General features: G+C 34.6%; 7 protein-coding genes and 1 pseudogene across 10 annotated transcripts in view; 3 read left to right on the top strand and 5 right to left on the bottom strand.

The window, feature by feature from the left end:
* LOC129887010 (F-box/WD-40 repeat-containing protein At3g52030) overlaps nt 1-1,168 on the top strand; it is an 8,625-nt gene extending 7,457 nt beyond the window's left edge. The window contains exon 9 of the mRNA XM_055961940.1: nt 660-1,168. Coding sequence (XP_055817915.1) covers nt 660-1,035 — 376 coding nt within the window. The 3' untranslated portion in view covers nt 1,036-1,168. The remainder of the gene's footprint in view (nt 1-659) is intronic.
* A 1,264-nt stretch (nt 1,169-2,432) lies between these two features.
* LOC129887009 (N-terminal acetyltransferase A complex catalytic subunit NAA10) lies at nt 2,433-8,195 on the top strand. The gene is made up of 2 exons (XM_055961939.1): nt 2,433-2,826; nt 7,780-8,195. Exons 1-2 carry the CDS (start codon nt 2,527-2,529, stop codon nt 8,047-8,049), a joined length of 570 nt encoding a protein of 189 aa, XP_055817914.1. The 5' UTR covers nt 2,433-2,526; the 3' UTR covers nt 8,050-8,195.
* A 5,667-nt stretch (nt 8,196-13,862) lies between these two features.
* Nucleotides 13,863-17,870, bottom strand: LOC129887008 (protein PNS1). 2 transcript variants are annotated; one of them, XM_055961937.1, is made up of 5 exons: nt 17,552-17,870; nt 17,007-17,456; nt 15,665-16,579; nt 14,593-14,826; nt 13,863-14,508 (listed from the first exon to the last, which is right to left on the bottom strand). In XM_055961937.1, exons 1-5 carry the CDS (start codon nt 17,567-17,569, stop codon nt 14,332-14,334), a joined length of 1,794 nt encoding a protein of 597 aa, XP_055817912.1. In that variant the 5' UTR covers nt 17,570-17,870; the 3' UTR covers nt 13,863-14,331. The 2 variants fall into 2 exon arrangements, with proteins under 2 accessions (XP_055817912.1, XP_055817913.1); XM_055961938.1 differs by having other exon boundaries at nt 15,665-16,576.
* A 3,350-nt stretch (nt 17,871-21,220) lies between these two features.
* Nucleotides 21,221-24,624, bottom strand: LOC129887007 (uncharacterized). Its single transcript, XM_055961936.1, has 3 exons — nt 24,404-24,624; nt 24,270-24,322; nt 21,221-21,615 (listed from the first exon to the last, which is right to left on the bottom strand). Exons 1-3 carry the CDS (start codon nt 24,489-24,491, stop codon nt 21,493-21,495), a joined length of 264 nt encoding a protein of 87 aa, XP_055817911.1. The 5' UTR covers nt 24,492-24,624; the 3' UTR covers nt 21,221-21,492.
* An 11,556-nt stretch (nt 24,625-36,180) lies between these two features.
* On the top strand, nt 36,181-52,234 carry LOC129887006 (glutamine--fructose-6-phosphate aminotransferase [isomerizing] 1). 3 transcript variants are annotated; one of them, XM_055961932.1, is made up of 11 exons: nt 36,181-36,492; nt 39,619-39,791; nt 44,402-44,510; nt 45,346-45,491; nt 46,231-46,395; nt 47,918-48,278; nt 48,386-48,636; nt 48,710-48,827; nt 48,933-49,188; nt 49,263-49,431; nt 51,839-52,234. In XM_055961932.1, exons 1-11 carry the CDS (start codon nt 36,282-36,284, stop codon nt 51,920-51,922), a joined length of 2,043 nt encoding a protein of 680 aa, XP_055817907.1. In that variant the 5' UTR covers nt 36,181-36,281; the 3' UTR covers nt 51,923-52,234. The 3 variants fall into 3 exon arrangements, with proteins under 3 accessions (XP_055817907.1, XP_055817910.1, XP_055817908.1); XM_055961933.1 differs by having other exon boundaries at nt 36,182-36,492; nt 48,713-48,827; XM_055961935.1 differs by lacking the exon at nt 46,231-46,395.
* A 2,110-nt stretch (nt 52,235-54,344) lies between these two features.
* On the bottom strand, nt 54,345-55,471 carry LOC129884865 (uncharacterized). Its single transcript, XM_055959139.1, has one exon. It carries the CDS (start codon nt 55,319-55,321, stop codon nt 54,818-54,820), a length of 504 nt encoding a protein of 167 aa, XP_055815114.1. The 5' UTR covers nt 55,322-55,471; the 3' UTR covers nt 54,345-54,817.
* Nucleotides 55,472-57,133: 1,662 nt separating this feature from the next.
* Nucleotides 57,134-59,872, bottom strand: LOC129887005 (subtilisin-like protease SBT3). Its single transcript, XM_055961931.1, has one exon. The coding sequence runs from the start codon at nt 59,591-59,593 to the stop codon at nt 57,302-57,304; it is 2,292 nt and encodes a 763-aa protein (XP_055817906.1). The 5' UTR covers nt 59,594-59,872; the 3' UTR covers nt 57,134-57,301.
* A 4,303-nt stretch (nt 59,873-64,175) lies between these two features.
* LOC129887003 (subtilisin-like protease SBT3) lies at nt 64,176-66,755 on the bottom strand (annotated as a pseudogene).
* Between the last annotated feature and the right edge of the window lie 5,334 nt (nt 66,756-72,089).

Below are 72,089 nucleotides of genomic sequence, written 5' to 3'. Positions count from 1 at the left end.
AACTTGAGCAATCAGCATAGTGAAAGATAAAACAAATTGGCTTGACGCCAAGGTTGCATGCTGCTTTCATTTTTGTTTTGAAGTATGTAGGGTAAGTAGGGCCTAGCATATGTTTCTTTGAAATGTAAAGTACTTCTAAGAATGGAAGGATGACCGGGATACAGAATTGTTTCAAGGGTATCAATATTGACTCAAAAATTGGCCTCCCTTGAAAGTACAGAGAGGGAAAACTTTAATTAGGCACTAACGTCAAGGCTGAAGGAGAGAGAACTTTGGACATTGTGAAGGTAACGAAAAAAATGTGAACCAATTATCTGTGTCAAATAATTTGATCCAGTGGGTAGAGTAGTTTCATTCTTGACTGATATTGCAGTGATGAACAGAAAATCCTTCATTCTGAGAGATGGCTGTTTCTTAGGTGAAGAATTTAGATGCATATACTTGAAATGAAAAGCCTGTGAGGGGTTAATGTGAGATTTCTTCCGTCTTTCTCATCTTCAAATGTGAACGTGGACTCCTTTCATCATACATTTAGATGATGAATAGGATTTGTTTAGTAACAGCTTGCTGCTATCTGCTCTGAGTCACAAAATTGTTTTCCTATTTAGTTTAATATTTCTAGTTTCTGGTTATTTCAATCCTGAAAATGCTTGATACAGGAACACGACGAGAACTCTATGGGAAACAAGAGTTTCCCCAAATGTTGTTTATTCTATGCATCACCTTATGAACGATACTTCAACATTGGTAGTTGGTGGAATCGACGGTGTGTTAAGAACTGTGGATCAGGTAACTGGTGAAGTAATTTCGAGATGCATAATGGATGATAGTAGCACTGTGTTACATCGTTCAACAGAGAGATTTGGAACCGTGCAAATTGAGAGCCGGAAACTGAAAAGGCTGTCTGAAGATGATCGAATTGATCTTATGCCAAGAACTTCCAAGCCACAAATAACATGTTTAGCTGTTGGGATGGAGAAAGTTGTCACTACGCATAATGACAAGTATATCAGAGTTTGGAAATTCAGGAAGTGAAAAGGATTCTCATACACTACCTGTGAATTCCTGGTATTTGTTAGTTCTGTAGTACTTCTTTGTAATAGTGCTGTTTCAAGCCACATTAACATTATCGTGCTGTTTTTGGTATCTGACACCTTTTTTTCCTTCCTCTGTGTATGTGCTTTACAAGACTTTTTTTTTTCTTTTTATTTAGATGTTCCCGTCTCAAATTAGAAGTTTGAGCACAAAATCATACACTATCCAGTACTATTAATGGCAACTCGATCCAAGATTTCTCAAATTAAATGAAGCAGAAGTTGTGACGCCAGTAATCGAAACATTGGGAAAATTAATATACGTATTTTAAGCTGTTTGAGTTTTAAGTATTTGAATAATTTTGTAGTGGTTCAATTTGTTTTTCTGGTGGTGACTTAGCACAATGTTTAAATAAGTAAAAAAAAAATTTAAATCTTGTAGATTAAAATTAAATATTTGTGGAATGTATCGAAATGCGTAAGGATTGGGGGAATTTCCTAACCATCTCCTTTTGACGCAAAACTTTGGTGGAATAGTCAATTTGTTAGCTGACAATTACTCATAAATCTAGCTACCATTTCAAATGTAATTAAAAATAATTTTAATGAGGAAATAAAATTTGAAATTAAAATATTCTTACTTAAATACAGAATAATTTTAGTTTTTGGTGTCCATATTTAGGATTGTGAGCTCAAACGAATAGAGTTCAAGCCGAAAGTGTTTCAAAATAGAAAGAGAAAGGCTGGAACGAAGTAGCTCACCTAAAAGTAGAGGAACGAAGCACTCGGCTAAGATTGTTGAAAAAGAGAGGCAGTGCCCGAGGCACTTGCTAACGAGTAGGCGGGACAAAACTGACTCGAAAAGACGCTCTACTTGAAACGTAATGACTTTGAGGGTACTAACTGTGATATATGGGTAAGGAAAAAAAAATAGTAGTAGAGGCTCTCAAGGCATACTAGCAGGACGTTCAAAAAAAAAAAAGGCATACTAGCAGGGCTTGACTAGAATCGTAGAAAGAAGCTGGGGAAAAAGAGTTTTGACAAATAGAATTCCAACACAAGTAGCCGATTCTGAAAAAACATCACGCACTCAAATTTTTATCAGTTCAAAATTCATGAACGATCAGCGTGAAAATTTGCAAGAGTTTCACACTCCACGAACAATTTCATGAGTTCAAATTGATATTTGCAAGAGTTTCACACTCCACGAACAATTTCATGGGTTCAAATTGATAAATGTTCTTGGCATTTTTAATTTCACATTGGAAGTTGCTAAATGTTGATAGTGTTGAAACGCGGCTAAAAAACTTAACTTGTCCAAATAAATGGCTATTTGTCAACTTCTTCCCCATTTTGACTAGATTGGGCCCAAACAGAAAGCCCCATATAGAAAGCCCAATTTATTGATTCCCTATCAATTCCTGACGAACACAGTTCCCCTCTTGAAGATTAGCAGAAACCCTAAGAATCTTGTGAGATTGAGATTGAAAAAATGGTGTGCATACGAAAGGCGACGATAGATGATTTGCTTTCTATGCAAGCATGCAATTTGCTATGCCTTCCTGAGAATTACCAGATGAAGTACTACTTTTACCACATACTTTCGTGGCCACAGCTTCTGTACGTTGCTGAAGATTACAATGGTAAGATTGTGGGATATGTGTTAGCCAAAATGGAAGAGGAAACCACTGAGTGCCATGGACACATCACATCCCTTGCCGTAGTCAGGACTCACCGTAAACTTGGTTTGGCTACTAAGCTCATGACCGCTGCTCAGAATGCCATGGAACAGGTATGAATTATTTAAGAAATTGATGAAGTAATTTAGCTCTGGATTTTTCGTGTCTTAAAAGAAAAATTGTTTTAGCAAGTGATTTAATCTGGAAAGTAGATTTGTTTGTTAAAAGAATAAATAAGTTTGATTCTGAATATTAGATTGGTAGGAGAGCGTTTTGATAAGTAATTTAGTTTTGGAAATTAGACAGTTAAATGAAAATGGATATATATGTCCCAGTTGTTAACTTGTTAGTCAGAATTGGCTGATTTGCTATGTTGCTCGGACTCTTCGAAAAAGTCTACGGGTGATTTTTGGAGAATCTGACACGGGTGCAGCATCGAAAGTGAAGAGTCCGCACAACTTAGGCTGATTATATTTGATGGTGAATGAAGTTTTTGGTTACAAGTGAAATGTCTGGACCTTTTTTATTGTTTCAGTGTTTGGGTTGCCCACCATGAGTGTCATGGTTGAGTTGTTGATTTTCCAACTCATCACCTTATGTGCTGTCCAAACTTTGGATTGGAATAATAGTTTTCAGCTCAAGCACGGACTTGACTAATTTACTCTATAGCTTTGCTTGACTAGAAGGGCCAAATTTCCCCCTCAACTATCGAAAATGGAGCAAGTATACCCTCCGTCTGCAAATGCTACCAAATATACCACTGACATTTAAAAACTGGGACACTTATACCCTTAAAACTAACAGTCTTCCATGTCATTTTTTGACACATTTTGAGCTTATATACCTGCTCACATGGCGCCACTTTGAAAATGGATGAATCAATCTATCGCATCTATGCTAACTTAGCTTTGACTTTGAGAATAATCATGTTTTTTTCAATCTGCTAGGCAAGCTAGCTAATTTCAAAGAACCATTTGAACATTGTTTATATTCTCTGCAGAAAAGAGAGCAGCATCAGGTTCTTGCCACACTTGTGGCATGGTAGGCCTTTCTTTTGGGGAATTTGTCCACACATTTCAAACCAAGTAGTCCCATCAAGAGATTAGAATCTATTATTTCATTGATGCTTCCTCGTTCCAAGCTAGGTCTTTCCTGCATAGCAAAAAATGCAGAAAATCAATTGAGAGAAAATGAATGGGAAATTCTTTTGAGTCAGACAACTTTATCATATTGACATAGAATGTTTTGCACATTGCATATATTACCCAATCAATAATGTGATAATAAGGATGGCCTTAGTTTTCTCGACTACATGTCTAGCAGGCAGTAGTATAACACCATAGCTGTAGACATCAGTAAATATAGTCAACTGGAGAGACGAACAGTAAGCAGGGTCAGGGACTCAGGGTATTTTTCCATTTTCAGAGTGGTGTCATTTCAGGTAGGGTTGTACATAGATCGGGTTAGTTCGGGTTTTTCAATTACCAAACCAAACCAAATCAATTGTGTTGAGTATTTAAATCTATAAATCAAGTCAAACCAACAATAGTCGGGTTCTTTACACTCTGTTTGGATGGTGGTTTCCCATGGTTTCATAATGTACGGTATGGTACTGTACAGTACAGTAAAATACTATGTTTGGATAGACTTTATGGTTTGCAATTGTTTAATGATAATTTTGTTGTTTGGTTTGACTGTATGACACTGTATCGTAACTGATAAATTTATGAAAATGCCCTTAATTATTATGAATTTTAATAATAATCGAAGAGAAAATTTCAATTTGAAATCCCTAGAAGCTTCAAAAATTATTGCGGAGGAGAATGAGTAATACGACGGTGAAAGCAGTAGATATATTAGGGTAACGTTTAATAAAGAATAAAGGATAAATTAGAATTATTTAAAATTAAGGGTATAATTGGAAAAAAAATAAGGAAACAATGGGATACCACCAAATTGGTGGTTTTAAAAAGTGAGGGTTTTCATGGTTACAAAATCATGAAACCAAACCATACCATACCATGTAATTAAAGAAACAATCAAAACAAACGTGGTTCTCTTACTAACCATACCATACCACAGAAAACCACCATCCAAACAAGCTGTTAATCTCAGTTTTTTTTTTTTTTTTTTGGGGGGGGGGGGTTTCCTGACTAAGTCTTCATAGCACAAATCATATAAGTTGTGCTCCAAATATTTCCTTAGTTCTAGTAGGACATACAACTATATAAAGTGTTTCCCAAGAAAATTCTACAACATTGTAACTTTAGTCATGACATTGTACTAAAATATTCAACAATAAAGATATGATCATTACCATCTAAGAATAAAAGTGGATGAATATCATTGTAGCAATTTTCAGCGTATCTTCCTTTGATTTTCAATCCTTTCTCTTGAAGTGATCAAGCACACCCTCCCTCATTACTGATTTTTTCCCATCTCTTGGAAAATACTCTTTCATCAACCTATGGACTTCTGGTTTGTCATACACTCTGTTATCATTTTAGAACACTTCAATCCAGTAATAAGAGCAAATTCTCCAATGCCAAACTGCAACGTACAGCCATTGAGTTTAAGCCACAGCTCTTTTTCACGACCAGAGAGAAGAATGTATAAGCTGATTCTGGATCTTGAAAGGAGGCAAGTGAAAGAATTAACAAAAACAACTATCCCAGAACATCTGTAGTTGACTAGTTGTGTATCAGTCAAGCATTGCATCATAATGTGGACAATTTTCTCATTGGTATGGCAACTAATCCTGGTGTGGTTCTAGATAGATGTCAGCAAACTCAGTATGAAAAGAAATCAGTAAACTAATCCAACTAGAGAGTTGAAAAAAGATTGTAAAGCATATATATACATAGTTTATACAAGGACTTAAAACCTAATATAGGAGACCACAGGGAATACCTTATTTTCGTCTTTACTCTACTATGCCTTGAGCAGGAATCCTCTTTTTTTTACGCTAAACACCTGAACTACTTTCACTATCATCATCGAACTCTCTCTTTTTTGATTTGACACCAGAACTCACTTTGTCCCGACCCCAACAAACTACAGCTTTTCATTACTCTTGCTAGCCTTAAGAACTTGCTTAGTCTACGAGCAGGTGCTTTTCTGTTGGGAATGTTTAGCAGGAGAAATAGGGCCTCAAAATCGTCATCTTCATCAACTATCTTTTCACATCGATTAGGTGAAGACAATTTCATGCATACTTGTTGAAAGATAAAACTAAATATAAAGACAACTGTGCAAAATAACTTAAAACAAGTGTTCCTGAAATCAAAACCAACATTATACTCAAACAAAATCAGATGCTTTAATTTACTAATTTAGTAAGGAGGATAGAAGAAACTAAAAATCAAAAGATAACCAAAGTTTACCAATGAAAATAGCACAAATCTCAAAAACATAAAATCGCTACAATGCAACACTGATAGAAGGAGACAAGAAGCTTATTTTTCATTTAAAAAAAAGGAAATGAGAAGCTTACTTCAAATGAAAAATGGGAGCACTAAAACCAAACGACGACGGAGGAAGAAATGGAGGAGAGCATCAAAATGAGAGATAAGAAGCAACCGTTAGAATAGAGCCCTGTTAACGGGTGAGACGAAATTTCAATTTATCCTGGGGAATTAGTCGAGGTAGTTGGCCCGGAGACCACGGTTATAAAACGAAAAGTATAAACTTTGTGAAATATATCTGTTTTTAGATAAACCGTAAATATTCTGAGATGAAGCATATAGCCTTAGCTGTTGAGCAGCAGCGCTAGTTCTTCCGAGGGAAACAAAGCTGAGGGAGATTGAGAGACCAAAGGGATAGGGAAGAGGATAAGTAATATCTGAAGCTTTATGGAAATGATTGGGCAGCTACTCCAATCATCATGATAGCATATGAGATTGGATAAGAAAACCAAAAGTAAGTGAACTTGTTCTGCTTGTTTAATATTCAAACAGTAATTGAGCTCAAGCCTGGCTTGTCAAGGTACAGGCTTTGGTCGGTCTATATTCTTGAGCCCCATTCATTTACCCCAACCTTGGATAATGAGGATTTTGATGTGGTGAAACAAGGGGGTCAGTGCACCAGGTTTTAGTGCAGTGCTCTGGGTCCTCTCTTGTAGGACTCTTCATTGGTGTTGAAATTATTAGTCTTGATAATTACAATCAAATATTATGAGTTAGGTCGTTCATCTTGAAGATTGGTGCATCACTCACTTTTTCTATGCCAGTAGATAAAACTATTTCCTATGATCTTTGATTAATTGTGGACTAATAATAACGCATTGGAGGTTAGAAGCCTGTACTAATGCGAAAGCTTCAATTTAGTGTAATATGTGATAGGAAAGAGTATAGTAACAAGGCACATTTTCACTGAAATTTTGTGGATTATTCGAGAAAATTTGTGTTCCCTTCATCTTGAGTCATTGAGCTTTTAGGTGTTTAATGCTGAAGCTGTACCAGCAGTGGGAACAGTAGTCCTATAAAATTATTATTTTTGGATCCCTTGATTTGGCAATTGTTATTACATTGTGCCACTAATAGCTTCACTTTACCAACACCAAGGAGCCCCATCGACCCACCCTCTGGTGCAAAGGAAAATAAAATAGATTTTTTGCTGGAGTGGTGGAAGGTCATGCTTTGGTGTAAAGCTAATGTAGATCTTTTGGGAAGACAAGTTTTTCTGGTAGTATGCGACTATAGTATCAACCTAATATTGAAATTAGGTACTCCATATTACTGGATTTCCGATTCAGTGAATTACAGTTTTTGGCTATGTTGCTCGGACTCTCCAAAAATGTTGTTGCACCCGTGTTGGATGCACTATTTTTAACACTATTTTTGGAGTATCTGACACGCACCTGTCAATATTTTTGATGAGCTTTTGGAACTTTTACTCTGCTTCTATACTCATTCTGTCACTGTTATTCCTTGTTGATTCTATAATGGGCTTAAAGTTAAAACAAAACAGAACAAACTTATTTAGCATGCATATTGTTTGTCCTGATGCAAAATGTTCTTTTGTTGGGATGATACTAACATTAAGGTCCGATTTTGCTTTTGGTAAAGGTGTTTGGAGCAGAGTATGTGTCTCTGCATGTGAGGAAGAGCAACAGGGCTGCATTTAAGCTGTATACAGAGACATTAGGATATAAGATTCATGATATGGAAGCCAAGTACTATGCAGATGGGGAAGATGCTTATGATATGAGGAAGGAATTGAAGGGCAAGAAGCACCACCAGCATCACCATCACCACCACCACCATGGTGGTGGGTGTTGCTCTGGTGAGGCAAAGGTAGGAGCAAAGGAAGGAGCAGCAGAAGCAAAAGCAGTGTAATTGTGGACGTAAAATTTGGGACTTCTAGAAATTGGGAGTTAATTTTCGTACAAGAAATATATGTTACTACTGTATGTTTTCTACGTGAAACAACTACCCCGTGTAAGGTTGGAACATGATACAATTAATGCTTTTGGTTTTTCTGATATTGTATTCACCTTTCATTTCTATTTTCTGGGGAGGAAGCATCCACTGAGCTGGGCATTTTCGCGTTATGGTTTGTCGTAGTGAAGGACGATTGTTGGTCATGTCTCTAGTCATTTAACCGGTACATGCTAAAGAGGATGTTGGACAACTCGTTCATGAGCTGCATTGTCAATTTAATGGGTGCGCGTTTTCAGGCTGATTTGATAATTCTTTTAGGTAAATAAAGAACTATATACTCTTTGGTGTGCTTAAATCCACTTTATAGGCTTGAGGCAAAATGATGCTGAACAGGTTACTCATTCATACGTTGTGAATTTCCAAAAGTGTCCATCTTGATTAAATACGTTGCAACAATTTTACCTTATTGTATTACCAGCTTCATAATTATTGTTACTAATAAATCAACTAATAACAAGTTTATGTGCTCCTTTCTTGCATTCCTGCATTATTTTATTATTAACGGAAAAGGATTTAAAATGCCCTCAAACTATTGGAAATGTTACAAAAATGCACCTCATTCATCTATTGGGCCTAAAATGCCCTTGACATCCACTTTTAGGTCCAAAAATGACCTTTTTTTTTAACGGAAAAGGGCATGAGGGACATTTTTATACTATTTTCAATAATTCGAGGGTATTTTTAGTCATTTTTCGTAATTAAAATTCTGTTAAATAAATTTTGATTTATAATTAATTTTAAATAATTAAATTGTAACCAATAGATGGCCGTCACGTGTTTAAAAAAATTATTCAAATTATTTAGTTAAAATTGTAATCATTTTTGAACCAAAAAATTGACGCCAGGAATATTTGGAAGCCGAAAGATGGACGGAGGATAATTTTATATCAATTCATATAGTTCAGGACATTTTAGGCCCTAAATTTAATTAGTAAGACGATATTCTGTGTGTTTCCATGCACTATGGAAGCTTCTCTTAAATTAGGCACTTCATCTGATTATGAAATTTCTTTTGGACATGAAAGTCCACTCTAGGCCAAAGAATATTAAATTAACCATTTTTCTATGATTTTGAAAAGACACTTTGATTTTATGCAGGTTAGAAATTGTTGTGGAGAATCTGATTTGGGAATGAATTAAAGTACCTTTTTATTTAACTAGTCTCATAAAGACTTTCCTTCTCTTGATTAGGGAATATCACCTGTCAAGGATCTCTTTCTCCATTTGATGGCTCCATTCTGCTTCCTATTGGACTTCGATTTTTATGTCAGGGCCTGCTGGCCAAGAAACAGTCTCAGATAGACAGTTTCCGCGAGCGTAAGCCTCCCAAAAGGTAACGAAGGCGTACAAAGGTTTCTTGTACAATTAGAAATGAATAATGAATTTTGACTTCTGATGATTATATATTCGAGATTTTATTTATACTTCGATTTTTCCGTATACAATTGACGATAGCAGATTTTTACACAATAAGACATGTCTTGAGTATACATTTTCTTAACACGTAATCATTGATTAAGTTATGTGTATTTCCACTCTAGCTTGTTGATTCTTAAGGTTAGCTGTGTAATTAGATGTAAACCCCCGATTCGGGTGAGACTGCTGATTTATTATTAGCATGTAAAATTGCTCCTTTTTTGTTTAAATCATTAAAAAATGTGGCGCAAATGTTACCAAAAAAAAATAATGATATCATGTGAAATAGCAATCACTTGCGAAGATATATGAAGATTGATGAGTTTTTTTAAAGATATCAATTTTTTATATATTTCTCTGTCATAAAATGTACGAGCTCAAAATCTAGCAAGATTCTCTATTTCCCTCCTACATAGAATTTCTTAGAATTCAGCTTTTTCAAGTTGAATTATAAATGATGCACTAATATCGTAAAAATATTTGAAATAGATTATGAGATAATATAATGAGATTGTTTACCCAAAAGAATAATCAAATTCTATGGTTAACAAAATCAAATAATTGGCTATACTTTTCGAAGTCAATAATTTTTAGTACACGTTTATCCTTTGTCAAAATCAGGGTACTATAAATGCTATGGTGTCCTTTTTGCCAGCAAATTTGACTAAGGTGACAACGTATATTTATTTATTTCAAGTTGTCACTACTCTTATTTGTTGGAATAATCAATAATTGAAGGTTAAAAGCCAAAAGCTTCGATGGTTTTTACATCTTAAATGACAACATTAAAAAAAGATTCTTTAGCTCATATTTTCTTTGCATGTTCTTTTAATTTGCTTTTGATTATTTCAACAGAATTCTTATTCCAATATTCACTCTTAATCCTTAGCTTTAACTCTTCTTGCAATAATACCTTATTAGGCCCCTAAAAGTCATCTTCTTCTTTTTCCTATTACTTTTCTCATGTGTTGGTTTTTAGAAAGGGTAATTCTTGTATTACAAAAAAAATATATTAGGCAGAAAATGGCAAAAGTCTTCGTCATAAAAGTAGGGAAAGTGGCACAACTGGTGTTGATAAAAGTCTCCCGTATCTAAAAAAAGTGGATCCGGACTCTAAGAGCCTTGGGAATGAAGGCATTATATGATATCATTAAAAAATATTATGATGATAATTACAAAGTCCAATATATATATATATATATATATATATATATATATATATATATCATGCGATTATTGTTTTTTTTTTATTTGCTTGTATTAATTGAGTGATGATTATATCAGAAATCAACCCTAGTAAACTCAAGTCCGAGGACCGAGGAGCAGTTGATTTTATATGTAACTAACAAATCGTGAGTTTTTGTTCAATTATTAACCAAATTGGACAAATAAAATAAAACAAGCCTTACCCTGACTTGTTGCCTAACAGAAGCCAAGTTTGTCAAGTCTATTATTGGATGTAGGCATTGTTTATCTTTATCTCCTTTCTAATAATGTTAAAAATGTTTTGAAAAAAAAGTGGAATATTGAATAATTCTAATTGTGAAGTCTTTCCATTTGAATCAACTACTCACCTAATTAAAGAAGGAGCTAAAAAGTGTAGGTAGAGGAAAATAGTTCCATTTTGTTTTAAATTTTTTCTTGCTTTTTCTTGAAAAATCTAGAGCCCGTTTGGATTAAAGTCCCTTTTCAGCTTTTGAATGTGTTTGCCTAACGCTAACTTTAAGTCAGAAAGTTCTTAAAGTCAGTCAAAAGTGAAAAGTTAGGATTCCTAACTTTTTTTTTCTAAGTGCTTAAAGTCATTTTCTTTGACCATGGAAATTACTTTTATATCCCTTATATTTTAACTAAATTCCCAAACTACCCTTTTTATTCTTTTAACCCTAAAATTCACATAATTTTCCTCATTTAAGCACTTTTATCCAAAAACTCAACTGCTTATTTATAAAAATAACTTTCAACACTTTAAAGTTCTAAAAGCACTTCATACATAAAAGTTACTTTTTTTTAAGTCGCTACTAATAAACTCTACGTTAGGCGACTAGGGAAGGGAAGGAAAAGGGTACAAGAAGGGAAACAATAGAAGAAATAAAATAAAAGAAAGATGGTGGACTTATGAAGAAATTTCTCCAGTTTAATTTTCTCCCTCTTTCTTTTGTCAAATCACATTTTTATTCTTTTCCCAACTTGTCAAGCCCCAAGAAAATCATTTCCTTTGTAAACTACAAATACTTTATCCGTTTTAATTTTTTTATCTAATTTTGATTTAACATAAATTATAAAAAAGTAAAACAGACTTTGAAATCTTATAATTTTAAATTATAGACATGTAGAATATATCAAAATGTCATTTAATCTTATAATTTTAGATATTAAAAAGTTAGAACTAAGAATTGCCAAAAATGAGAAAAAAAACATTTTTTAAAAAAAAATAAATGAAAGGAATAATAACTTATTCCTGAATAGTTAATCGCTAGCATTGTGACAAATATATAACTTAGAAATTCTAAGAGTATGTGTTAACATATTCGAAGAAAAAAGAAACAAAACTCCAAACAGTTTTTGTGACATTACTTTTAGTTTTTCTCTTTTCACAGATGAATCATCATGCGTACAAAATGAAAACGGAAAAATAACGACAACAAAAATGCAAGATGCTAACAAAAATGACAATATAAACACGGCAAAAATGTGAGATGTGATGAAAATGTTTAGGCCCTACAAGCAAACGCAATGAACTTATCCATTTAAAGCCGAAAAAAGAGCTATTGTATTTTACAATAGGAAAAAGCTAAGCATGGTGAGTCATCAAACACTAAAACGTAAACAACTTTTTGGCTAACAAAATAAAGGTCATTTGTTCTTTAGCCATTACTTGTGAGTTTAGAAGTTTGGGTATGGATCAGTCGAATTCAGTAGATTTTATTCAAATAATATATTTATAATAAAAAAAAAATTAAAGAATTGGTGACAGAGAAAATTCTTTAAAGATATATAAGTATAAGTGTGAAATTTAATTATTAACATTTAATATGATCATTTTAAAACTTATAACCTATAAAATTAAAATCCTGATTTCGCCTATCCACGAGGATTTGTTATCATTGTTTATTTAAGTATTTTGATAAATGGATCATCACAATTCTTCATGTCTTAAATTTCTCTCTCATAACTGTCCACTTGAGTTTGAAACGATTTATTGTTAATTGTATGACGACACTTCGTATATAGTTAAGGTTGAGATTTCGAGAAATAGTTTGAAGTTTAACTTCGTTATTTTTATATGAATAAATGTTCATTTATATATATGAATTATGATCCGAGCAAAAGATTCTTAATCATTACATTGCACTTATCGGTGATGGTAATTGAAACTTTTACCGAAACAGTAGAAACATTGAAAAAGAATATTGAAACCAACATACACAAAGAATTTTATGTCAACGTCATAGAAACAAAAAGTGATTAATTCACCTATCTTATCATTTGTTAAATCCATATTTTACACGTGACTTTATGGTCTAACAAAATACGAATTATTTTTTGGAAGCAATCAAAACTTGTCACCAATTTTCCCCAGGATTCTTGTATTCCAAATAGACAATCAAAAGATTCAAGTACTAATAGAGTTCAAAGTTTATACGATTAATTAATTAGTAGATTCAAAGTTCAAATATATATATATATATATATATATATATATTTCGTCTCAATTTATATGACATTTTTCTTAAATAATTTCTAAATATATATTTTTTAAAGTGTACTATCAAATTAAAAAACTTGACTCTCAAATTAAACTATATCACATTTATAAGAAAGAAAAAATAGGTAGGTTAGTGGGAGAAAGTAAAAGCAGGTGAAAGCAATTGTGCATGTGCATTCTATTGATACCTCACGTGCCATGTCTTGAAATCTGGTGGACTGCTGACGTGTAATATCCAGAAAAAACAGTTGGTCTATTTTTATTTATTTATTTAGTTGTTCTATTTTGATTAATGCAATTTCCGCTTTACTCCCACCTAAAATTATACCCCTATTTTTAAATTAACGAATCATTTTATTTTCCTCCAGCAAATCAAAACTATTACCACAAGTGTATATTATATCTAGTTTGGCACTATTGGTATTTTACTTGAAATGGCACTATTGATCGACGAAAAAAATGTAAAATTTGAATTTTTTATCACTGCTCTAACACATTGGTGACTTGGTGTTTTAATGATAAGAGTTAATCATATGAATAAGGTTTTGTCACGTATCTGGTGCAGCTAAATAATTAAAATATGCAATTAGAACAATCCAAGGTGATTAAGAAAATGAAAAACAATTTGTTCCAACTTTACATAATTACGTAAAGAATGAAATCTAATTAATTAAATAACATTAGGTTTAGCTAACTAAGATGTTGACAATAAAACAGTGGTGGGGCCTTACCACGACAGTACAATATCCCCAAAGTATATCAATTATTATATAAATACAAAAGACAGGACCATAAAGACACCTCATCGTGGCCTCTTCTTGTTGGAAAAATCTGAGTGGGCACTCCAACTTGAAGGTTATTTCACATCATCATCACTTGTTGAATTGAGCCTTTGGTCCTTGCAATAAATTGATGAAGATCTAACATAGGGTTATGTTGACAAAAAATAATTTTATATACATGTGCATATGACAATAAAAGCTGCTTACATGGTAAGTATCCTCCACCTTTAATTACAATTCTAAGATGATGAATTTGAGAAAAAAGTGATGTTATCATGCAGATCGAGAAGTAACAGATCTAGGAGTTGGCACAATAATATCACGATCAGACTTGATTAAATTGAGTCGTTCTTGAATGGTCTTGTCAAAAAGTCTATTATCTGGATTCTCAGCATAACAAACGTAGTAACTACTCACACAAGCATGAGGCAAAGCCATCGCAATCCTCGTCTGCACCCCCAACCAAAACCAAAAATTATAATCTAATCAATTAGGCACAAACATAAAAACAATAGTAAAGTGTAAAAGACTAACCATAAGGTAACCAACGTAGGCAGATAGAAGGGACAAGGTGGCGGTGAAATTGGGATAGACAGTGAAAGTCCAAGCACCAATCACAATAACACAAATGGAACCGCTACAAACTCCGGTGAGGAAGCAAATGGCACTTGTCATGTCCGAATCTACAATTGTCTCCATTTCTCTCTTTTGAAATAGCTCCCATGTGTCTTGTGATGCCTTCACAAAGCTCTTACCATACGTAGCAATCTAACAAAACAATGAAATACATTTTTTCAGTCAATATTTGCATATACTCTGTATATAATTAAAGAGCTTATTTATTTGAATTATTGTGTGATGGACCCAACATGACAAAGTTCTGAATAAGCACGAGTTCTATGTATTATTATAAGAAATCGTGAACTGTATGGTTTTGAAAAATAAAAGAAAGTGAAAGTTGAAGAAAATTAATATATATTTGTCTAAATAATTGAGAACACATCAGAAGGAATATTGACATCTCATTTCACACCGCACTCAAGGGGAGAGGGAATTATGACTACTAACTCTATGTGTTAAATACAACATTTAATAAATTGCAAACGCCAGTAATATGTTATAAATTGAAAATGAACCCCCAAAACAATTACTAATACGCTAGAGTATGAAGAAGACTTTAAATATAGATGTGGATAATGTTTTTTTTAAAAAAAAAAAAAAACTTCATAAGATAACAGTCAACATCGAATGTTAATCAGACTTCATCATTTAGAAATCCCTAGAGCATCCTAAGAAGTCCATTTCAAGGGATGTTACTCTAAATACCAGTCAACCCAAATAACAACAATTTCTTTCACAAGTAACTCAATTATATTTATAAGAACATTTTTATTCAATAAATATTGAAAATAAAAGAAGAAAAATGGAAAGAAAGTAGAAAACTTGAAGAGTTATGAGTGATTGAAAATAATCGAGATGATTTCGTTTTATCTGTATTAATTTTGATGGATAAAATAATTTCATCTTCGTACTAACGAAACCTAATAAAATAATCGAGATACAAGCAAATATACTCAACATTATTAAAAAGAAAGAATCGAAGCACCTGAACATATGCCCAGCCATTACCACGCTTGAAGATAGAATCCATGATTTTCAATCCACAATGAGCACAACAAAACATGAACTCATCTTCACCTTCAAGCAAATTCAGCCCTCGAGCAACAATTCTCAGAGCTTCAATTGCAGGAACAAACAAAGAACCAAGACAAGCACTTCCAAGATTCACAGACAATGCCCTCTGGAAACAAAACTGTGTACTAGATTGCATCCCTCTAAGATAATACAGAGCAATCACTCTGCTCACTGTCAAATTCACTACATTCCTCATCACCTCAGTAACCCAAGCCATACTCAAAACCAACGCGATTATAATCAACGGTGGGAAATAGAAATTTATAGCCCCAATCACAGCCAAAATCCACATTGACATCCATAAAAATCCAGCACCTAGTGTTAGATAAGTTGGACGATTCAAATCGCCAAATTTGGGTACGGGTTCAAGTGATTTGATTAAAATCTTTGTACAAAACTTAATTCTTGGTGTCACCCAACAAGAATACAATCCATTTCCAATTGCAAACATGATAAAAACAACTCCAACACCATCAGTTGAAGGTCTTTGGAAGCAAATTAATAGGATTCCAGCTGATAATGTGAGGATAAAAGAGCTCCAAAGTATAAAATGAACCATGAATGTAGGCCACATTCTCAATGCCTTTTGCCATATAAATGCTAGTGTTATGCTTAGTAGAGAAGCTGCTTCTACTTGTGGTAGAAAATACTTTAATAGCCTCTTTTCTTTTCTTTGTGCTTCCCCTGCTTCTAGTAGACCTTGTATCCCTTTGAATACAAGAAAACAAACTAGCCCAATTGCACCAATCATGTGTACAACGAACAGAAAAAGTGAAAACTTGTTTGTGTAGGATCTTGAGTTCAGTGTTATTACTGATGGTTGCTGCTAAAAAAAAAAAAGGAAAACCAAGAAGAAATATTTTCAGATTTTACTCAAAACTGAAAACTTGAAGACACAAAAGAAAAAAAAAATCAGCTCTATTTGGTACACCATGATACTAGAAGTTATTTTTCGAAAAATACTTTTGAAAATAAATTAATTTTTCTAAAAAATATTTAATAAATTTCTAAAATGATAATGATATTCAAATGTTGATTAAAGAAGTGATATAATGTTAAAAGTAGAAATAATTATATATAAAATAATTTTTGCCCAAAAACGAAGTACTAAGTTGTATTTTCTACTTTTGTTGAAAATGAAAAATATTATTTTTATAACCAAAACTGAAAAATGACTTATTTTCAGAAATATTTTTAGAAAAATATTTACCATCGTACCAAACACGTCTTCTAAGTTAAGCTCAGAGACATACTTGAGGAGTAGTAGTAGGGGTGGAGCGAGTCTGACTAGGTGCCGGAGAAGGGTGGTGCTGAGCCGGAGCTGGAACCGGAATCGGGGCCGGAGGAGGATGATGCTGAGACGGCATCGGCACGGGCACCGGAGCCGGAGGATGACGGTGGTGAAAAGGATTAGGAAAAGAACGGCGTTGATGATGATGAGCAGGTGGCGGAGCGTGATAAGGAGAAGGAGAAGCAACTCTAGTTCCGGCATTCATCACAAGCCTTAAAGGATTCGTCGCACTCAATCTTTGCATTCTCTCCATGTGAAAATTCTCACCGCCTGTTGCTGCTGCCGGCGCCGCCTCCGGTGGAGGCTGGTTTTGAAATCCCCTTTGTTGACTATCCATTTCACCTTTCTCCACATCTCTCTCTTCTTCTTCTCGTATCTTCGTCTCCTTTTCTCCATTTTCTTCCTCAGCTACCTAACAATAGAAACCAAAAAAAGAAAACTCAATTTCACTTTTTAATCACCAAAAAAATACAAATGAAATGAAATATTGGAGCTGTCTGTGCATACAGGTTCTACTGCACCCATGAACGACGTCGGAGAGCGGCGGCGCGTGGATGAAGAAGGATGAAAATAGATGTTATTCCGTTATGGAGGAGAGAAACGTTAGATTTTGTTGGCATGTGAATTGTGGTGGTGACTAATGCTATTGGTTGGCGCATCAAAATATTGCTTTCCACCATAGCTTTTATTTACTAAAATCTTTACCTCAAGAGTCCCCCAGACCAATTTGGTAAAACATTCCAAACGTGCATCTTACGGAGCGTGTTTACACGATCTGTGGCTGCGGCCGTTTCTCGCACGTGGTCAATTTTAGTTGAAAATTTTGCAGCAGTTTCGAGTTTTAAAGAGAAATATAAGGGTAAAAAATAATACTTCCTCCTTCTCATTTCATGTGTCATACTTTAATTGGTTGCGATATTTAAGAATAATAATAATAAATAATATTTATAATCTAAAATAATTTTTAAATATTTATATAGATGGATATCATTTTATTAAAAAAAAAAATTAAAATAAAATTATTTCTAATAATAATAAAATGACATTTAATATACACTAAGAAGTAAAGAGTGTCATATAAAATGGGATAAAGAGAGTATATGAAAATAAGACTTGTGTTTAGTCATGAATAAAAAATAAAGTTATTTTAATTTTTTTGTAAATTATTTGAAGTGAAAAATATTTTGATAATTTTTCAAATTCTAAAATTAACTTTTTGTTAAACTATCAAATTTTATGGATAAACATGCTTTCTGAAGTTCAATGACCAAAAAAAATAAAATAATTCATGACCCAACACATAAGACTAAAGTTGAAGGCTTCTAATAAGGTGGTGGTTGGTGAGACACAAAATTATCCTGTTCTTTTTTAGACTGAAAGCTAATACCCTTTTCTTTTACTGTGTATATAACTTTTTTTAGACTAATTTTATATTAGTCTGTTGTGTATAACTAAAGTCATTTTTAATATTCATGCAAATGAAAAGTTCTTTTTGGTGTTTGATTATTGAATGCCAAAATATTATTGAAAAATATATACTATATTAAAACTTAAATAATAATAATAATAATAATAATTACGAATCTCTTTTCCGATTATGTATATATACAAGATATTTTATTTTTAATATTATTAAATTGTAGAGTGTTTTTAATGAGCCGCTTGATTCTAAATGGAAAGTGCCTCCTTTCCACCATTTCAGTCTATTATTAATGGATATTTTACCGATACTGAAAATAGCTTGTTTACAAAAAAAATTAAAAATTAATAATAATATATTAATATTAATTGAAACAAGTAATATAAAATTAAAATTTAATCTATATAAAATAAATTACTTTCCTCCATCATTGGAAAGTCATTTTCATCTTGAAAAATATTAATGAAACACACTAAAAAAAATGTCTTTTCTAACATAAACTTCTTGTACTCTTACTTTTATTTTGAATAGATCTATTACCATATATGATCACTAAATTGATAAAAGTAGCCTCAATTTGTATAGAATCGAATTATAATTATCAAGATAGAGAGGAACAAGGATATTCATATTTATATACCTATCACATCGTCAAGCCTGTCCGCACCTTATCATAATTTCAACCCATTTACAAGTACTAAATGGAAGCCATTTGGATGACCTGATCGATAGTTTAAAATTATTTATATTGATGATGTATAAATTTTTAAACTCAAAAATATATTATTTTAAGAAAATAAAATTACGTTTATTACTTTTCTGTTTCAAAATATTCGTCATAATTTTTTTAGAGTCAAATGATATAAATTTTAATTAATATTTTAAAATGTAATTTTTTATAACATTGATTTGAGGAAAAATTGCAAGTCATAATACTATTAGTATAGCTTTGCTTATCTAAATTTTAATTTTAAAATGACTTAATCTGATCTAATTTAATTTTAAAAATTAATTAAATTAATTTTCGAGAAGCAAATCATAACAATTATTTTGGAACTAAGGGAGTAGTACCTTTTACGAAGATGACCGGCCGGTCTTTCTCATTTTCGTAACAATCCTCAAATACTATTGACAATAATCATATATAGATGAGTCATTAATCTTCTACGTAAACTAACGTTAATTTAGTTTAGTGTGTTATTGTGAATGAATTGGTATCAACATCTTCAATTCTTCATAAACTCATTTGGGTAAGTACCTTTCTAGATTTGATGTGAACTTCTATAATCAAACGACGTTCCACTTTATGCATAAATAAATACAAGGGAAAATAATACTTATATTCCAAAAAGGAAAAATATTTACTATTAAATGCTCAAATATTTTCATACCCTTTTTAAATTTTAAAATGACATAAATTTATTTTAAAATTCGCGCACTGACGTCACCATGATACCGATAGAGTATTAATATACCAACGAAGCATCACAGAGGATTAAACTTAGTCCTCTATGATATCGATATGACATTAATAAACCGACGGAGTATCACAAATAATATATTTACTAATTTAGAGTTTAATAAATAAAATTGTGATTTTAATAATTTTCTCTTAATTATTTTATTTTTATTTCTTAAAAGAAGAGGTCAATCCTATATGATACCAATAGGGTATCAACATACCAACGGAGCATCACAAAAAATGAAGCTCAATCCTATATGATATCTATATGGTATCAATATACCGAAAGAGTATCACCGAGGATTATTTCATGACAGTGATGGTGATGTCATGCGCGAAATTAAAAGGAAGAAAGTGGGGTAAGAAGTAAATAGTTTAGATCATGAATCTATTAAAGGTAAATAGTTTAGGTTGAATTCCATTTGAATAAATAGTTTCACAATTGAGTCTATTATATGTAATTTTTCTTTTATCTTTAATCTTTACATTTTTATTTTCCTAATTGATCAATATGACCGTTGATAGATTAAAAGACAGAGAGAATAAGGTTGAGAAACCTGAAATAAACTGTATCCCAAATTTATTTAGGAGCCAAACAGAGAAGCAAATAATGGCAAGTGGTTGGGTGGAAGGACATTAATATACTAGTTTATTAATGCAACTGACAGGAAAAGACTTCTACATTTATCAAAATTTAAAATATACGAAGAGACAAGAAAAACAATACATTTAAAAGCATATTTCCAGACTGAAATAAAATATCTCACCACAAATCTAACAGGCTGGCATAATCCAAACTGTGGATACTAGTTTTAAATTTATATTTTCGTAAAAATTGTAAAGTTAATCGAAAATATGGCAAATAAAATAAAAAAGGAAAACCACTCAACAACGGAAAATATCATATATATATTTTTTTTCATTTGGCCCTACTGAAAATAATATTTGATATTGCAGTAGTAGACTCATAGATATATGGACACTGATCAATTTTAATTAATTACTATCGCGCATTATGTATATTTGTTATTTTCCAAAAGGTTAAACTTAGAAGAAATGAGAGATTCAATATTTTTGTATAATCTGATCATCATGGTTGAAAACTTCTGATTATATTCGTAACTAACTAATGATTTTTCTTCAAAGGAAATATTGGGCTTATTCGTCTTTCACTATTTTGAAACTGATTGCAATATGATTGTATCTAGATGGAAAGGAAACTTATTTTCCTTACTCATTTATCTTATTTTTAAAAAAATTCTATGATTTTTGACCAACCACACATGACAAAAAATTTCCATAAAATGTTTTCCTCTGGACCAAACACACCAAGTGTCCAAAAACATTTTACAGACATGCCACACTATTCTCCACAAGGAGTTGAAGGTCCTTAAACAAGGTACATGCTAATCAGAGAGTTATGAGAAGAAAATAAAACCCAGCAATGAAACTCGATCGATCCATTAAAAAAAAAAAAAAAAGAGAGACTCAAAACTTGGTCTTAAAAAGTGAAAAGGAAGAGCTTAAGCATCAAAAATTTTGTTTATACAATTGATTCCTAAGGCACTACTTCTTTGCACCGCCACTGGAGGACTCAGGCTTTTGAAGTATACATAATTGACCACCATCCTTCGTAGCAAAAGTGGCTGCTTTTGCTTCGTTGCACTGATTAATAAACTTTGTCAATTCCTGGCCACACAAAAGAACAATGCAGAATAATGAGACAAAGGAGATTACACCTAGAGTTTGACCTACGTTATTTTCATATCCGACATAGCAAAAAATACCAAAGAAGCAACAAAATAACTTATTACACCTTGCATACTAATATATGTGACGTTTGTATGTGCATCGAGTTTTTAAAGTTTTACTTGTATGTCATTAGTTAGCAAAGGAAAAAACTATTCAAGAAGAACTAGATTATAATGAGGAGGAAACATCACATGATTGTCCAAGGAAATACATTCACGAGAATATTAACTTAAAAGAAATGTTATATAAAATACTGATACTTGTGGAATCATGCAAGACACATTTAGACATCCCAAAATGGAAAGCTTATCATATAAATTGGAATACAGAGAGTAGACTAGAACTAAAACTAAAAAAGATCAGTGAACCCGGAACTCTGAACGCCGTATATACTTTATGAGCTCAATTAGTGAGACATGCTAAAAGGTTGGTGCAATAGATAATCTGACAAACACATCTACATTTAAAGAATGAATATATTTAGTGCAAGCCTGCTTCTGTGTGACAATGATAGATAGGTAATGCCACAATTCACATTGACACAAACTTAAATCATTTGCTAAGTTAAAACAATTGTAATGTGAAGGCAGTCAATCAAGTTCACTTTCCTACCATTGGAAACTCAGAGTCAGCTTGTCATTTGCAGAATACCACTATACATTATCATTTAAACCTGTTCAATAGTCAAGCAAATGATTTGACTGAATTATAAAGTTGAAATTACAGCTATTTGACAAAGATCAAGCCACTGCAGTCAGGAGTTTTAAGAAATGTCAAAGGCTTTAACCTGTGTGATGGTATCTAAACAAAACATGAATTGACTGGATATACCCAACAAGTCAGAAGAGAAAACAAAGATAAAACCGAAATGAACTACATATTGTCCTGCATTCCATTCTGGTTTTTTCTCTGCTCCAGTATCCTTTTTTGAGAAGGGTAAAATAGATATTTTTTGAGGAGGAGCTCCAGTCTATCCTTGTGTACAGAATATATCAATCAGTAAAAATATCCTCCTGATAACCCTAAACTTCACTGCTTGTGGCATCTATATATAAGTACTCAAAGATTGTATAAAATAAAATGACTCAAAGTTGAGCAGATTAATTTGTTTCGCAAATCTCTCACCAAAAAAGATTAACTTTGATCAGTTTGACGTCTAGCATCTATTTGAAGAAGAACATGAACCTGGATGTTTTATCCTACTATAACACCCTCCCCAAACACTACTTTAAGCTAGCGTTTGGCCCCAAGTTCCCAAATATTCTTGGTAAGTAATTTTTTGGTGAAGTTTCACCATGCGTTTGGCCACAAATTTTCCCAAGAATATTTAACTATTTCAAAATATATTATTTTGTACCCATAAGTTCTAAAAATTATTAAAAATATCAATAAATTTGTGTTATCATTTTATAATGAACATGTTCTGTTAAAAAAATTATTATAACATAATTGATAACAATCAACAACAACAACAAAATAACACATGGGCAAGATCAATAGATTAATCGAATTAAAAATAAATTGTTCTTTTTTTCCAATCTTGTCACTCAAACTATTCTGTTCCGGATGAGGTAATAACAAACTATTCTTTTATAAAATCTTTCCACATCCTACGAACAATCTCTTTCTGACAATAAATGACGGGTGTTTTTATAAAATATAAAAAATTGAGGTAATTTTAAATTTTTTAAAACTTCCCAACTTCCCAAGTTCTAGCTTTTTCTAGAACTTGGGAACTTGGGATATTTGCCAAATATATTTGTCAAGTAATGACAAATTATATGGCCAAACATTAGTTCCCAAGTTTTTCCCAAAAATTACTTGGGGACAAACGGCACCTAGTGTTTATGCAGGTTCCATGTTTCATCAAGGAATACTGAATCAAGATCCCAGATTGAATGGTCTGTGAAACTCAAGGAAGCCCTTTCCAGCAAAACTAAGAGTTTTAACTATTTTCTTTCCATAAACCTTCCTCTCTTTTGACAACTTTATACCTAGCAGCAGTATCATATTACATTTCCAGATCCAAACCATACATATTCATATTATTTGGCATAGCAATAAGCTTCAACCACGACTCTTCCGCAAATTTTTCACACACTATTCTGAACTTATTAAAGCAAAAGGAAAAGTAAGGACACCTACTACTAACCATAATACAAACAAAAGAACCAAGTTTCAAGAACATGAGTTGATTGACCTAAACTGAGGAAATAAGGCATATAACTCCACAAGACTAACAAAGGCAAACCTCATAAGAAAATGACAATAAGGTCATCACTAACCTCAATTCTCCGACAAAGCCATTTAACTAATCAATTATGGTTCCCAACCTTGTACCTTACCCACACCTTCAATCCCCAAAATACCCCTTTCTCAATTCCCTTTTGATTTTTGGCCATTATGAAGTTTGAGAGGTTAACTTTCATATATTTAAATTTTCCACCAAGAAGTTGCAAAATCATCTAAACCAGCTCCAAACAATGTTGCTACATAGCAGATATTCAATATGATTGGGGGAATTGGAAGCACATCAAATACCAAAAATCATACATCTAGAAATCACAAGGCATGATTAAAAAAACACTCACCCGATCGACATCCATCTGCTTTGTGTTCTTTGACGGTTTCACAGCTCTCTTCCCTATAAATAAAATCAGTTGTTAGCTCCGTATAGATGCAATAACACAAACGATGTAAGTACACACAAAAAAAATACATATACCTTTGCGAATTTGAGGGGCTTTTCCATGTCGACTCGGTACTGATTTCTTCTTCTGTTGGCCTTTGAAAAGATTTGCCTTTTGTGTCATCTTTCAACCGCCTTCAATGGATACTAGGGTTTCTGTTGGATGCTAGGGTTTATATTTATCCGATTTGGTGTATTGCGGTTCAGATGGAAGACAGAGACCGGTTCGGGTAAGATCTGAACTACGGAGAGTTTCTTTTGATGAGCTGCAAAAAAAAGGTAAATTATCTTAAATAGCTTATAAATTAAAAATAATTTTTAAATTATTTAAAATAAGTTAAGTCAAATAAATACTTAGAGTAGCGGAGGATCGGGTCTGGGACTGGCGGGACGGGACGGGACGGGACGGGACGGGACAAGACATTCCTTTACCGCAATCGATCGGGATTGGGGTCGGGATTCCCAGAATGAAACGGCAGTTCTGTCCCTTTCCACCTAATTTATGGGATGGCATGAGACGGAACGGGACGCGGGATGATTTTTTTTAAAAAAAAATAATTATTTAAATTATGTATGTTTAAGTTTTTAAGTTATGATTTTTAATAACATTTTTAGCTAAGTAAGAAAAAAATATGTTTAAGTTTCAAAAATTATAATTTTGAAAACAACATTTAAAATTTAAGTTTAAATTTATTTAAATTTTAATTGTATGAATTTGTATTACAATTTATAAATATTAAAAAAGTAACTAATCTACGTGGCCATCTTTTAGGATGAGTTCTGTTTGAACTAGTTCTTGTTTATAAAACTAATATTTGTATTGTCCAATAAAATTTCTTTCTAACTTTCGTATCATTTCGGCAGAAACATCCTTTGAAACTGACAAAGATGTTTGATAGTCTAGTACTTCCGTTCCGTCATCACTATGACTGTCTGAAATCCTTTACTATAATGAGTTACTGGGACAAGCCCCCAAGCAACTCTAACTGACTGAAAATTGAACGAAAAATAAAAGAACTAATATAATGATTGTTCTTGAAGGATGAAGACTCGTCAACTCTACTGCTGTTGACTGAAGATTATACTAACCGCGAGCTGGATACTAAGCGTCCGAACCTATATTATAAAATAATATAGTTCGAGAGTAAACGGTTAGTACTTTGAATTTACTGAGTATGTAGGATACGCATGATAAAAATAATAACTGGATATGCTGAATCTAAAAATGTTGTACTGAATAACATGAAATGATGTAATGACCAAGTAGTAAAACATATAACTAATACATATAGAAAATTGAAATAACTGACTACAATGTCATGCAACATTTGTGACTAAACTCTGAGAGATACGATCAATTGATATATAACCATGTGAACTATAACATGGAGTTTGATGTATAATCCTCATCAAAGGGGTCCAATATACCTTGTTAGGATATAAAGGCTGATCTGAGCTAATGTGATACCACTAAGCTAATGTCCATAAAGGAGCCAGTCCTGATCTGACGGGTGCCCTTATAATTCTACGGTGACACAAAGTTCTGAGATTTAGGGATTGATACTAAGGGTCTCATGTTGACGGGTGAGCCTTCATCCCTACATTCGCTGGGATACGCTTGATGCTAAGTAATACTCCCAATGAAAATATGTTGATTAACTAATAAAGCAATTAAACTTAGTAATACTAATTGATGTTGATGAAACTAATAATAATTGAGTAGCCAATGAATTCTGATAAAAAATGATAATACTTGAGAGACATTTTATCTAAAAGCATCTTAAATTCTGAAAACTGATAATCTGAGATATGCAATATATGTATATTGAGGGTTCTTGAAAATAACAATTTAAAATATTTATTTTATAGATGAAATCATATAAATAACTATCCATGAAGGAGACTGAGAAAATAATAAAGAATCACGTTTTGCATAAGAACCCTAACTTTCGTAGAATCATAAACTGAAAATATGATTTTACTTTGGGACTTAATGGGTGAAAGGATATATATTGATGAAATTTCACATATCTGGAATGAAAGCTCTAACTTAAATTTATAGACTGAGACTTAAAGATGAAGAGCTCTAGTTCTTACTTGAGAGGAACCTTGAGCGTATTAATTTTAGATTCTGGTTGTTATGCGTGAATGGAGAGGTTTTTAGTCGACTAATTCCCTTTAATCTCACTTATAATAAGCTAAAATGACATAATATAAGAATTAAAAGAATGGAAAAAAAAATTAAAATAACCCTGAAAGAAAACTGTTGGAGGCAATCTACGAGAGCCATCTACGATCCGTGATTCTATCTATGGATCGTAGATCCCTTTCGTAGAAGGCAGGCTAAAACTCTGAGTTTCTAAAATTTTATCTACGAAATTCATCTATGCTCCATGGTTCCATCTACAGATCATAAATGGTGTCCACAAATATAAACTAAATATCAAATTTTAAGATTTTGGTTCAAGAGCATATCTACGACCCATAAACGGTTCTACGATTCGTAGATCAAACTCGTAAAACTCAGGCTAAAATCTCTACTTATGAAGTTTGGTATACGAATCTCATCTATGGTCCTTAAAAGGATTTACCATCAGTAGACTGAGCCTATAAAATTCAAGAACTTTTTTTTATCTCTAAACTTGATCTACGAACCTCATCTACGATCCATGATTCCATCTACATTCCATAAATGTTGCCTGTAAATGCCAAAAATTTCTGCAAACTTAATTTTTTAGCTTCAGAAGATTTGATTTGGGACTTTAGATTTGGGGCGTTACAAATAGATATGAGATCTTCCAAAGTGTTTTAGCCTCGTTTGGTTTTCGGCTTCTACTCCCGATTAATTCTGACGCAATTAGTAGCCATGGTTTGTGTCACAACTCAAGCCTATGGCCTAGACGTGACATGGCGAATGAGGAACCAGAAAATACCTCAAATAAGCCTCTTAGTATTATTTTAGCCTTTCATAGGTAATGATGATAAATAAACAAGCGGAAATCATAATAGTAAATCTTCAACTTACATATGTCCAACAATACCTCTAACTTTTAGATTTAACGGGGTTAAGACAAGTCCCTAGCTCACCCTCAATCATAATAGAAGAAATGTCATAGTAAAATATCTCAACATATCATAAGCTAGAAAGATAAAAGAGTATTGTTTCCGAAATATGGGAACTCACCAAAAGTAGTCTTCAACGGAATCTCAACTAGCCACGTGGAGGAGAACGAGGATGAGCACTGGTCCCTACATGGTGATATCATGTAGGCAAAAGAATATGCGTTAGTACTTTGAATGTACTAAGTATGTAAGGATGCATGAACATTGAGGAAACATTAAAACATTTATGTAATATGGAACATAATGTAATGCATGCATAATAAATCATATAGATATCCTTTAAAACATTCATTTTGTGGGAAAATGACCATAACCGACATTTAAGACCATGCGAACTATTACATAGAATCCAACATAACCCTCTATGTTGGCCGGAGAGACTACTTGTTAGGTAGAACTCCGTCAACTTCATTCATTTCTTTAACTTTAACTTTAAGGGCTTTCATGGATCCATTAGCCTAAGCCTACAAGGGCTCCTATGTTGGCACATAGTTAATGAGACAAGGGGTTGCTACTAGAATTCCCTTACCGAATCCCACCTCAATGACCCATTCAGTGCTAAGTCAATCCCACAGAATAGTTTAATATTTCAAAATAGTCATAGCATATAGCTTGAGAATTCAAAATATTATATTCGGTAGAATAGCTCATTAAAACATTTGGTAATTCAAATATGCAAGAATTGTCCTTATTGCATAAAGAATACATTATTCATATCATTTCATCATTCTTTTTTTTTCATACGACTCCCTTTTGATTATAAACATTGCTTTCATAAATATTCATTTGGAGTCAAAGCTTTTAAGTCAAACTTCATTGAAAATATAGTAAAACTAGGTGAGTTCAAATCACCTTAACTTGCAAACATGTATGTAAATAAATATGCATAAATACATTGAAATTCATTAATTAAAAATCATGTTTTAACCAACCCACCATGAATTTCAAGAACCTTTAAAGAGATAAATAGATAAATTACTTGCAATCCATCAATTCATACATATAAAATCATGTTGCATCAAAATAGATCAATAATCATTAGTTTAACCATGATTCATGCTATGAAAAATAAATAAGAATTTCTCATAAGAAAATATTACTTGAAATCAAGAGATTTAATTGAAAGAGTTTTTGAACTACATGGGTGGAAAAACCTATGGACAAACACCCACATAACTTAGAGTAAAGCTTAACAAAAATAAACATAATTTATTATATAATTAAAATACTTTAGGCATGAGAGTGGAATGAATACTCTCATTGAAGCCTTACATACCTGGAATCCGAAGCTTTAGTCGGAACCGAAGGATTTAATGAACACTCTCGAGTCCTAGATTTTCTCTTCGCCGGAACATTTTGTGTACTACCCGGAGTATATGAATCACCGAAATAGTATTTCTTCACTACTAAGAACTAAAACTATATTTGAGAATGAGTAAAGAAGTGTATAGAGAAAAGAGTTGCTTGAGAAGGCTTGATGAATAAAATGAGGAAATAAGGTGGCTATTTATAGGTGTAGAAGAGTGACCTAACAATAAATAAAAATAATTACAAAAGATGATTTTGAAAATTCAATTGAGGATTTTGATGTCATGGATGATGTCAAATGGTTCTAGATCTTTCCATGGTAGGTGAGATGAGTTCTCTTTAATAGAATACTCTTTTTCAGAGCTACAATTGAACAAGATAAATTTCGTATTAGGATTTTGTGTCTTATAAGAATTGTATATATGGAAGTCTAATTTCATGTCATTCAAGAATCAATCAATATGGAGCATCCTACAGTGAGATATGATTTTTCTTCTATAAATACTTCATTCCGTCACAACATCTTGTCTTACAATAATTAATTTATTTGACCTACTTAACCTCCGAAACATAAAATATAATATTCACAAAAGTTGTAGGTAATGATATTGTGATTACTCAGAAATTTGAATCACCTAATTTGGACCATCCTACAGTGAGATATGATTTTTCTTCTATAAATACTCTATTCTGTCACAGCATCCTATCTTACAACAATTAATTTATTTGACCTACTTAACCTACGAAACTTAAAATATAATCTACAAAAAAGTTATAGGTAATGATATTGTGGTTACTCAGAAATTTGAATTACCTAATTTGGATCATCCTATGAAAAATTATGCCCAAAATACAGAGGCTGTATTATTTTTTTTGACGAGAATTGAAACATTGATACATCCTTGAAAACATCCTCGAAACATCATTCATTACTATCATAAAGCATTCATAAAATCCTTCATAACTTTCATGATCATAGTTCATAGTGCATAGTTGAAAATCATAGACATAATGCGTGGGTTCATATGAAATTAATTTAAAATCATATATATATCATAGTAAATTCATGTATAATGAAGTAGAATACATGGATTGAAATCAATTAAAAATGACCCATGAAGAATTGACATGAAACCCTCATTGAATTGAGTGAAATTGAACTTGGAGAATTGAGATCTTTGAGGATCGAATGGATGAGAGGAATCCATTGATGAATTCTCACATACCTGGATAATCAAAACCCAAAAGCAACGGAGATTGAACTTGACTTGAAACCCTATCCTTGATTTGGAGAAGAACCCTTGGGAGAGAATACTAGAGAGAAGATTTTTTTGAGTGAGAGAGCTTAGGAGAGAATGGGTAGTTATTGAAGGATTTTGGGTAGTTATAGGCATAGAAAAATACCCCAAAACACCCTTGCTTCAATATTAAAAGAATGAGAAATGTCTGAAATGCCCTTAGAATTAACTATAGCATAGATTCCACGAACGCCTTCTACAGTCCGTGGAACGCTACACGGACCGTCTAGGGTTTCTTGGAGGGCAGTCCAAATAAATTTTCTAAAGTCTTCACCTTATGGATAGGTATACGGCTTGTGAAACTTTTCACGGACCGTATAACCTTCCATATAGGTTTCTGGAGTCCAAAACCTCCCAAGGTCTGGTGGCATGGTCTACAAACTTTTCACGGTTCTTAAAACTCACTATGATCCGTCGAACACATCCGTATAGTCACTCCCTCCTACTCTCAAAAGTATTTTTCCACGACACTATCTACGGCTCGTAGATACCTTTATGGGTTGTATAGGTTCCCATTAAAGATCATACCAACCTAACTTCATTGAGGAACTTCCTACGGATGGGTCTATGGTCTGTAGGACCTTGTAAGGACCCTATGATCGTCCATCCAAAAATTCCTCAACCATTTTTTCAATTTGGCTCCCTTCTACGGATGTCCTTATGGCTTTCTATGGCCCGTAGACCATCTCGTAGACTAGTGCACCAAAGCCAGTTCTTCTGTAAATTTTTCTTTGTTCGACTTTTTGACTTTTGGGGTCTTACATAGACGTAGTTCGTGTCCAGATTTTGGTCTCCCCAGTCCTGAAATATATCTAGTCTTAGCTAGAAATAGCTTTTGCTCTTCTGTTTACTCATCGGGCTTATGGGGGTCTATTTGAGTTATTTTTATTTCAATTGCATACTAGTGTACTTTCTTGACTTATGGGGGTCTAATTAGGTTATAGTTATCTGCTTTACTTTATCTTTCCACTTTGTGTTAGATTATTGAGGTGCACAGTTAGACTTATTGCTATTGTTCCTTTTTTTCCTGCCTCCTTGATACCATTTTACTCATCGCTTTACATTGTGTATTTACTTTTCAAGCTCAGTCAACCTATGATGCCTGCTGAGCACCCATTGTTTTAGTATTCATGCTACATTCGGCATTTATTTTTTCTGATGCAGATCCGAGCACCAGCCGACAGTGTTGATCTTGTGCATAGAAGTTAGGATATTCGGATATTGAGGGTGAGCTAATGATTCCTAGTTTGACTCGTCTCTATATGTATATAGTTTTTGGCTACTCTTTTGTATTCGATACAAGTCTATACTTATTTTGCTTATTTTGAAGTCTGTACTCGTTTTAGTAGCTTTGTACCATCGTCCATCAAGTCGTGGGATTAGATTTTGTATTTTGTCTTCTCTCAAGGGTTGTATATGTATATTATCTCTTATTTTTGCTGCTTCTTTCTTAAATCTATTTAATTATGCTCTTGTCTATTTCTTCCGCTGCTTAAACCCGTTATCATTGGTTTTGGGTTAAGGATTAACCTACCTACTGGTGAGATTTAGAACATGTCATTATGAATCGAGTTTTTGGATCGTGACATTTTATAGGTACTCCGGGGATTCAACAACCTCTTCTAATATAAAACTAGGAGCGAAAGATTAACAAATTTTTTTTAAAGAATGAAAATCCAACATCATGTAATATAAAAGAAAAAGATATTGTTCTTTAATTTTGTACTCCACAAAAGAAAGGGAACTTAAATATTTATAGATGAAGAAGATGTCTATTCATCTTCAGAATAATAGACATGCACCAACATTAAGTGGGTATAGGTTAATGTCTCTAAAGAAGATTAAATGGCTAATCATGAATCAAGGTAATAAAAGAAAAGTTAAGAGGCTAAAGAATAAAGGTCTATTAATAAGTCAATGATAATGAGTAATGTAGCAATAAGGGTAGTCAAATTGAGAATATTTCTAATCAAGAAGTCATTTAAGACTAATTAAATGGTGGAAACTGATATTTGAATACATGCTTTTGAGATTCTACATTTTATTTTCCAACAGTATGATGGAGAGGTAACGTAGATGTAAGCTATGAATTTTGTTCATGAAGAAGAGTACCGTCAATATATACACATGGAATGTTTACCATAATGATGTCAGTTCCCCCTCTCATTTATGTTCAAATCTTCAACTGACCCCAAAATATTGTGTTAAAAGTTTGAAAATTACTTATATGTGATGAAATCCCAACACTTTTGAACATATTACAACTATATTATGCACAAGTTTGTGCTATTTTCCCCCTTAAGTATCCTTTTGCTGATAAGTAGTGTTGAAAATCTGGTGGAAAATACTTTACCACGAACACTGTATAGAATTCTCCAAAGTTTGAGGCATACTAGGCACTGTCCTTAAAAATATTTCACCCGATATAGGTATATCACCCAGTATTTAACAAGCTCTTCTAATAGAAATTAGGAGCCAGAAACTAACAAATATTTTATCAAAGAAAAATCCAGCACCATATAATATTCTATTAGAAGGAGAAATTTCATATAGTATATCTTTCCTCTTCTGTTTTCTCTCATGTTCACAAAATAATTCCCTTCTGCTATCAATAATGTAAATGATTAAATTAATCAACTTACTATTGAAACTCAAGAATATGGTCGTGGAGTTCATAGTTTTACAACTGCAAACTCAAGAATAAAATCATGAAGTTAATGATTCTACAACTGAAGATTTCAAAGATAAGAGTCATGAAATTTCACTTATAATCCCAAAGTTCTACACTCTATGTTATATTAATATATATGACCGAAACAATAATTTCTTGTTTGGTTACTAATTCTCAGATAAGTTATATCAGAATTAGTATTTTGTATCGAAAATAGTTATTTCTATCAGATGATGGAATAATATGAAATTTCTTACCCCAAGATAAAACATGAAAATGACAAAAATATTCACGAGGTCTCTCATTCTCTTTTTATGTTAAATAAGGTGGAGGGTATTTTTACGAACAAACAACTTCTTCTTAAAAATTATGCAAAGCATTTTATTTTCAATAAAACAAAATAAATAGTCAGTAATAAATAATACAAGAATAACTAATTCTACCATAACAAATCACAATATAACTTGTCTTCAAACCAAACAACTTTTAAAATAAAATGACACGCTCTAGAAAAACATACAACAAATTATAAAGCTAAGATAATAAATTTAACTTGACACTTTTTTTGAAACTTAATCTTAAATATAACATAATATTTCTGTGATTATAAGTACTTGAAATTTGTAGTTTGTTATACATTTTTGTGGCTATAAAAATTTCTCATAAATGAAATATAAATATGTCTTTTTTCTTAAATGAATTAATAAGAAAATAATATCAAATAAATAAGAATTGATATTTAAGTAAGTTTTTTTTTTATCATAATTTTTTATATGTCTTTTAAATAGTTTGAATTGTAAATAGTGTGACTTATAATACTCTTTCTAGTTCATATTAAGTGATTTTTTTAGAGTTTGACACATCCATCAATTAAAGATTATTTCTCATTATTATACTTTTGATTATTGCCAAACTATTCTACCAAAAATTATAAAGTAATTAAGAGCCTCACTCAATGAAAGGTAAATATAAAAAAGTTTCAACAATATTTTTAAACTTTGAATAATAATCACTTATTTTGAAATAGAGGTGGACATGGTATGGTAGATACCGAAATCGAATTTTTTAACACCGTTGTTTGAGTTTTATGGTATTTGGTATGCATTTTTAACAAGTTTGGTATTTGGTATTTATAAAAAAAAATACCGAAATACCAAATACCATACCAAAGTATATAGTTGCATAAAATTCATATATATAACTTAAGTACGTGGCGTTGTTACACCAGATCTACGAGTCTCCCGAAGGACTCTTTCGGTTGACAATTTTGATTTCCAGTCGATATACTTTAGTTCTGATTTACCCCGTTCATCTCTTCTTCTTAACTTATTTTTAACAACTTCATCTTTAACCCCACCCCGGATATATCTGGCCATAGTTATGTCCTTTGTTCAGGTGGACTGTCAAGGCCAATTCAAGTTCCTAGGAATTTACAGGTTAATCCATAGTCGTCGTTAAAAGTTAAGAAGCTAACCATATACTAAGGGTTTCAAAATTAAAATATGTACAATCATTTACATAATACAGCATAAACATAAACACATATTTTTTGGGGAAAATTAATTTAAGAGACTTACATGACTTAGATTGAGAGAGGTTTCCCTTTCGGAAACCCCGAAGGTCTTTGAGATAAAACCTAAAACTTCACACAACCACACGCTTGTTATATTATATAAACTGCTTTAGTACAACTTCAAGAAAGGTTTTTTGGAAGGGGATTGGTGTTTTTTACAAGGGAAGGGGAATATGTTGGAGGGTTTTCTCACACTTAAACTTGGAGCTTCTCTCTCTAGAATTCTGTCTTTCTAATTTACACAACTATCTCTTATATAGAGGTAGAGATAGCAAAATGAAGGGATTAAAACATCACTACGTGGCCTTATTCTAGATGGCCGACACTTGTTGATAAGGTTTAATAATGCGCGTCGGATGCCATTGGGCCCCATCGTCACATGCATTATCAAACTTTCTTTTTGACTGACTATTTTACAGACGCGTGCTTTTGTCAACAGTTTTTCCCTCTTTTGGAGGGTATTGATAAAGTGACAACACTCACATAATATCTGTGGGCATACCCACATGACACACTTATTCATTTATCTTTATGTCCTTTTCATCTGTCTTTATGTCTTTGTCTCTTTTCTGTCTTTATGTTCTTGGATGCTTTTGCTCTAAATATCAAGATTATGAAGAGCAATAGAGTCAGAACTCATGCCCGAGTTGTCGTCTTCATACGGGTCTTGGGCGTCTTGGTAATTATCGTTTTCATAGCCTTCTTCCGAACTGGGTGTTCTTATTGGGCTTGTATTTGTGTCTTCGTCTGATTGAACTCGTCTGTTTTCTGGGTCTGGACTGTCTTTACTAATAACATGCTTATCACATCCCTAGTCTTTGAAGAATTGTTCTAAAGTTTGCTTAATTATGACTTCAATTTATATATATATATATATATATATATATATATATATATATATATATATATACTAGCAAATATATAAAATAATAACTAATTATTTAATTAGATGTTGAAGTTTTGATTACTCTATCTTTTTTTAGCTGTTCTTTTTGGCTGATTGTTTAACAAAGAGAATTGTTTGTACTTTATTTTGAATATTTTTTTATATATAAGACATTACTATGATATAATTGAGACATTTCTTGAAAAATCAAAATTATTATTGTTTATTATATGAATACATGTAAGTTGAAGACTTGAAGTTGACCAAACTATGATAACCGATTTACTGTACCGCAAAATATCGAAATCGAACTTTAAAATATCGAACCATACCGAATCAATTTGGTATGATAATGATATAATATTTTTAAAAACTGTAAATCAAAATTACCGAACCAAACTTTTCAGTATCATATTGTACCACGCCCACCCCTATTTTGAACTATAAAAAAAGATTTAAACAATTCACTTAATATGGACTAGTAAAAGTACTATTTACCTAATTTTCAAACATTTTATTTTTAAAAAGTTAAACATTTGTTGTCCAAATTCAAATTCAAAACTAAAAATTTTAACTCTCAAAATCCATTACAATCGTAGGAAATTAAATCACTCTCCCTACTTTCTAGTTTCTACTACTTCAGTATTTATATATTTCCTTTTGACTAAAAAAATTCATCAAAGACTATCTTAATGTGGTAGTATCTCTTTATTATCTTTACCATATTCTTAAATTATTTATTTTTAGCAAAAAAAATAATAAAAATCAAGAGTGTTCACAACTCAAAGTGACTTGTTAAATTCCTATTAGTTGGAATGATCTGTTGAAATCCCAATCATCAATCAAACAATTGAAAAGTCAATTGTCAAATCTCTTCCTCTTTCCCATGTGATTTCCCTCTCCCTTATACTCCACATCACTACTATATATATATACACACACATTTCTTTCTCTGTATTTTCAAATCAATCATCCTTTTCTTGATTGCTTCAAAAAAACAAAAAAAAAAATCTAGAAAAAAGAAGCAAACAGTAGAAGATTCTTTGATTCTAAAAATGTGTGGAATATTTGCTTACTTGAATTACAATGTTACGAGAGAGAGACGATACATCCTTGAAGTTCTTTTTAATGGTTTGAGGCGTTTAGAGTACAGAGGATATGATTCCGCTGGAATTTCCATTGATTCTTCAAATCTAACTTCTGATCCTCCTCTTGTATTTCGTCAAGAAGGAAATATTGAATCCCTTGTCAAATCTGTATACCACGGTAACCAAAATTCTAACTCTTTTTTTTTTTGGGTAGATTTGTTTCATGCATTGATCTGGGTGATCCTAATGGATTTTTCCTTTTTATTTGATGTTGGAGCAGTTAAATTGAGAATGTTAGTGTAGTTTATTTACGAAAGGTCTTAACTTTCTGGGCTAAAGTTTGTTTTTTGTGCTCTGATCTGGGTAATTTTCTGTTAGAAGGTATTACTGTATGTACTGGACGAGAAGGAAAGGTGACATAGAAATAGTGGACTACTATGATACTTTGTTAAGGAAAAGGGTATAATTTGATGGATTTTTGTTTGTATTTGTTCAATAAATTTGTTATCAGAAAAAGTAAAGTCACATCTCTCTAACTCATGATCAGTTTGTGTATGATCCGGTTTATCTGCTACTCCCATTGTTTCAATTTTTAACTTGACACAGAGTTTATAAGAAAGTAAATAATACTTTTGAATCTTGTAGTTTTAAAATGTCTGTGGAAATTTAGAATTAAAAAGTTGTCAAAAAGGGAAAGAGACATTTTTTTTTGAAACAGACTAAAAAAGATAGTAAGACAAACAAATTGACACTGAGAGAGTATATATGTTTCATGCATCAATCTCGATTCTTTCTTCTCTTTTTTTTTTGATGTGTTGGAGGAGTATCTCTGAGATGAGAAGGAAAGGTAATGCAGGAATGCTAAATTGTTTTAGTTCAATTTGTTATCAGCAACTAATATTAACTCCTCTGGTTGACACTTCAATGAATTAGGGTCAGTTGGGAAATGAGGTGGACCAACTCAGTAGGCAGATGCATGCATTCTTATAGGAGCAGGTGAGGCTAAATATGTTATCGTAATGTGCTATAAGGTATAGAAAGTAAGAAGTACAGTTGCTGAGAGATGGTGAACTAGTTTGATTAGTGATAGGAAGAATGATCTTGAGTGGGATGGATACAAATATAAGTGATGCATCTGCAAGATAACTAAATAATTGGCTAAAAATGATCATATGTAGAAGTCCCTGCTTCGGTTTAATAGAAAGAAACTACAGCACAGAGTCACGATTTCAAAACCCGCTGCTGACTAAAGCCTGGTATTTAAGTTGGAGGAGTGGGTGAAGATTCCCCCAAGTTTCTCATCTGCGCATGACTGACCTGTTTAACCCACATGGGATTTCTTGGTTATCCAAAATAGAAAGAGGAAAGAAAAAGGAAAAACTATTATATGTAGAAGAAGATTATTTGGTGGGTTCTCAAATTTCTTGTTTCATGCCTTCTGCTTTACTGACATGATATTTCCAACACCCAATATTACTTGTTGGATGCGCGTTCCTTATTTTTATTGCCATTAATTTTTGGTTTCATCTGGAAGTAGTTGTTGTTAATAGTGAAGCGTGCTTACTTTTAGTCTATGTCATCAATCACGTTCTCACTTTAATGCTGCAATATATTCTTATCTTGGAGATAGATTGATCGATGTTTGTTTGGATAAGAAGCACATTGTTAATTACGATTCTTGAGTAACAATTGAAAGTCAGACTTGCAAAATCTCCCTAGCTTAAAGGGGCCATTTATTCACTTAGATAGACACATGGTCAAATTCTCGACAAAGGGGACATTTTCTTACTTTAACTCCTTAAGCATACTGACAGCGAATAAAAAAGCCAGCAGTCTCCTCTTGAGATACCTAGTAGGTTCCTTTGCACAGTGCATATGAAGTGAGAACTTTCTCAAGAACGCTTTTCGTGGACTAAAGCAGGAATATACAGTTTACCGATATTTTTTCTGATAACCTTGGTGTACGGGCCAACTTGTGTGCACCTCGATCAATTCCACGGAATACGTGCCACCTCCCACCAACAACAAGAACCAGCTAACTCTATCCACAAAGGCTAGGACAAATGGGGAGATCACCTAGTGTTTTGGTCTCTGCTAGGATTTGAACCTAAACCCTCAGAGTTTTCAACCAGGATGTAATTCTTTTTTCTCCTGGGGATATGTAGGGACTTGTTAGCTCTTGTCCTTAGACGGGGAAATTAGGCTTGCAATGGTTTAGAGTAGTTCTAGTATTTGGGATGATGTAGTTTAGTAACGTTAAGCGGTAGAGTAAAAGAAAAAAAAAGAGAAAAGTACAGCACCCAAGGGTGTGGTTTAGTGGTTAATGAAATGGGTTGAGAACCATGAGATCAAGTTCAAATCTCAACAGAGACAAAAACACTAGGTGATTTCTCCACATCTTCCAAGCTTTGTTGGACAGAGTTACACGGTATCTGTACTGATGGGAAGTATCAGGTACCCTGTGGAGTGGGAAGTAGCAGGTACCCTGTGGAGTTAATTGAGGTGCAAGCAACATCACAATTATCAAGAAAAAAATAGGGAATATTATCCACTTCCAAAAGAAAAGAGAAAAAGTTGCACATTTGTATTGTAGAATGTGTGGATGCACAATAAAAGACAGGTGTCACTATTTAACTATTGTACGGACGACTAGTGATAATCTTAGAGCTGATTGTGATCTTTGACCCACACCTTCAACATGATCCAATTCCAGCAAATATGGAGAGAGTGATGGGGGGCTTAAGTGGAATGCAGTGTGGATTTTCCTTTCTATACGACCATCTTTTGCGCATGATCCTAGCTCTTTTTGTGCATATTTAAGCCTTGTTTTCCCCCAAAGCTGCCCTTTCCACATTCTTTTAATTAGAAAAGTACTTTTAGACCTTACCATTATTTTATGCTTTCTAGGCAGAGTTCGACAGTTTGCTGAGTACATTTTCCATGGTATTTAGCAATTCCTGTGTTCCATATTGGAACTACCATCGTCTGTTGTGCCAAATCTTTTTTACTTTAACTACAAGCCTTTTTTACGGTTGAGTATGTTTTGCATGATATTGAGCAATGTCTGTGTTGGACTGCTGAATCTACCAATCTTTTGCTGCCACCAATGTTTTGTCATATTAGATATGGATTAATTCTAAAACACTGATCATTTATGATTATGGGGTATCCTAGGAGGAAGTTGTCCTTTTCAGACATCAATGTTTTTTTCTTAAACGCTTCTTATTTGCGTCTGCTTTTACATTTGCACTTAAATTTCCAGTGATTATCATTTTGTGACTCTAACATTGAGTTACTTGCTCAGATGTTGCTGCTACAGATTTGAATCTCGAAGAATCATTTTCTGTTCATGCTGGAATATCACACACTCGGTGGGCCACTCATGGGGAGCCTGCTCCTAAGAATAGTCATCCTCAAAGTTCTGGTGCTGGAAATGACTTTTTGGTTGTTCACAATGGTATTATCACCAATTACGAGGTTCCTACGACTCTTTCCCGATGACATTCTTTGCATTCTGTTATTAGTTCAGTTGCTTATTGGTTACTATCATTTTCCAAGTCCGAATATCCTCTGGATGGTTGACTTGTGGTTTCTAATCACTTTCTATTCAGTAGAATGGTGTGACAAATGACAATCATTTGCTTATTGTGCATCTGTAACAAAATTTCTTATGCAGTTTTTGCTATGTGTCCCATATTTTTTTTTTTGAGAATGGTAACTTTTTCATCTATATATCCACAGGTATACTGTTTCAATGTAGTCCCCATTTCAAAACACATTACATTCTAACAGTCTCTCTCTGTGCTTTTTGTCACAAATAGTCTAAAGCATCAAAAAGATCTTCTGCCTGTACAAATACTTCATGTTTACACCAAAAATAATAAAGAGCTAGACAATTCATCTTATACATCTGTAAATTGTTCTTCTTTCCCTCAAAGCACCTTTGATTCCTTTCTTTTCACACTATCCACCATATGCAAGCTGGGACAATCTTCCATCTCTCTTCCTTTACTGTAGTATTGTCCACATTGATCCAACAATTTAGAAGTTGTTCTATGCTTCTTGGTTTCACCCAAGTGATCTTCCTAAGACTGCTGAATATTCTCCATAATTGATCTGCCCATTTGCAATGCAAAAGGAGATGGTTGACTGTCTCTGCCTGTTCCTCACATAAGTAGCACCTTGAGCATAGTTGGAACTGACTCTTCCTCATATTTTCTTGTGTCAACACTGCTTCCTTTGCTAGTAACCATGTGAAGCAATTTACCTTGTATGGGATTTTAGTTCTCTAGATCATCTGCCATGGCCAGTGCTCCAACCTGTCACTTGAATGATTAAGGTCTCTGTAGGCTGAATTGACACTGAAGACTCCTGTGCTGCCAATCTTCCAAACAACCTTATCTTCCCCATCAGTCAGATTGCTAAACTGTGCCATTGTGTCATGAAAAGCCTCTATATTTCCCATCTCCCAATCATTTAAGTTCCTCCTAAGATGCAAGTTCCACCCCTATCCTGTCCACATTTCAGACACTGTTGCATTTTGTTGGAGGCTTAATGCATACAAGTCTGGAAATAATTGTCCTCCCAGAAGAACACCTTCATGCCATTACCCACCTGGAATCTAATTCTGGAGAGAAGCAGAGGCCAACGATTTCTTACTGATCTCCAGATACCCCATCCATATGGTGTAATCACCATCTTTGTCATCCACCTATTCTCCGTTTCATATTTTGCCCTGACAACCTCTTTCCATAGCATATTCTCTCCTGTCATAAACTTCCACAACCACTTTAACATGAGGCTTTTGTTTTGCCTTTTCATGTTCCTGCCCCATATTTTTAGTAATTCACTTTTAGAATTTGGTGGTTATGTCTGAATCCTGAAAGATTTTTTTGAAAGTTCAAATTAGAGGAACTATATCCGAGTTGACTAATGTATTTTCACCTTGAATTTCTTTGTGTGCTGACCTTATGTTGATCTAGCCCAACTTTATTAGCATTTTCATGTAAAATCTGTTTTCTGTTAAAATTTAGAGCTATCATGTTGAACACTTGAAATTAGTAACTGTATGAATGTACGAAGTTGAAAGAGGCATTACTTATCAAAGTAAAAACAAAACGAAAAGGGAAAAAGAAAAAATGAAGTCTAAAGAGACTCTTATTCATGCTTGATAATTTTAAGTCATGAATGACAAAGGGGACAGAGAAATTGTGTTGGGAGATTTGGAACATACAGGAAGTAGTCACGATATTGGGGGGTTGTAGGAGTATTACGGGCGATGAGGTTAAAGATGCCGTTCGTAGGATGCATTGGGGAAGAGCGACCGGACCTGACGAGATCCCTGGAGAATTTTGGAAGAGTGCGGGCTCGGTAGGTTTGGAATGGCTGACTAGGTTATTTAATGTCATCTTTACGACGGCAACGATGCCCATAGAATGGAGGTCGAGCATCATGATCCCTCTATACAAAAACAAGGGGGATAGGCAGAGTTGCGACAACTATAGAGGTATCAAGCTTCTAAGTCATACTATGAAAGTGTGGGAAAGAGTGGTGGAGATGAGGGTGAGGATAGGCGTGTCCATTTCAGAGAACCAGTTTGAATTTATGCTAGGACGCTCAACTACGGAAGCCATCCATCTTATGAGGAGACTAATGGAGCAATATAGGGAGAGGAAGATAGACTTGCATATGGTATTCATCGACTTAGAAAAGGCCTACGATAAAGTCCCACGAGAGATACTATGGAGATGTTTAGAGGCTAAAGGTGTACCTGTAGCGTACATAAGGGTGATCAAGGACATGTACGAGGGTGCCAAAATTAGGGTAAGGACAGTAGGAGGGGATTCAGAACACTTTCCAGTTGTGATAGGGTTGCATCAAGGATCAGCTCTTAGTCCGTTTCTATTTGCCTTGGTGATGGATGTATTGACGCGACAAATTCAAGGTGAGGTGCCATGGTGTATGCTTTTTGCGGACGACATAGTCCTCATCGATGAGACTTATAACGGAGTTAACGCTAAGCTGGAAGATTGGAGACGCACCTTGGAGTCTAAAGGGTTTAAGTTGAGTAGGACCAAGACAGAGTACCTAAAGTGCCAGTTCAGTGAGACTCCTCAAGAGGTTGGCGCGGAAGTTAAGCTCGGGGATCAAGCCATCCATAAGAGAAGTAGTTTTAAGTACCTTGGTTCTATCATGCAAGACAGCGGGGAGATCGACGAGGATGTCACACATCGTATTGGGGCAGGATGGATAAAATGGAGGCTTTCCTCCGGTGTGTTATGTGACAAGAAGGTGCCACCAAGACTTAAGGGCAAGTTTTACAAAGTGGTGGTTAGACCAACTATGTTATATGGGGCGGAGTGTTGGCCAGTTAAGGTCTCACACGTGCAAAAGATGAAAGTTGCCGAGATGAGAATGTTGAGATGGATGTGTGGGCATACCAGGAGCGACATGATTAGAAATGAGGCTATTCGAGACAAGGTAGGAGTGGCCCCGGTGGAAGACAAGATGCGTGAAACGCGACTGAGATGGTTTGGGCATGTGAAGAGGAGAGTCCCAGAGGCACCAGTGCGGAGATGTGAGAGGTTGGCCATAAATGGTTTCAGAAGAGGTAGGGGTAGGCCGAAGAAATATTGGGGAGAGGTGATCAGACAGGACACGACGCATTTACGACTTACCGAGGACATAACCTTAGATAGGAGGGTGTGGAGGACACATATCAGGGTAGAAGGCTAGTACATAGTGGCATTATCCCCCTTATCCGTAGGCGTATTAACGCACTATGATTTATTGTACTCTGATTTATGTTATTTATGTTATGTATGTTATGTTATCTTATGTTATTTATGGTATTTATGCTATTATTTGACGATATCTACTGTTTTTTTTTGGTGCTTTGACTATACTATTGTTTGGAACTCTTTCGTTATCTACTTTTCTACCATTAATATTCTTGTCTGATCTTTTTTCCTATGCTTCTATTGAGCCGAGGGTCTTTCGGAAACAGCCGTCCTACATTGGTAGGAGTCAGGTCTGCGTACACTTTACCCTCCCCAGACCCCACGATGTGGGATTTCACTGGGTTGTTGTTGTTGTTGTTGTTGGACAGTTACTGTATATGTTTATATACCATTGCGTTGTACATCATCTGAATTTAGTTAGTAGGAGAGGAACTGCTGATACATGCAAGTATGGGATATCCTCCGTTATTCTCAGAAAACAGTTGGAAGGAAACAACATGGTAATTTCTGCTACTGCAGAATATCCCTTGTAGATCATGGCATCATACAGCCCAGAAAAATGCACTAGGTGGATATATTCTGGCAAAATCTTTAGGTTCCTGAGTTAATCTACTTCCAACTTTTCCCCTTCAACAGATTACTTACTCTGGTTTGGTGGTGAAGGCCATCATACAGCATCATGGGAAAGGTCATATACTCACCATTAAACCTTTTCTTATTTTGGAAAGTCTGTCCAGATTAGTCATGTAAGTCTTACTATTGTGGGGGTGCTCTATTATCCATACTAAACCAACTGATGACAGCTGCCAGTTAGACTAGTTACTATGTGACATTCTTACTTTAGCAACTTTTGGAGATAAAGAGAGTATCAGAGGTTTAACACTTTAGGAAGAATAGGTACCATATTGTCTGATCTTACCTGGACCTTACTGCTGTTAGTTTACAGGATTTGTACAAGAAAGTGGACTTCTTAGACTGGATACAGTATAACCACAACCTGAGAAGTCTCTGCTGTATTTATTTTCATCTTAACTGAGAAATGAGTTTGGACTTGAAAGATATCTGCTGTATCATTTCTATAACTGATCATTTGCTATGTTAGATTTGGTTACTTGAAGTACTCTCTTATTTGATATACATATGTTGTTTTGAAGTTCCTCTTTTCGATTTTTTTCGTGTGAGGAACTGCAAAGTCGTAAAATAAAAATAACGAATGCACCTTCGGTTATGGCATGTCTCAGTCATTTCCATTCTCTTATGCATATAAGTATTTCTTGATCACTTTTATCTGCAATAGGTTCTTGTGTATAATGCACTTATGCATTTCGCGGTCTTTTGATTCTCCAGGTATTGAAAGAGACCCTTCTTCGACATGGTTTCACCTTTGAGTCTGAAACAGACACAGAAGTAATTCCGAAGCTTGCAAAATTTATCTTTGATAAAGCTAATGAAGAAGGTACATGCATTGTTACATCCAGTTGACTGCTCGGAATACATACTTCCAACTCTTCTCAGCTAGTACTCCTTTTCTCTTCTGCTCCCTTGACCATGAAATCTGGTAATTGCATGGCCAGTCATTGTTTTGTTCCCTGGGTTTGCAATGTTTGCTTCAAAGCACATTTTTCTCTAGTTACATCTTTAAATGAAGTTCTGGCGTAGCCTAAATTTTCTGCTAAAGTTTAAATTACATATCTCTAGAGTTCGAATTTTATGTATTAAACTGCACATTATTCATTGATCATGCTATGATATCATTTCTTTTCAATTTTTGAACTATCAGTTCACTATCTTGCTTTTACCAAATGACTGATCTATCATTTTTGTTCTCCATATTAGTCAGAATTAGACAGCTGATGATTCAACTCGTTTTGTTTTCTCCAACTATTATTCTTCACAGATGCTATTTCATCTATCAATCACCTGAATGCATCAAGGATATAAATAGCATTCTTTGCTTTTCCTTGACCGTCCCCTTTCTATATTTCAAGTCAGTACAGAGTCTGTTGGTTGATTTATTGGCCTGTAGAAGTTCTGTTCTCTCTCTCATTGAAGCTACTCCGGAGTTTGAGAAGCTTTTCTTCGCAACACACCTGATGACTGGATAGCTTCTAATATCTTTCGTTATCTTATTCCGATAAATGAATTCAGTTGCATTTTAGCTAACTTCTCCTTAACTGTTTTTGCTGGAGATATTAGAACGTCTTTTCTAGTTTAGTTTGTTATTTTCGTCATAAAGCATAAAAACCTTGTTACAGTTTACCAGTAGAATAATTGTTAGACTGTTGTCTCAGATGATCAGAGTGTGACATTCAGTCAAGTTGTGCTTGAGGTAATAAGGCATCTGGAAGGAGCTTATGCTCTAACATTTAAAAGTCGACACTACCCAAATGAATTGGTTGCTTGCAAACGTGGCAGTCCACTTCTTCTTGGTGTGAAAGTAAGTTAACTTGTACTATAGATGAATTTTATATATGTCTGATCTAAATCTTTTACATCCCCTTTGATAAGAGTTTTATGTTTATACAAAAGATGCATTATTCGGTGCTTGTCAAATTGGAGCTTTTCTGGATTAGATCTCTATTGTTAATGGCTTGGATCGTGTTTGATAAGAGTTTCTGTTTACAAAATAGATGCATTATTCGGTGCATGTCAAATTGGACTTTTTCTTGGTTAGACCTCTATTGTTAATGACTTGGATCTTGTGTCTCTTATACAACTCCTACACTCTTGTTTTGTTCAACCATAATGGAAATACAAAATATCTTTGGGTTATCACATAAAAATTGGGAGTATAGTCTGATTTTCATTAGTTTGTTTTTTGCTTTGCATCAGTTCCACATTTTACCAGAAGAAATCTAGCTTATGTCCTCTCCTGCCTTTTAACCAAACTATTGCAAGAGTGCTGTGTGACTACTCAATAAAAAGAAACTCAGCCAGTAGTATAAAATACTTATATCAGCTTCTGTATGTACAAACATGTATACAGGTTTGGCTTATCTTGGATTAGGCTATCATCCTATGGTTCTATTATGTAGAGCTGACTGTTATAAATCCATTTAGGATCTTACATTCATATAGGATATATTTTCACCTGCATGGTCAATGGAAGAAATTTACTTGACTGTGCAATCCATAAGCTTCCAGGTTAATGAGTGTCTAAAATTCTTTGATTCCAGGACTTGGAAGAAAAGGCCTCAGCAGGATCATCATTTAGTGATGCTAAATTTCCTTCTAGCAATGGGCAACCAAAGGAATTATTCTTGTCCAGTGATGCTAATGCTTTGGTTGAACATACTAAAAAGGTCTTGGTAATTGAGGATGGAGAAGTTGTTCACATCAAGGTACTCCCTTATTGTTAATTTCTCCATCCGGAGCTCTTTGCCATTAGAAAATGGAGCCCATTACTACTAAGCGAACTGTGAATACTATTTCCTTCTAATTTGATCAGCTTTCTGTTTAGTGATATACCACCTCTTCATTCTAATGAACATAAAAGCTTAATCTTTGTTGGTTTCTTCGAAGATGCAGTTGAAGAGGGTTCTTTTCTAGTTAATATTATTGTTGTTATAATCTCTTCTGTAAATTACACCCTTCTTCATGGTTCTTCCCATTTACAAGGCTGAATGATTCTCTCTCTCCCTCTCTCTGCTTTCTTCTTCTTTTGTTTTTCCCAGATAAAAATGGGATTTACTTGAACTTGTTACACAAATTATATTTGGATTTCTTGACTTGTATGGAGTGGGTTGGTGACAACATTACGTGGGCCCTTTTCTTTAGCTTCGGAGAAAAAGGTATTTTGAAGCTATTTAAGGACTTGGACATAGTGTAATGAATTGCATAAACAATGAATATTAGCAGAGAACTTGAAGTAAGATAAGCAGAAAGCTAGAGAAGACAGGGCGAATGGATCACTCGAACAAGAAAAACTATGCATCATTCCCAATCAGTTTGGTGTTGGCTGTATTAATCCTTGATATCATTCCACTCAATTTGGGCCCATTTCATTCTAATACTTAATATTTAGTCTTGGATCAAATTTCACACTTCCCTACAAAATGGAATGCTAAAAGTTCTTAGCAGATACCAAATTGCAGTGGTTTACTGATTTCCCCCCTTTTCATTCTTTTTTTTCTTCATCATGAGTATCACCTTTTAGCTCCATTAAATAAATGAATGTTACATTGACTACACGAGAGTATGGTGTCTAAATTCCGACAATTCATAGATTAGGCTGAGTCTTTTGGGTGTATAACATGATAGATGTAATGTTGTAACAAACAGAATTGAAATAGGATGCCTGAAATGGAGTAGTAGAGGAGTCTTATATAATATCGTGATAACTAACAAAGAGAATGGTAATTCCTATAGAATATTTAAGAGACTAATCATACTATAGGAAGTAAATATGGAATTTCCAAGGTTCAATACATCTATAAAATGAATTTGCTAGAAATGTGGATGTTACTGTCATAAAAGATTGAATAAGTTTGTAGCATTTGTTGCATTCTGATACTTAAAGTGGGGCAACGATTGGGAAGCACATTCATGACCTGTTGAACTACGGCTCACATGGTGTTTAGGGCCATAATTTTCCATCTAGAACCTAGTTCAGTGGGTTTAGACAAGATATTGGAATCTATAGCTAGTGTCTGTGTAGGATGTGCAGGACTCTGCATCAAGTATTTTGCAAGCAAGCGCTTCTTTCACATTGCCATGAAGGGCTTAAAAAACTCCGAATGAAGAAATACATGCATATTTTGAATACGCTAAGCACTTAATAATCAATCTATGCATATGACCTTTCCTTCTTCCTTATTCATTTATAGCGTGGGCTTCTATAACTTTTGCTTTCCGATGAGTCAGGATGGAGGAGTGTCAATTTACAAATTTGACCAGGCTAAGAATAATCACGGTGGTACTCTCAGTAGACCTGCTTCTGTTCAACGTGCTTTATCCATTTTGGAAATGGAGGTAGAACAGATAAACAAAGGAAAATATGAGCACTACATGCAAAAAGAAATCCATGAGCAGCCAGAATCTTTAACGACGACTATGCGAGGGAGACTTATACGTGGAGGATCATGTAAAGCAAAGACTGTGCTTTTGGGGGGGTTGAAGGATCACCTCAAAACCATAAGAAGAAGCAGGAGAATTGTTTTTGTTGGGTGTGGCACAAGTTACAACGCAGCTCTTGCTGCAAGATCCATTGTGGAAGAGCTTTCTGGTTAGTTGTTTATAACTCTAAAGAAGTTGTTTTGATCTCTATAGCAACGGATAAGGCGTAGATCCTAGAGTAGCTTTGGTCTCACTAGTTTTATTTCTCTAATTTAGGTATTCCTGTAACCATGGAGATTGCCAGTGATTTAGTGGACAGACAAGGGCCTATATATAGAGAAGATACAGCTGTCTTCGTTAGTCAATCAGGAGAAACTGCTGACACTTTGCTTGCATTAGAGTATGCTCTGGAAAATGGCGCATTATGTGTTGGCATTACAAATACTGTTGGTAGTGCAATTGCTAGGCACACTCACTGTGGTGTTCACATAAATGCGGGCTGTGAGATAGGAGTTGCAAGTACTAAGGTAGGTAAATCACAGTTTCTGGAATTTTAGTGGTCACTTTTGGCGTTGGATTCTCAATTACCTCTTTGATCAGCAGGCATACACGAGCCAAATTGTTGTGATGGCCATGTTAGCTCTTGCCATTGGAGCTGATACACTCTCAAATCAAGCAAGAAGAGAAGCAATAATTGATGGTCTATTTTACTTGCCACGTGAGTTTTTACTTGGTGCTAAAATTCTGGTTTTTAATTGTCCTTAAATATATGGGATGCTCATGTCCTTGTATGCCCTTTTTGGGTATGTTACATGAATTTTAGGCAAAGTGAAAGCGGTGCTCAAGCTTGATGAAGAAATGAAGGATCTTGCTAAGCTGCTAATCGCTGAGCAATCACTTCTTGTTTTTGGAAGAGGTTACAACTATGCATCAGCTCTTGAAGGTGCTTTGAAGGTAAAGGAGGTGGCACTCATGCACAGTGAAGGAATACTTGCTGGAGAGATGAAACATGGTCCCTTGGCTTTGGTTGATGAAAATCTCCCTATTGTAGTAATTGCCACCCGTGATTCTTGTTTTAGGTTAGTTCTTAACTAATAATTAGAGTTTCACGACCGTGAATGCCAGCTTTTTAACAAATTTGGTTGCTTTGCAGCAAACAACAATCAGTCATTCAACAACTTCATGCACGGAAAGGTCGACTGATAGTGATGTGCACAGAAGGAGATAAAGCATCTGTTTCTGTTGGTGGATCGTCTCGAGTAATTGAAGTTCCACAGGTTGTGGACTGTTTGCAGCCCGTAATTAATGTAGTTCCATTACAGGTAGTGTTTCTACTCTGCTTTAGGCTCATAATTCAGTGAAATAAAAACTTTTAGTGACTGTTGGCTGACAACTGTACAGTGTCAGCATTCTTCTTAGCCCTACACATTTTTGTTGTGAATACGTTTACTGTTTCTATCTAGCTCCTTTCTGTGTAGAATTTATTTTACCTTGGATACATTTAATGTTACATGCATAGTCTCTGTGCATTTTGTCAAGTTTGTGGAAAAAGTGGGGATCTGGAAAAAGTTTCCTCTTGATACAAAAGCTATTGCTGACCTAAAATTAAGAAATATAATGTGTAAACTCTACAATTTAAGCTTTAACTGAGGCTGTTCACACAATTTAAAATGATATCAGAGCAAATAGAGGATGTTTGGGGTCTTGCCACCACCATTCTACGAAATATTTCCACAACACTAGACCTGAGAAAAGCATCCAAGCACGCATGAAAGGAATGTATTGCAGATCTAGGATATATAAATAGTTATGTCAATTCTCCAATAGTGGAAGCTTTAGACGTGTCTGTTCACACAAATCAGTATAGCTAAAGCTGCAATTCCCTTTTCCTTTGTAATTGTGGAAATTAAACTGCTGGGCATTATACTTGACATGTGTCTCCTAGAGTTAGTAGATTGTTAGAAAAATCTACTTCCTCAAAGGATGGGGCAGATCTGGATTCTGTGTACCAATGTATCTGCTCTCTGACAATTTTTTGACTGCATCTATGAACTAGATTACCCAACATTATGGTAGACGAACTGTGATAATTCTTTTAGATGCATATGAACTCCACATTTTTTCATTGGCCTTCTAGTTGCCTAGAATATATCAGGAATACTACTTGAAAACTAGAAGCTTGTCAATTTTTGTAAACTTCTTTCAATGTGAAACAAATAACAAATATAAACTTACAAATAGGGAAATTGAGCAATGTGTTCTGTTTATTCGACTCCTAACATATACTTCTTATTCCTTAGATGGATTGGTGATGATTTTCAATCTTAATGCATCTAAGTTTTGATCGACTTATCAAAACTTGTGATACATCGCATTCCTAGGATATCTTTGAGTAGGTTACTCTATGTTAATCTTATTTTAGATGACATACATTTGTGCATGTTTATTAAACATCATTCTAAAACTACTTCTTTGTGCCTCAGCCACTGAATAAAATGAAAAGAGAACTATATGGCCATAATGACCTGTTCAAGATGCAAGCCAAGTATGTGTACATCTAGATGTACCTTTAAACTAAGATAAGCTTGACCTTTCCGATAAATCTGAAGTCTTTGAAGTGGTTTTTTCCACCTGCCTATTACATTATTTTAGCCAAAAAGGAAATGGTAAGTGTACGGAAAGTCAAATAAAACCAGTGCGCACTCATCTTACTTTACCGTGTAACATGAGTATACATTAAATTGAAACCACCTGAATTATTTAGTATTTTGCAATTCTTATGAGTTAGTATGATCTGTAAACTAATTGAACAGCAGTTCTTCTGATATACTCACCCAGACACTGTGTGCGCACGACACTTTAGCAGTTTGTTTAGGGTTCTCAAATGTTAAAATGTTATGGTAGATCACATCTCCAAAGATCCAAACCATGAGGATTATCCGGTCCTTCAATATAAACACTGAAAGTCCTTTTTAAAAATATTATATAGCAGGAGGGGGAATAAGGTGCCAAGATCATAACTTTTCCACTCTGTGGCTTTTATTCTGTAGCTTCTTCAATACTATATTTCCTTTTCAAACCTGCTTAGAATTGTTTTACTTGAGCCGAGAGTCTTGCGGAAACAACCTCTCTCCCTTTACAAGTAAGGGTAGGGTCTGCGTATACACCATCCTCCGCAGACCCAACTTGTGGGATTACACTGGGTATTTTTTTTTTTCTGCAAGTATATTATGTATTGCTTTGCCACACTAGATTGGCAGATGTATTAACCACTGAATGCGATTAATAGGCAAAATATCTCTAATCTATACCTCTTACACTTTTATTTGGTCATAGCTTCATATCATGTCAATTAGTATTTTTAAACTCTATTTTGTGAAAGCATGCTGGGGGGCAAGAACCACTTAAGACCATGTGCAATATGATAGACTAGCATTAATGCCTATACCATAACATGCATTGTTCATCTTCTTCTAAGTTCACCCCCCCCCCCCCCCCCCCCCCCCAACTCCTTCCATCTTTTCCCTATTTTGGGAAATAGGAAATCTTTGATGCATTGATCATTTTACTGGTTTAGCAGAATTCACTGGGATTTCAGCAACTGCTGTGAAATTTCATGAATATGATAGTTGCTGCACATCGGTTTTTCTTTCCTCCAATTATTTTAGTTTCTGTTTGAGATTTTACAGTCAAGCTTAACTATTTTATTGTGTTTGTCATCTGTCTCAGTTATTGGCCTATCATCTGACTGTACTGCGTGGATACAATGTTGATCAACCTCGCAATCTTGCCAAAAGTGTCACAACGCAATGAGCTAAACATTTTCAAAGTCTTCAGCTATATTCAAACACTCTACCACTTGATGTTTGATCTACTGGTACAGCTTTTGACACCTACTACAGGTCACATTGACCCACGATATAGCTATAATTCACTCTGTAACATCTAGATTTGTTTTTGTTTGGTAACATATTTAACATAGCAGTTCTGTTCTTGTTAGTGGTTGGTTATGTAGTCGAGCTAATCTTGTAGACTAAGAACTAGATTTGGTTTTGTTTTGTTACGATTGTTGTGACTATAGAGATGAGCAATTGCAATTTAACGAGTGCATTTCAGGATGATTAATAGGTGATGTTGTTCAAAGTCTGGAATGGACCACCAATGTGATGTTCATAGTTTGCACTGTATTATTGTGGTTAATGACCTTCCTTTCAAGTGCAAATCTGGTATCTAAAATCTAAGCATGATTAAGCGAGGGCGGAGTAGTGCATATGTTGGCCAATCATGTGGCTTTGTCGTTCAACTGAAGTTGCTTGTTCTCCAATTTGAGCTGAGGTAGTTACATGACTTGAGGTCCCATTGGGATGAAAAACCTTTGTAAGACCTAGTTTGATATGGTAATGTCCTTGCTTGTTTGAGTAACACTTGCTAGAAGGAATGGACTATATTCCCCTACTGATTCCACTAGACTGCATATAAAGTTCTACCAAATTGTGGTGATAGCAAAAGTGAAAAGAGAATAGAAGCTTACATAAATTGACTCAGGAGTTAACTCACTAAACTAGTTTTCTTGTTTGAAGTTGTTGAAGAGGGGAATTGGAGCAATAGTAAAAGTTATCCTCCTCCGTATGATCTATAAGTCACATGTTCAAACCATGAAATCAACCATCAATTACAAGTAGAGGATCCTTCATTTAGAGTGTCTAAACGTTTGAAGCTTGCATTTCTTTTTATGGAATAATTTACCATTTTCCCCTTCATTTCTTATGAACAAGAGTGCTTGGAACAATTTAAGCACATCAACTAATTTACTTGATATTATCTTTCAAACAGAGGCCGTTTTCGATTGATTCTTGACTCAATGAAAGATAAAAAGGAAGCAATAGCAACAATTCGAAAAAACATCAAGATAATAAGATGACCGAGGCTTAAGAAACAACAAGCATTAATAAAAATTTAAGAATAAAAAAATACAAGAAAAATACTTATACTCTAGAGATGAAAAAAAAATATGTCCGACTACCTACCAACTTTCAACATAATTCTCTATCTCCGCACTCTCCTATCAAGCAAGGATTATGTTCTTAGTGAGCTAAGTTGTGTTATGTTCTTGTTGAGCTGAAGATTTGCCTAATCACGTCACTCAATACTTATTTGGCCTACCTCTATCCTCCTCAAGTCCACTACGGCTAACTTCTCACACTTCCTCACTTGGACATCTGTACATCTCCTATTCATATGCTCGAACAATCTCAGTGTTACTTCTCACATCTTGTCCTTCATGGGACCCACTCCCATTTTATCCTGAATATTTTCAATTCTAATCTTATCTCTCATTGTATTGGTACGCATCCATCTCAATATCCCATCTCTTCCACTGTCATATTCTGGACATAGGAACTCTTGACTGGCAACACTCTGTCCTATATAATATAGTCGATCTAACCACCATTCTGTATAATTTGCTTTCAAGTCTTGAAAGCAAATTCTTATTACACAAATATCGATTGCGAACCTCCATTTCATCCACCCAATACGATGTGACATTCTCGTCAATCTCCTCGTTACCTTGAATTATGGACCCTATACTCAATTATTCTTTGATTGTTTCTCCTCCTAATGCTTCACATCAATGAAGCATTACAAAAGAAAATTTATTTAGTGTACACAATACAGTAACCATGCAGAGCTAGCGGACTACAAACAAATTTTCTCCAAATCTCATTCATCAAACAATTATATTTTATATATATATAAATAAGGTTAAAATTATTATTTTATGCATATAGAATAATTATTGAATCTCTTTTAACTTTCTCCTACGTTTACTTTTTATATTCAAATTTTATAAGTAAAAATTCTGATTCCATCACCACCCAACACTTACCACTATATACAGTCCATCCTAGTATTAACTCTACGCATAAGTTAAGATTTTTTTAAAAAAAAAATTAAAGAGAATTTTTTTATATAAAAAAAGTAAATTGGGGGGACACTTCTTGTTACTACAGTTGGAAAACATCAAAAAATTAGTTAGCATCATCTTCCTTCCTTTGTCTGATTCGTAAAATGGAAAACTGAACTTTATTACTATTGCTAATATCTATGCCATTTAAAAATTCATATGAATTAACACGAAATACAAGTGCATTCCACGATTTCAAAAATTAATTTTATCTACTATCACAACAAATTGACCAAGAACCCCAATAAGGGGATAAAAACTTAACTACTTAAATCATAATAAATTGAGTGATTTGATATAAATATCTACCATAAAACAGTAATTATAAATACATAGTCAAAATCTTCGGTTTGATTGAATTTCAGATATAATTGGAAAATAATTCCTTCCCTCCAACCAGTCATGAAAATACCGAAGATTACAAACCCCATAACTATTTTAAAAGAGCAATCCGATGCATTAAAACTTTTGTTTTGCACAAGGTTTGGAGAAAAGCCTGACCACAAGGTACGCAACCTTACTTTATTTCTGCCAGAGACTATTTCTAACACTTCAACTTTACCAATTACTCAAAGCTCTCATTCAAACCCTATAACTACTCTATTTTTGTAAAATCTTAGTAACTCAATTGCTAAGTTGTTGGCGAGATTTAAGAATCCCAGTTGTCAATGTTGAAATTCTATATACAAAACCAAAAAGGAAAAGCTAAAGGAAAGAGATAACCGAAAGATCTCTGGATATCTTCAGTTATTGCAAAAAATGCTTCTACCGTCTGTTGCTTCCACATCTTCCTCGTCTTCATCTCCACAATTATATACAGATTCAATCACAAGAAGAAGTTGATCATCCAGATACCTCTGCAACATCATCGTCTCTTGACTTCCATCAATACTACCTTCCGCTCTCTCACACCGTCGCTGCCCATCGCCGCTGCCGTCGAATCCCTCCGCCGATTTCCACAGCGATCGGCCGCGGCGGCAATAGCATATTCGGTAGCAGATTTCAGCAGCACAAATGATAGGGCAAGTAGCACAAAATAGAGGAACGAGAAGAGGAGAGCAAAGAAAGAGACAGAAGTAGCGGCGGAAGCGACGACGACTTAGCCAAGAGGTGAGGATCATCATGGAAAGGGAAATCGGAGATGAAGTTTCAAGTGTTGGGCGATTTTCATGTCGAATTGGGAGCAAATTGTGGGAAGAGGGATTGTCTTTGTTTGGGTTGAAAGAGAAACAGCACCAGTCCCACATGACTTGGCAATTTTCATATGCATAATCAACGTGGGAAGGAAGGGAAGATGATAGCGATGGAGAGATAGAGAGAGAAAATCACTTGATTTTTCTAGTGTGAAATGCGATTTTTCTGTCCTGATTTGCCAAATTTCCATTGTTTGTACGATATATTTTTCTGATTTTATTTTCCGACGACACCTCTAATTAAGAGAGGAGCAGTCAAGTCATTTCACCGCATTTTTTGGTATTAATTTTTTGTGGAAGTTTATTATGCATATATTTGACTAATTAATTTAATTTTTTTTATTAATATTAAAATAATAATTTATGTTTGATCAATATTTTAAAAATGCTTAGAAAGTTAGTACTTTTTTCCAATTCTCTAAAATGAGTTTTTTTTTTTTGGATATTTAGATGGAGATGGGAAGGGGTGGGCATGGTATAGTAGGTATCGGATATCATATTGAAATCAATTTTTTTAACAGTGTGATTTATGTTTTATGGTATTTGGTATACATTTTTAATAAGTTTAGTATTCAGTATGATATTTGATATTTATAAAAAATATCAAAAATCATATCGAAGTATATAGTTACATAAAATTCATATATATGTAACTATATAACACTAGCAAGTATATAAAATAGTAACTAATTATTTAGATATTGAAATTTTAATTACTATATCTTTATTTAAATGTTCTTTTCGGATGATTGTTTAACAAAGAAAATTCTTTGTACTTTATTTTGAATATTTTTTTTTACATGTATAAGATATTAGTATGATATAATTAAGACGTTTCTTGAAAAATCAAAATCACAATTGTTTATTATACAAATATATGTAAGTTAAAGATTTGAAATTGATCGACCTTAGATAACAGATTTACCGTAGCGTAAAATATCAAAATCAAATTTTAAAATATCAAATCATACTTAATTAATTTGATATCATAATGATATAATATCTTTGAAAATTGTAAACTAAAAAGGGGAGCTGCACGATTGAGATTCAGTTTGTTTTCCTCCAAATATTGAAATGCAGGTTAGCTTATATGTGTTGGCAAATGAATGTGAACATGTGATTGCTAGCTAGGCTACATAGATCTAACTAGTTGAATTAAATAAATCTAAGTGGGGCCATAATTGTCATATTACTTTTTTTTTGGTGGAAAATTGTCATATTACCACCCTCTAATCTCTACGTGTTTTTTTGAAGGAATTTAGGTAGCAAGCCATTAATTTGTATTATATTAATAAAATAGATTTTATTGATACTACTTTGCTAAATAAATTTTTGTACTTGAGTGACTTTTGAGATATTAATTTATTAATTTAATTAATCTTCAAAGCTAAATTCAAAATCCATCATTGCTTGTTTGTATATATATGTGCATTAAGAAACTAAGTAAGTTTACTATTTTATATTTATTTAATATTTTTTTAAAATCAAGTTTTCAATTAATGAACATGAATTAATTTCTTTTGATTAATTAATTTGACAAATGAATATGAATTATTTACATAGTTTTTCTATATTGGTTAAATGTATATTTTTAAGACTAATAACTCACAAGAATAAAATAGAAAGAATAATGTCATTTATGCATTGATTTTGTGAAATGACAAATATTAAAAATTATCTATTTTTAATAATAAAATAGAGAGAGTAGTACTCAAGCTTGGAAAGTGATGGAGCTGCAGCATTTGTAATTCTATTTTGTCCATTGATAGTAAACGAAAATGGTGTATATTGTACTATATGTAATAATAGGTGAAAACGTTAGAGAGAAAAAAAAGAGAAATGTGCACTAATAAATACTCCTGAACAAAAGTATAAACATTATTTATTAATTTGGGATAAGCACAGACAATTCATACAGTATACATGGTTTCCCATCTAGCTTTTTCTTTGTTCTTGTGTTTGGTACTTCCAATTCAAGAATCTGATGGCTCTATGCATCCCAAAGCAAAATATTTCATATAATAGCAGAATTTATTACCAGACCTCAATAATGGGAGATGTTACTATCGGACTTCTAACAGAATGGTTACCATTCTCTTCAACCCAAGTGATTGAGCCAACGTTTCTACTTTGATCCTCATCACCTAAATAGCGAATTGTCAAAGTATAACTTTGCTTCTCATTTTTGTTCTTAAACACCAATGTTTGTGGTGACACTGAAATTGTTGAGTTCTTGGGAGCTTTTAGCTTTGCTTTATATGTAGCTGCACCTTTACCAACATTTGTAACTGTCCTCTTGAATTTCTGCTCCAATAAGGTGAAGTTGCCCTCAATGCTGTACAAGGCAATGAATGATGGGTAATTGAGATCAGCTGATGGATTTGAGCAGTTGTGGTTGGCTGATGATCTTGCAATTGTCTTGAATTGCTCTTCTGTGAAATTCAGAGAGCATAGAAGATTTACGTAATCTTGTGGAGTAGCATCGTATACTAGGCCGGGATCAAGAGCTCTGTTGGGATCGACGTGCCCTGATCCCATGTCTAGGGGCGTGGCAGCCTTATTATTGTCGGAGTCTTTAATAGGTTTTCGAGTGTTGTCCAAAGGATCAGCTGTAGTCATCATGGCAGAGCGAATAGCTGAAGGACTCCACTCAGGATGCGCGGCTTTTAGCATTGCTGCAATTCCAGCAGCATGTGGTGCAGCCATTGATGTGCCTGATTCAAGAATGTAATCAGTGGACAATTGTATGTTTGTCCCAATACTTGTAGCAAATACGTTTGGTGGATATGCTGCAAGAATCAGCACCCCTGGTGCCAATATATCTGGCTTTGCAATTCCCAAGTAGCTTCTGGATGGACCCCGTGCGGAGGATGCAGCAACAACTGGTGCTGGCTTTGCATCTAGATACGTCTCTTGGAACGTGATGGTGGCTGTGGGATTGACGCTATTTTTCACATAATTGATGACTTGCTTCCCTTCCTTTTTGTTAATCACAACTCCAGGGTTGGGAAATGTAGCAGATCTGAACACTCCTGGATCCTCAGAAATAAAGATGCCTGCTTCAATTCTTGCTCGAGTGACAATACGCATTTGATCAGAGAAATCCCCATTATCATCACATATAATGATGGTGCCTTGGGGATTTTCAATTTGTGATAGCAATTCCTCCGAACTGCAATCAGATAGAGTCGTGTTGTAAATCACCGGAGAATCCCTGACAAAGCCTCGTGCAGGAAACAAGCTCCACCCTCTAATTTTTAAGCCATTTCCCAAAGTCAAAGTTCCTGCAAATGTCCGGTCAGTGTGGCCTGATGCCACACACAAGATCCATGGAGATCCGTTGTTTAAACTTCCAATCCCTGGACCTCGATTTCCAGCTGAAGCTGAAACCAGCACTCCCCTCATCATGGCTCCAAAAGAAGCAATGGATATAGCATCTTCATACAAGGGAATGAAACGGAACCCATAAGAAATGGATATCATGTCAACACCATCCGCAACAGCTTGGTCCATAGCAGCAATTAAATCTGAAGTAAGGGTTCCTTCATCAAAGCTAAACTTGTACACAGCTAGCCTAGCTCGTGGAGCGATCCCTCTTGCTGTCCCTGGTGCATATCCAAAATGGGAAACACCTTTCGCAAAGTTCCCAGCAGCAATAGAAGCGCAATGTGTGCCATGACCATCAGTATCCCTGGCAGAATTCATGGAAATGTTCACAGTGGGATCATTAGCCAAAATACCCTTATTGAAGTAATTAGCCCCAATGAGTTTTCTGTTGCACATTGAAGCGTTAAACTGTGTGCCTGGCTTGCAAATTCCTTTCCACCTTTTGGGGATTTCAGGCATACCATCATCTTGGAAACTCGCAGATTCAGGCCAGATGCCAGAATCAAGAACACCAATGATCACATCTTGGCCTAAACCAGAAGCTGGCCATAGACCAGATGAAGGATTGAGCTTGAGGAAATCAGAAGTGTGGGTAGTATGAGGTTCCACAGTTCTGTCTTTGTAAGCTGAAATGAAACCTGGTAACTTCTTCAAAGCTGCCAGTTCATCTTTGGACAAAACAGCACTGAATCCATGAAATACATTGTCATAAGAGTAAACAAGTTTTGGAGCAGAGTGGAATCTGTCTACTGATGAAGGAACGGAAGCTTTGATGGAATCAATAGTGGAAGTATGCCAATGATGGTGATCATGAAAGACAGTAGGCATTAAAGATTTGTCCAAATGGACAATATAAGTGAATCTTTGTGCTATAGCCAAGAAACAGAACATATGAGCATAAAGAAACCATGAAAAGAGGAGAAGATGAAGTAACTCCATTGTAGATCTTTGTGTTGACTACACACTTCAGATTCAAGTGACTTTATATTATAATGCTAGCAGCATTTGGTTGTTGCAATAATAAAGATAAGGCAAGTAAAGTGAAGAATGAAATGAGTTAAAAAGGGTAGTAAAGTTGTACTAATAGTAAAGATAGGCGGCTAGTATAGATATCCGGTTCTTCTCACTATGTCTAATCTTGCAGGCTGCTAGAAAGGAATCTGTATGTCACATGACCCTATTGAAGGCAATGTTATTTACTACACTATATTATTCTTAAGTACTAATTTAATGAATTTTTGAGGCCAGATATGGCAGAATTCTGATAAATTAAATCAAATATCTCTCCTTGGAAGAAAACGAGAACTCAATAATTGAGGGTGTTGCTTTCACTCTTTCTCTATGTTACTATATAAGATTTTCTTTAGCTTTTGGATAATATAATCTAACTTTCCCACTTGCTGATGATTCAGCTACTGACATTAAAAGCATTTGTTTACAAATTTGGAGAATTAATCAAAATGGAGAAAAAGAAGATTTTGAAAAGAGAAAATCAGTATATGATTACTTTTTTGTTGAAAAGGCCTTTTTTTTTTGGTGGTCCCTAGTTTGATTAATGAGTCAAAATCAATGTAATTAGATTTAATATTGCCGACAGTCAGCTTAATGTAATAGGAAAAAGAATAACAGGGATCTCGAATCGATCTTTAATTTGTGCTGGACATTATAAGTTCTACAGTATTATTAAGTGCCTTGTGCTTGACTTTGAAGTACACCTTAATTAATGGGAAGTTCTTCAGTTAATTAGACCACCAATTACTAAATCGGTATTTATATTATTTATAGAGAAAATATCAGACTTTTTAAAGAGACGGTACTTGTTTTACCAGGTAGATATGCTAAGTTTATTGAAACTCAAATTCAAAATATGAAAAAAGGTTAACTATACAAAATTGAACAAAAATTTCTTTCAGTTAATAATTTGATCTAAATCTGTCCCATATTATCAATAATTTAATCTAAAAATGTCTCAAAATTATTACAATCAGCATTATCTCATCCGTAAGTAGGAATTGTGAAAATATCATATATCTATGTTTAGTGGAAATAAATTTTGTTAAGGGCCAATTAAATGAAGGAAAAAAGATAAAAAAAAAAAATATCTCTCTAATTTCGTTGGCATAATAAGTCTTTTCACTTGATATCGTTTCATATTTATACCCTCTAACTTTAGATGTGAACAAGTAGATACTTAAACTCATATAAATTGAATAAGTAAATACACACGTCCTACATGATAATTTGCGCCCTATGTGTACGTCTATTTGTTCAATTTTATACAAATTAAAGTGGCTACTTATGCACACCCAAAATTAAAAAAACATAAATATGAAATGACACCAAGTTAAATGACACATTTATATATTATGCCAATTTCGTGTACTAATTAGGCATAATACATAAATATGACACTTAACTTAACTTCAGTCGGTAACTATGACTTTTAATTTTACTAGTGCATAAGTAGACACTTTAACTATCCAAAAGTTGAACAAATAGACACATTCGTCCTACATGACATCATACATGACAATTTTGTGTCTTATGTGTATTATGTCGTGTGTCTACTTATTCAATTTTATACAAGTTTAAGTGTTTACTTGTGCACACCCAAAATTGAAGGGTATAAGTGTCGGCTGAAGTCAAATTAAAGGACATTTATGTATTATGCCTATTAATTAACTTTTTCCTTCGTTATATATTATCAAATTATTTACACAGTTACAACTATTAAACTTAATAAAAATACCCGTAATTTGGATGTATTTTCCCTAATCAATCAAAATTATCCGATTTCAATTTAGGTGACTAGGGAATTTGGAAGTCCCGAGTCAGGGATCTGTTGCGAGTCGGTACTGTTTCCATCTATTTTTGTTGCTGGGTTCAGTCCGTTTCGTGGTTATCCATTGATTTGGAGAGGAACAATTTGAAGAAGAAGGCAATCCGCCATTGAAGCTCGATCAAAGCTCAAGTTCGAAAAATTGAATTACCGTAAACAAGTTCGGTTTCAACTTAATATTGTTGCAAAAGATTATAAAGGGTCCTGGAGAGTTCATATATGAAATTTGAGATAATTTAAGGAAGGATTGGTGTTTTTTTATCGGATGTCCCCAAAGGGACAAAAGAGGGAACATGTAATTTAAGTGAAATTTGGTGATTTTGGCAGATTCGGGAAAATCCATCCAAATAAGTAGTTTTGTGTTTAGAAATGGTAGGGGTATAAACAGCTAGTAGTATATCGAAGGCATAAAACATAGATAGACATTTTAATTTGGGATCAACTATCAACTAAACACTCTAATTTTGAGAACATATATCCAGACACCTCTACTCATCCTTTTTGTCCGTGAACACTTAATGTGATCGTGACACATAAACTTTGAAAGTGTCTAGATGATCATTTTGTAAATTGAAATATTCAATTTATATTGTGCCATTGTGGAGGCGAATTGAGGTGTCTAGTCATAGTCGAAGTATTTAATTATCAGTTAAAGTCAAATTAAGATATTTATCTAGTATTATGCCTAATTTTTTTTTGTCTAATGTCAATATTTTAGTTGCCATTGATTACAGATTGACTTGTCAATTGTTAAAAATAAAATAAATCAAATTAAAGAAAATAGGAACCCAACAAATAACAAGTAAAAATTAACTTATACTAATACAAAAAACCAACTACCAAAGTGTAAATTTAGGGGGCCCACATAGAAGGGTCTGGAGTCTCGTTTTCCATGCTGCTCTCTCTGTTATAATGTTGGCGTCGATGAAGGTTTAAAGTCTTTTTTTTCAACAACGAAAAATTAATAATTTTATGTGTCTTCTTGAGCGGGTAAAGTGCTTCACGGATGTGGAGCACGAATGCATAAAACCTTTTGCTTTTCCTTTTCCTCCTTCGCTTACAATTACTTTCAATTCCAACCAATTTTTAATTAATGCATTCATTAGAACCCGACAATATGGTGCCACTGAGAGGAGGAAATATCTGGAAGTTCAAAATTTGATAAGTAAATACTCTATTTATTTCAATTTTCTTATGTTGTTTTAATTTGACATGAAATTTAAGAAAGTAAGAGTTTTGAATCTTGTGCTCTTAAACTAAAGATACATATGTATCAAAATGTCCTTTAGGCCTCATTTATTTGCACTTAATGAAGGTCTTAATCTTAATCATTAAATCTGATTGTTTTCTAGGACTGAATCTTAATCATTTAGATGTCAGTCATTAAGTCTATTTATTTTCAAGGTCTGAATCTTAATCATTAAGTGCTTTTGTTTTTTTATCTTACAACCACTGAATGAGTCTGAATAAATAAGATCTATAACAAAGTCTTAATATCATTAAGATGTCTATTTAAAAATTTCTACAAATGTAATAGTTCACCGTCGCTCCATCTACTTTCACCCACTACACACAAACTCTATCAATCACAACCACCTACTATCCACAACCTACAAGCTAGCGCGCAATGGCTGAAAAGCCGCTGTTGCTTGCTGCTTGCAAGCTCGAAAATCTCTTTCAAGATAGCAGGCGACCAGAAGCCTCTCTCAAGTTCAAGAGTTTAGAAAGGCTCTTAGCAAACCACCATCCTCAACCGAACCATAACTATCACCAATCATCACCACCTATCATCCACAACCACCATCCTCAGCCCAACCACAATTACCATTAATTATAAAAATCAACCGTCATCACCATTAGCCATCAATAACAATTATCACCACTAGTCACTATCAATAATTATCACCGTTAGCTATTATTATATATCGCTAACATCCATCATTGTTCACGACTATTATTAGTTATCAATATCATTTTACTATTAATTATCAATTGCTACCAATAATAACCACGTCAATCACTAGTACCAACTACTATACCATAATACTACTTATAACCACCATCAATAGTGAACACCACCCCAAATTGGCACATACAATCACCATCATTAATCATCACCACCACTAATTGCCATATAAAAATTTAAAAATATTTTATTGATAAAATATTAGATCAATTCAGTATTTTATTTGAATTTTATATTTATTATTTTTTAAAGAAAAACAATTTTTATACATTCAGATGCTTAGAAAACCATCAGTCTTAACTATTTAATTTTCAGATCTTAATGTGACATCTTAATATTTAGATGCGTATTCAGATTCATACCTCTAAATTTTAATACACATTTTAATATTCAGATGTGCATTTGGATTCAAATATCATAAACTTAATGCAAATCTCAATATTCAGACTTGCATTCAGATTCAAACGTTTAATTTTAATGAAAACAAATGAGATCTTAATCCTGTGGTTTTAAACATATAATGTGGAAAGTTGAAATTAAAAAAGAATTGTCTTAAAAATATTTTTTCTTTTTAAACGGATTAAAAAGAAAAGTAAGACAAACAAATTTAAATGGAGTAAATACTTATTATCCTAACTAGGTTACAACATTGCTTTGGTTGATTACATCTCAATCATTATCCTTTTTACGATGATACATGTCTCTCATCTAAGCTAGAGTTTGGATAAATGGAGAGATATAAAATGGAGAGGAGCCTCTTCCCAAAACTCATGCGCATTCCCAAACAACATGCTGAGAAGTAGAAAGAACAAGTTGCTTCTGCTCAATTTCCCTTCTTAAATGTTCTTCCATAATTCTTTCTCAAACAAACATATTTGATGTGTTTTCTGGAATTCTTTTGTGTGCGTACATTATTTATTCCCATATTTACAACAACTTTTGATTCAGTATATATACATAATACTTCTTGTCCTACTCATCACTACCCCAGACATCAATAATCCTAGATATCACTATAGGACTTCTAACAGAGTGATAACCATTTTCTTCAACCCAAGTGATCGACCCAACGTTCCTACTCTGATCACTATCACCTCTATACCGAATTAACAAAGTATAGCTTTGCTTATCATTCTTCTCCTTGAACACCAGAGTTCGTGGTGACACTGAAACTGTAGAATTTTTGGGAGTTTCTATCTTTACTTTATAAGTTGCTCCACCTTTACCAACATTTGTAAGGGTTCTCCTGAATTTCTGCTCCAACCAGGTGAAGGTGAAGTTTCCTCAAGGCTGAAAGGGTACAAGGCAATGAATGATGGGTAATTGAGATCAGCTGATGGTTTTGAGCAGTTGTGGTAATTGGCTGATGACCTTGCAAATGTTTTGAATTGCTCTTCTGTAAAATTCATAGAGCATGTAAGATTTATGTAATCTTGTGGAGTAGCATCATATACTAGGCCGGGATCAAGAGCTCCGTTTGGGTCAACATGCCCTACTCCCATGCCTAGTGGTGTGGCAACCATGTTATCGTCCTCTCTAATAGGCTTTTGAGTACTATCCAAATGGTTTGCTGTGGTCGTCATGGCGGAACGAATAGCTGAAGGACTCCATTCAGGATGTCCACCTTTTAGCATTGCTGCAATTCCAGCTGCATGAGGAGCAGCCATTGATGTGCCTGATTTAAGCTCGTAATCAGTGGTTAATGCTATGTTCTGAATACTTACTGAAAAGAGATTAGGTGGAACCGCTGCAAGAATCAGTACCCCTGGAGCCATAATATCTGGTTTTGCGATTCCCAAGTAGCTTCTGGAGGGCCCTCGTGATGAAAATCCAGCAAGAACTGGGCCTGGCCTATCTTCATCCACATATGTTTCTTGGAATGTTATGGTGGCCGTGGGAGCAACACCGTTTTTAACGTAATTGATGACTTGTTTCCCTTTCTTTTTGTCAATCACAATCCCGGGTAGGAAAAATTGGAGGACGTGAACACTCCTCGATCCTCAGAAATAAAAATGTCTGCTTTAAGTCTTGCTCGATTGATGTTAGAAATTTGGATAGAGAAACCAAAACCATTTTCATTTGCATTATAATCACAGATGACGATGGTGCGTTCGGGATCAGGAACTTGCGATAACAATTCTTCTGAATTGCAATCGGATAGAGTCTTAGTGTAAATAACCGGTGCTCTTGCAGGAAATACGCTCCACCCCCTAATTCTTAACCCATTGCCCAAAGTCAAAGTTCCTGCAAATCTCCTGTCAGTGTGGCCTGCTGCCACGCACAAGATCCATGGAGATCCATTGCCTAAACTTCCGACGCTTGGACCTCGATTTCCAGCTGAAGCTGAAACCAATACCCCCTTCAACATAGCTCCAAAAGAAGCAATTGATATAGCATCTTCATACAAGGGAATGAAACGGTAACTAAAAGAAATGGATATCATGTCAATGCCATCCGCAACAGCTTGGTCCATAGCAGCAATTAAATCTGATGTAAAAGTTCTTTCACTAAAGCTGAACTTGTACATAGCTATCCTAGCACGTGGAGCAACCCCTCTTGCTGTTCCTGGTGCATATCCAAAATGGGAAACACCTTTGGCGAAATTTCCAGCCGCTATTGAAGCTACGTGTGTGCCATGACCATCAGTATCCCTGGCAGAATTCATGGAAATGTTCACTGTGGGATCATTAGCCAAAATACCCTTATTGAAGTAATTAGCCCCAATGAGTTTCTTGTTGCACATTGAAGTGTTAGATTGTGTTCCTGGCTTGCAAATTCCCTTCCACCTTTTGGGGATTTCAGGGATACCATCATCTCGGAAACTCGCAGATTCTGGCCAGACGCCAGAGTCAAAAACTCCAATAATCACATCCTGGCCTAATCCAGAAGCTGGCCATAGACCAGATGAAGGATTGAGTTCGAGGAAATCAGATGTGTGGGTAGTATGAGGTTCCAGAGTTCTATCTTTGTAAGCTGAAATGAAACCTGGTAACTTCTTCAAAGCTGCCAGTTCGTCTTTGGACAAAACAGAACTGAATCCATGAAGCACATTGTCATGAGAATAAACATGTTTTGGAGCTGAGTGGAATCTGTCGACTGATGAAGGAACAGAAGCTTTGATGGATTCAATAGTGGAAGAATGCCAATGATGGTGATCAGGAAAGACATTAGGCATTGAAGATTTGTCCAAATGGACAATGTAAGTGGATCTTTGTGCTATAGCTAAAAAGAGATGAGCAGAAAGAAACCATGAAATGAGGAGAAGATGAAGACAATAAGGTAACTCCATTCTAGATGAAGACAATAAGGCAACATATTCAAGTGACTTCACAGAAGGCGAAATGGTGAGATGAACCCTTAATACTCATATGAATTTGTAGTATAAACCCTTCTACTTAATCGTTTGACAACTGAATTCTTAAATTCAAATAAAATGAGTTTTTTAAAACCTTTCAATAATGTGTGTAGCTCACTCTTTCTTACATAAGTGATATGTCACATTCACGTCAGATATAATTGATGTCAAGTCATAATTATCTTCATAACTTATTTTTAATTATTAACCAAAATGTTAATTAAAAATAAAAAATAATAAGTTTTCAATTTAACAAAAAAATAAAAAATGCTATTTCTCTCACCTCTCCTCCACCTCCCCCAACCACCGTCAAATCAAGATAGACCAAAATTCTTCTGTCAAAACCCTACAAGGGCATTTTAGGCATAAAAACGGAAATGGGGTGGGACCGACCTCCCGACACTGAAAAATTTCGTTCGAAAGATGGAATCATAGATTCCGTCGATACGAACACAACAAAAGTTACCGCATCATCAGATTCAACCTACAGCTCTTCGAATTCGCAAAAGAATGAAGTGATCACTGTTCATTTTTCTAGTGAGGAGTTGCTGCAAGCTAAAAAAATCATATCTCTAAGGAATCGTGGATTACTAAATGTTATAGGGACTACTGGTGATGATTCTTCATCACATATACGACGTACAGTTCAAATAATCAACAAATTGGCAGCAATGAACAGGCGCAGTCCATCAGCAGCGCCGCCAGAGCGCCGTAAATGCGCCTTCAATTTTCAGGCAGCTCCGGCGACTTTCGAGCCATCGCACCACCTGGGTTTTGCTCGCAAGGACAGGCGCCTCTCTGGGAATAAATATTTCAGGTGAAATGATCGCCGGCAAACAAATTGACGCCGACGCTGTAGCTCCGGTGATCCAAATGGGACGAAACCAATGCCAAAGTGTTCACGAAAATGAGGAGCATCTCCCAAATACCAGGCGCCATCTCGAATCACAACCACATGCTTCGAATTTCTCTTTGAACACTGCCATCAATGGTGTCGCCGGAGCTTCGGCGAACCAATTGTTGCGCGACCAATGCCAACTGGTTCAGGACAGTATTGAGAAGCTCCCCACACATATGGAATATCTCGAATCATCACCAAATGCTTCAAATTTGAAAAGTCGTCATGACGACTGTCAAGGTGAAGCCGCCGGAGTTCAGGTGATCCAATTGCAGCAACACCTATACCAAAATGCTCACATTGATGATGCCAGTCCAAAAAACTATTCAGGTTGTTTCAAATTTCCCTCAAATAATTCAAATTCGAAAAGTCGCAAAGGTGTCCATCAGGTGGAAGAATAATGTGAGACTGTAGATGGTGCGTTGCATTCTTTAATGCATCAGGACAATACTCATCATCAAGAAAATGTGCATCAATGTCAAAGAGATCAAATAACTAATACACATGTTAGACTCAATAACGACCATGCTGATCATACTGAGCAGGAGCTATTGACAGTGCCAAATGATCCCAGTGTTCAGAAAATCAGAGCTTTTGCTCAAGTATCACCAGGTAAGTATCCTAACCTTGATAGTCATATTGTTCATGATAGAATTACTTATACTAGTATTCAAGCTCAATTGCAATCTAATGCAATTGAGCCAACCACTGTCTTAAATTCTAATATGCAGCCTATTGGATTGATTTCTAATCCTATATGTGCTGTCCAAATTGGAAATGGAATTACTGCGAAAAATATGACTAGTGTACAATCTGAGTTAAGTGATAAAACTAATGGTAAAGGTAAGAGCCAAATCCAACAAGGTGGTGTGAGCAATCAACATCCCAAAGGTCCTGCAGTAAACCAAACAGCCGGTCACAAACATTACATTCCCAACTCTGCTCCCTTGAAAGTTTCTAACAACTTTGAGGTGTTCAATCCCAACAACCATAAAAAAGATCACAACAACCATCCACCAATTAGGAACAATCATGCTCCCAAAATCAACAACCAAACCAGAACTCCTATTCCAAATACTCCCAACCCTCCAAATCCTATTGTGACACATACTCTTGCTATCAGACTTAGAGCCCAAGAGGCCCAAAGTGCTCCTATAGGTATCTCTCCCCCTAAAATCACCACAAAGCAAGGATACCCTACAGTTTTATTCTCTAAAGAGGACTTCATGGTTAACTTAGCAACTAAGTGTAAATACACCTTTATTGGGAAGTTTACACATACAATGCCAAGGATGGAAGTTATTAGAAAAGAGTTCATCCTACAAACTGAGCTTAAAGGAGGGGTTAAGCTGACTCACTTCAACTCCAGACACATCTACATTGACTTGGACAATGAGTTTGATCACACAACAGTGTGGTCAAAAGGAAAAATGTTCATCCAAGGCCAGCTCATGAGGCTATAGCTTTGGACTCCCATATTTAAACCAGAGGAGGAAACTCCCTTGGTACCTATTTGGGCAATCCTACCAGAACTTCTTTGGCATTGCTATAGTATGGAAGTGGTTACACCTCTTTTGTCTCCGATTGGGAAAGTGTTGTTCCTAGACTTGGCAACATATAAAAAAACTAGAGGTAGTGTTGCTAAAGTAAAGGTTCAAGTGGATCTTACAAAACAAAGACCCCAACATGTATGGATGGGCTTTCAAAAAGATGTGAATAGCAAGGGTAGATGGCAACCAATTCAATATGAAGGGGTGCCTGAATATTGCCAGCAATGCAAGCATCAAGGCCACACTCACACTACCTGTACAGTGAAGAGAAGAGAAGAGGAAAACAGGCAAAATAAAATTCAACAAGAAACTGCTGTAGACAAGGACAAAACCAGCACAGGTAAGGCTAATGAACAGCATTTCCAAGAGAAAAACAACAACAAGGAAAAGCAGCCTAATAATGTTGATGAAGACCATGAAAATAACCAAGAAAAAGAGGAATGGCAAACTCAAAAAAAGAAAACCAAGAAGAATAACCAATCCCACCAACAAGGAACTCTTTATCAAAGTAAACAAAGCAGGATGCACCAAGGAGAAAGCTCAAAAATGCCTCAACCAACAACCAGTGATAATCAGCAACCAAGGAACATACTGCCATCAGGTACTTGCTTTAATATTAATAATGATAATTTCCAAACATGTAATATTGTCTCTGGAGTCCAGAGTCATCACCCCCTCCCCATAGAATATTGGTTCCCAATCCCCACAAGCCCATTCAGCAGGTGTTTAAAAGGAAGGAAACTAGCAAAATTGCAGAAAAGCAAACTGCTGTGGAATGCAACAATGCCAAAGTCTCAGGTATTGACTCAGTGCTCCCACACCCCCATGGATCCCCCAATAGCTTTAATGTTTTAAATACTGTTGCTGTTGTGGCTGAAGAAGTTTATGGAGGTGAGGAAGGGGGAACACAAGAGACACCCACTAATGTGCAGGAAGAGGAAACCAGGGAGAGGGAAAATCCATTAGTTGACCATAGGGAAGACCACAGAGCCCCTGCAACCACTCCTCCAGATGTCACAAGGTCCAATATGCAGGTCCAACAAGTTGAGGTGCAACATATTTCTGACAGATTCCAGGCAACTCAAACTGATAAAGGAGATGCTGTTTCTCCAAAGAGCAGTGATCAAAAGCATGGTGTAGAAATTCTGTTTATGAACAATAAAAGTACTTTATCTTTGAGTAAGAAGAAGAGGGATGCAATAAAGAAACAGCAAAGTAAACCAGGGCACACTCACTCTGAAACTTCTCAGCAGAGGGTAAACTATGTGTTGGTTGAACAACAGGCTGGGATTCATGTGCCACCTCTTCAGGCTCAGACCACATCTACTGAGATATGTGTACTCAACAAGAGAGTCATATCAGAAGATTGAGAGGATGAATATAGAGTTACTCACTCTGAAGATGAAGAGGACTCTGACCAGAGGGAACAAACTAATAAGGACGATGAAGAAACTAGTGCATATCCTTTGAGGACATTTGATCCTACCACAGATACTATAATTCAGGATGAAGTACTGCAGATGTCTGAGAAGCAGGGCCTATTACCCAGGGGTCAGCAGGGTAAGAAAAAAAAAGAAGCAAGAGAACTCTACCAGTTCAGACAATGCTGCTTGTAAGAGTAGCATCAACACAAGGTCCAAATCCATGAAATTTTGATGATGAATACAATATGCTTGAATGCAAGGAGTATTGATACTCAAGGTGCCTTGGATAGACTCCAAAAGCTTAAGGATTATCACAAATTATCTATGTTGACAATACTTGAACCATTTGCTAACCAATCACAGCTCAACCACTACAGAATTCAGTTGAGAATGGACAGTGCCATACATAATCCCAATAACAAAATTTGGTTATTTTGGACTAAGGATGTGGACTGCTCCATTATAGACCAAGACGAACAACAGGTTACATGTGAAATCAAACATGTGGCCAATCCTAACCCTCATATTATTACATTTGTTTATGCCAAATGTAAGGATTATATGAGAAGAACTCTTTGGGATAAGATGCTGCAGTATGCTGACACAGATAAACCATGGTGCATTATTGAAGACTTTAATGTGACCACTGATGTTGATGAAAAGCTAGGAGGACAACCATACAATATGAACAAAAGTTTTGAGTTCATAAGTGTAATTGAGGCATGTGGTCTTACTGATCTGGGCTTCAATGAGCAGAAATTTACATGGTGCAACAACAGGGACATGGAGGTTAGAATTTGGAAGAGGCTGGACAGGGCCATGGTGAATGATAGGTGGTTAGAGATGATGCCTATGACTACTGTGGCTCATCTTGCTTCTACAGGTTCAGATCACTGCCCCCTTTTACTGGAATGTAAGGAGACTCACACTACTCCTATCAAATATTTTAAGTTCCTTAACTGTTGGGTGGAGAATGGGACCTTTTTGGATACTATTGGAGACTGTTGGGAAAGACCAGTAGAAGGTAATCCAATGAGAGTATTCCATTTGAAACTTAAGAGGGTGGCTAACACCCTTAGTAGCTGGTCAAGGCAACAGTATGGGGACATATTTGAAGTTGTCAAAGAGTTTGAAGAGAAGGTAAAGCAAGCAGAAGATGCTCTCATCCAGGACAAGTCTGAAGATAACAAGATCAAGTTAAATCATGTAAATGCTCAGTACATTAAATACTTGAAGACTGAACAATCCATCCTTAAACAAAAAACTCACCTTCAGTGGTTTAAGGAGGGAGATGCTAATTCCCAGTACTTTCATGCTATTATAAGAGGAAGGAGAAGAAGATTATTCATCCATCAGATTACTGATGAGTAGGATAATACTATTCAAGGAGATCAGAATATAGC

Source organism: Solanum dulcamara, chromosome 4, assembly GCF_947179165.1.
Source record: "Solanum dulcamara chromosome 4, daSolDulc1.2, whole genome shotgun sequence".
Taxonomy (NCBI): Eukaryota; Viridiplantae; Streptophyta; class Magnoliopsida; order Solanales; family Solanaceae; genus Solanum; species Solanum dulcamara.
This window is presented reverse-complemented; position numbering and strand designations above follow the sequence as displayed.

Bases quoted from the DNA above. Each gene is read 5' to 3' on its own strand.
- LOC129887006 (XM_055961932.1), top strand. From the start codon at position 36,282: ATGTGTGGAATATTTGCTTACTTGAATTACAATGTTACGAGAGAGAGA. The intron at 39,792-44,401 runs GTTCCTACGACT...TTGATTCTCCAG, and splicing joins GTATTATCACCAATTACGAG to GTATTGAAAGAGACCCTTCT. The intron at 48,637-48,709 runs GTAGGTAAATCA...CTCTTTGATCAG, and splicing joins TAGGAGTTGCAAGTACTAAG to CAGGCATACACGAGCCAAAT.
- LOC129887007 (XM_055961936.1), bottom strand. From the start codon at position 24,491: ATGACACAAAAGGCAAATCTTTTCAAAGGCCAACAGAAGAAGAAATCA. The intron at 24,323-24,403 runs GTATATGTATTT...TTTTATTTATAG, and splicing joins AGCCCCTCAAATTCGCAAAG to GGAAGAGAGCTGTGAAACCG. The intron at 21,616-24,269 runs GTGAGTGTTTTT...TTGTGTGGCCAG, and splicing joins AGCAGATGGATGTCGATCGG to GAATTGACAAAGTTTATTAA.
- LOC129887008 (XM_055961937.1), bottom strand. The intron at 14,827-15,664 runs GTGCTTCGATTC...TTGTTTTGTTAG, and splicing joins ATGGCTGGGCATATGTTCAG to ATTGCTACGTATGGTAAGAG. The intron at 14,509-14,592 runs GTTAGTCTTTTA...TTGGGGGTGCAG, and splicing joins CCTACGTTGGTTACCTTATG to ACGAGGATTGCGATGGCTTT.
- LOC129884865 (XM_055959139.1), bottom strand. From the start codon at position 55,321: ATGTGGGACTGGTGCTGTTTCTCTTTCAACCCAAACAAAGACAATCCC.
- LOC129887005 (XM_055961931.1), bottom strand. From the start codon at position 59,593: ATGGAGTTACTTCATCTTCTCCTCTTTTCATGGTTTCTTTATGCTCAT.
- LOC129887009 (XM_055961939.1), top strand. From the start codon at position 2,527: ATGGTGTGCATACGAAAGGCGACGATAGATGATTTGCTTTCTATGCAA. The intron at 2,827-7,779 runs GTATGAATTATT...CTTTTGGTAAAG, and splicing joins CTCAGAATGCCATGGAACAG to GTGTTTGGAGCAGAGTATGT.